We start from the raw sequence: 60,948 nt of genomic DNA, 5'->3' as shown, positions 1-60,948 counted from the left end.
CTGTGTCCCTGAAGCAGTTTATGCAAGTGATCCATGCCAGCACTGGCTGCAGGCAAGCAGGGCAGGATGTGCCGGTGGCTGATTGGACGATTCCTCTGCTCAGGAAATGTCACCTCAATTGGACAGATTGGATCCTCCTCTCAGTCTCATCAGGTTTCAGACTGACAAGATGGATGCCTAACCAACACTAGTTCTCTTAACCTGGTGCCCACTCCCTTGCACTACAATCTGTTGCCAGAACTGTGTGTGTGCATTGCTATGAGTTGTTATGCAGACGCTACCGAACATAGATTAATGGCGGGTTTCTCTCTGTGCAGTAAGAGTGGAACAGATCATGATTTGAACCTTTGTGATCTGCCAGCATGTAATTCATTACATGAAAAAATAGTTCAGGAAGATAAAGATCATGGGCATGTCGTCTGTCCCGTGTGTGCAATAATGAAACTCACAATGTTCTTCAAGCGAACATAAGTTGATTGTAATAATAAATTCATACAGAATTTTAAGAAACTGAAGATGTTTTCTTTGCTGCACTGTGTTACTTCCTAATTAGTTGCGCCACTTAAAACTTAATTAATAATCTGTCCATTTTTGTTGTTCTGAGTCTTTTTTGTTAGTAGCGATTATTACATGCTCTCACCTACTAGTACAAGCATGCAAGAACTCTACACCATAAGCCAATAATCAATGAAAGCTCCTAACTACATGTAAACTTAACAATAACATAATAACACCATCTCAAATTCACTCTTTTACAAGAAATTTTACAAGCAATTAAGCCGAAATATACATAATAATATGCAAAAACTGAACGGTCTAAGCTTGGTACATGTATAGCTCCATTATTATCAAGTACAAAATGGCCTATGCAATCTATCATATATAGATGTACTTCTCTAAAAATAAAATAAAGGTTTTATTGAAGGAAAAGCACTGGCACAGTGTGTCCCAAACAGTTCAATACACTGATCATCTACTAGATGGAAATTAAAAACAATCCAAGGCCTACGATCATCCATCCTACTCTCCGTTCACGCACGCCTATGGAGGCACGATCGATCGAAACCCTGCTTCCTCCTTTGTCGTTTGCCTGCCCTAGTCTCTCATGCATCTCTCTCTCGCAACAAAACAAATGGCACGCGTGTACTATGTACTATAGTGTCTTGACTGGTTGCAGGGCGTGGCGAGCAGGATATGGGTGAAGAATGGGCGAACTGGCCGGCCGGCCGGCGGATCCTCCGGACCAGCAAGGCGAGCTTGCGTCGGGGCGTGAACAGAGCCTGCTGCGCCCGGAAATGGAGTGGCGGCAGCCTTGGGTGAGCCTGATGAAGCCCGGCCGCCGGCCGGCCATTCACTTCCGCGGTTAATAGCCAGGGGCAGGAGGCACTGTGCAACGACACTGTTGCGGCGCCGCGTGGTCCTCTTGTACATGTCCTGCGGTGTAGCGTCACTGTTAGAATCCGGAGCTCGATCGTATAGTCAGCAGTGGTGATGGTAAAATCTCAAGGTGTTTCTCTTGTTGTTAGCAGCAGAAAAAAAAACTTAGCTTATCCTTAGATGCACGGCTCTCCTACACGTACGTGTTCTCGAGAAAAAAATCTGCTTGACAAAAGTAAAACCCTAAAAGGCATGCACCATCTCCGTGGAACTAACCAAGTTAAGGCAATCCTTTGGAAGGGCAGACCAGTCGGCGGGGTCGTCGTCAATCACCGGGCCAATGAATAATGCCAGCCCGGGCCCCGGGCACAAAAAGAACCGTGCAAAGACTACTGCAACGCAATTTCACCTGTACAGTAGAGCATCCTGCATCGACCCGCCATGGATGGTCGCCGTCGTCACCTCCCATCAATGTCGCGGGGAGCACTGTAGATGCCATTCCCCCGATGGAGAGCGTGCTCCTGCTCGATCGGAGGTGGGGGACGGCAGGCCAGGCCCCGGCGCCCTCGCGGCAGGGCATCGATCCGATCCAATCATCCACCTGAAGACCTGACTGACCCATCAACCAGCCATTCATGTGGTCACCAGCCTTACACATCCATCCCATCGGCTGCCTTTAACCCTTTCTGCAGGCACATCCAGGCTCAGCTCCTGCCAGGATCCAAAATGCATGGCTGATGCAGCAGCACGCCTAGCGAAAGGGGGCGTGTCCTATTCCATTCCTGCCTTCCATGCCACCACCCTTTCCTTTTTTCACTTCTGCCACGGGTAAAAACAACAGGATGGCATATTATTAACATCATGGGAAAGTTTTTGAAAAAAACAACACTTAATGTGTCCGAATACGAAAACCTTGTTTTTTTTGTTTTTTGGAAGAAGAGGTGGTGGGGTCATGGGGATGCTTGCATCTCCCCCTCCGGTTAGGGTTTGAGATTCGGTGCTTCTGAGTTTTGAGGAGACTCCTTCAAATCCATGGGGGTAAACGGAAGAAAACCATTAGCAAGATGGTCCAGGGAGATGGTAGATACGGGAACGGGAATATAAGGTGGCGTGGGCCCCACAGGTGAGTGGCGAAGGAAGGCCTATGTGGGCAAGGTTAGAGTGGGGGGCATCAGAGCCAGTGGGTTAGTCAACTGAATGGCGGCAGGACTCCATCAGAGACAAGAAGGGTAATAAGATTAGGATAAGGTACGTATATCATGTCGCCACCAGATAAGATCTCAGGTTTTGGGATCAGTATTAAATCAGCAGGTACTTGATAGATACCCGTCAAGAAATGATGAATCAAACACTAAGACCTCCTTCAAAAAAGCTGAGTTAGCTAGCTCATAACTATGCCATGTCAGTTTTTTTATCCATGTGGAAGAGAGGGGAAAAAGAGCAATCCAACTTTTTATCCATACGGAAGAGAGAGGAAGAAGAGCAATCTCTTGTTTAAGAGATAGTCTCGTGCATACATCCCTAAATCAATGAGGTTGATATGTGGGCCTACCTAAATGTATAAGGTAGTGTCTGACTCTAACCATTAGAAAATATATCTCTTACACTGTCTCTTAGATGTATGAGCTAGCAAAGATGTATGAGCTAGCAACCGGCTCTAACCTTTGGAGGAGGTCTAAGGATCAGACTCAGCTGCAGGAAAGAAAAAAGTTGGATTGAAGGAGGGTGTTGGCTTGCCCATGAAGAGTTGAGAACTTTAGACCTGCTGCCGCTCATTGCAGCTGGCCATGGACTTGTCCTCCGGACCAGTAGCGCCCCCACAGGCGCGGGCGCCGAAAAAGCTCCGATGCTCATCCCACCTGGTCCGGCCCTACGACGACGCGTCGTCGCAAGGAATGGTTCCCAGATAGGGCAGAATATTTGTCAAACCACACTTGCAGCTACCAGCAGTGATCACAGCAGCCATCTCGTGTAACCTGCCACTGAGGAGAGGAGCTCCGGGGACGGGTCAGTGTCCATGGCGATCCTGGAGATATGGCTGGTCCGGAAAAGTCTCCCAGCTGGGCGGGGGCTTTCCGCGCCTTCAATGATCACCGCGTCGCCGTCAGGGCTGACTAGAGAGACGGTGAATTGCCGGCTCATGGATGGAGCAACAGCACAGGGAGAAGCTGCGGCGTCGCAGTCGCACGCAGCAATCTGGACAAGAACAGATCATGGGGAAATCTGGACAAGAACAGATCACACTTCACACGGGAGTTAATTACAGAGCTGTTACATCGCCACCTCGAATCCCCGGCGAGAATTCGGCGGGCAGCGACAAAAGAATTGTGTTCATTGACCCTTCCTTCACTGATGGCGATTACAATGCTGGGGGTGGGAGGTGGACCGGGCCATGTATGATGTACCCAAAAGAATATAAGAATATTGTGAGCTGAAAAAGAATATTGCATCAGCTCAGGTTCTTTCGGTCTCTCCTGTTGGCAGCTGAATCTGTACATGCTGTTGTATAGGTAAGTTAGCGTGACTTGAGAGATCCAAGTGCCGACATGTTGAAATCAGACATGGTGAAGCGGTAGGTATGTAGGGAAATCTGGAGTTGCCAACCGAAAAACACCTGCACAAAAGATGCTCTTGTATCCTCACTGTCGTCTGTAGAACAGCACGTAAGCCGCTGGCGTCTTTATGCTGTTTTCACTTATAGGAGTTACGCAGTCATCATCAAACTTATACCATCCTTTACCTTCCTCGTGCTGCAGAAAGATCAAATGTGTCAGTAACCAACCGTGATCCTCAATCAAGAGATTAAAATGATACAGAAAGGATGGGACATGGACAACACAGCATGAAAAGAGTTGAGAAACTCACATAGATGCTGGCGGTGTAATGGCCCCCTCCCATGTTTCCGTAGTGGTTGCTAATGGCATACAAGCAATAATGGCTGCTTGGCTGCTCGCTCTTGTCAGCAATGTATGATGACAGATCCAAATCAGTGGTGGGGAAGTCAACGAATGTCTCGAGCTTGTTTCTTGTGAACTGAGTGTACGAGAACCTTTTGAGGTGGATCACCAGGACTTCAGGCAGCCTCCAGAGATCCAATTTCTTCATCGCTTGTTGATGCTTCCTGCAGCAAGGGCAGTACCTGATTAACAAGCAGAGAAAAAAAAAGGGTCACAATTATGAAGCCAACAGTACACTTTCTTTTTTAGGAGATATTTTCCTTTTTTTGAATTTATAGGTCAAGAATGATTTCTTTCTAAGAAAAGAATATTGTGAAAGGCATTCCGCAAACAGTGAAGCCAAAAGCAACACAGTTGTCACTCAAGGGACACTTACCACATGTCCTCTGGGCCCAATGGTTCCTCTTTCAGAAAGGCTTCCAGACAGCCATGTAGTGCAACAGAATCTTCAGTTCCTTTCGGGGTAAGCTCAAGCTTGTTAATCTCAGGTAGACTGTTCAGCATTGAGGCAGCATACTGTATTGACGCATTTTGTTGCCAGTGGACATTCACATGCAACCGGCTTGGTATTGTCTCCAGTAAATCAAGCTCATTGATTTCTATTTTCTGCTGCTGGACATCACCCCTTTCATTTCTTAAATAAAATTCAAAATCTTCCACTCTCCTTTCCTTGTTAGGATCAGCTGCACCCCCATCATATAACTCATCGGGTGCATTTGTTATTTCACATTCATTAGTACTGCATTTACTGCTTCCAGGGTCATCTTCCAATTGAATGTCCTGAAAATTACTGCCTGAATCAGAAGGCGTTCCATCCATCAGGTCAGCAGAGTCAACATTAGACCCTGCAGAACCATTAAGTGAACTAGCCCTCTTGGAAAGTTGGAACGGATTCAGCAATTTCAGGTAGATATTATGAAGGGATAATCCATTGACTCTCTCTGGAAGCACTGCCAAAAGTGGGGCCTCAAATTCCTTCTTTTGTGGAGTTAAATTATCACCAGTAGAATGCCTGAATGCAATGGCAAGTAAAAACTATGTTACGAAAGCGCATAACGGTCACAAAATGCACATTATTAACTTCATAACTAAAATATTTAAACAAAACCCACTAATATAAATGTAAATGGCTGTGCTTACTCATCAAAATGCTGGTGTGTAAAAATCACAAGTGGGGATTTCTCATATTTTTTAGGTAGCCGGTATGCTGCCAGTTTATCCCCATCCCTCAGCAGTGAAACTGAATCAGAAGGTTCCTCCAGGTATCGAAGGATACAGTTATTATAGACCTGCACAGTCAGTTCCAGTAAGTGAAAGAGTTAAGGAACTTGTATTGCTTAAACTAGCTTAGAAAATTTGCAACAGTTCAAATGAGGCAATGGGGAAGGGAAATCGTACCTCCGCAACAAGCAGGATCTCGTCATCTCCAAGTAAGCAAGCGATGCTTAAAGCCTGAACAAGATCACTAAGAGTCCCAAACTTTGGCACATTGACATCATATGAGCAAGGTTCTCTGCTACCATCAGTGCTGAAAACTGTTACCGTCATTGCCCTCTTTGCCGTGGAAGGTACGGGCAAAGACAAGTACATAAATGGGTCAAAAGTGACAGATCTTTTACTGCAAGTAGGACAAGTTAATGTAGATTTGTATTGCCCCTGCAAAAGGTAATCAGAAGAGTTTAATAACATAAAAATACAGGATGCATATTGAATTAATACTGCATAAAATATATAAATTACCACATGATAACAAATATAGCATAGTGCATCCTTGTAATGGCAATTAATTATACAGAAGAAAATGAACAGTCAATGATGCTTCTATGCTTTTGAAATAAAAAATTTAAAAGCAACTGCAGGGATGCACCTACTCTTAATTGGCAAAAACTAGAAATCGAAGAAATGTTTTAATCTCAACTCTTAATTGGTGTTTAGATCTGAAAAGGAATGTATTTGCAATGTCATAGGATCACTTCCATCAGTATTTAATGAATGGACTTCTTTTTATTTTGTGAAATCAATTGACAGATACAATGTTAAAAGCACAAAAGAGCTACAAATATGCCGTTGTTTCAGGAAGGGTGGAGTTTCTTTTCAAGAATAGGGGTTCAAACTTACATGGCAGGTGTCAACTATCACAGAATCATTTCGAGCTAAATGGTTGCTCCAGTACTCATCTGCTACTTCTTCGTCAGGACGGCCACTTGCATCCTTTGCTTCTTCATACGGTTTACACTTAACCTGATTAAGATCTTCATGGAGACCATCCAATAAAAAAGCAAGAAGCTCCTGTGAATCATGCTGATTAAAGCCACTGAACTGAGGAGCAAAACAGGCAATCTTTTCCTTGAAATTATGTGGTGCAACTGGCTTTCTGTCAGTGGTCCATAAGCTCCTCAACAATTCTCCAAACGCCAAAGCAAGTTCACCCTAGTTAATGGAAGAGTCAGTAAAACAATTATCGGCACGATTTGAGGAAAAAAGGTTATGTGTTAAGGAAAAAGAATCTACATACATTCAATCCCAATGGATTAGTACGATTTATATTTCTGGTATAATCACCAAGGAAATAATCAACAAGCATTGGCGTGTGAGCCAAACATTGGATCGAGCTGTTCATAAAGCAAGTATTTCCAAGATTCTCCAATCCTATTAACCCCATAGAACCAGCTCTTCCAAAGCTTCTGTTGTACGAATGAGCATCCAAATCTAATGAATTTTCTTTGTTGGTACCTCCGATTTTGGATGTTAAGGAATCAGACATTGCATAGACTTGTACTTCTAGAAGATTCTGCAAGTGCAAATGAAGAAGGATAAGAAAGTACGTTTGGGGAGAAAAAGTTAGGCCATACTATAAGATGATAGAAATCAGAAAGTAATATCATCTCTAAACAAAGTAAATATTGAATTAAATTCTAGTGCAGTGGAAACACGTTGGTACAGGAACCACAGGTTGCAAATGGTCCTACCTCTTGATCTGCAGGGCAACAGTCATGATGTAGCTTATTCCATTCATTCATTAATATTAGATTTGTCTGCCCTGAAAAATCCCAAACATGAACCTGGATAAAGAAACATTAAGTAAACAGCAGTAGTGGGATGCGTATTTCCAAAATTGGAACTGCAGCAAGCAGCAACTTACTGGTTGAGAATCAACATTGAAAATTTTGTTTGCTCGTTTGTAGTTCTCAACTGGATTGTCCTGAAGGAAAATTAAATATGTATGTATTATCCAAAGAAGGAATTAATTGAGCCACAAATTGCCTGACAAAGATAGTACCTTTTTGCTAATCTTCAGTGTCAAAATACTTGTTTCTCGGACAGATATCCTAAGCACCAAAGGATAAGCACCAGCACTGTCTCCAGCAAATGAATGCTTATTTTGCAAACCAAAACCTGAGTTCTGCCTAGAGAAAAGAGACATGAAGCTATGGTCAATGGATGAACAAAGATGAACTAGAAGCAGAGTCAATTGGGTAACACAACCGTGAGCCTATGATGTAAAGGGTAATAGGTACAAGCATTGGTCATTTACATCTTATCCTCATTAGATGGCCCATAAATCTTACGTCCGTCAAATATCTTGAGAGCATTATGATATAAGCTATGGAGTAAAAAAGCTGAATTCTAAGAAGTAGAGTATGTCGCTGGAAAGGAAACAGTATTCAAGTCTCAAACATGGTGAAGAGGAAAATATTTAACACCTACCTATTTTGTTCTCAATTGGTTCAAAGTAAAGTGTCTTTGATAATGCAGAATGTTATAAGAAATAATAGCAACTCAATCTGGTTACATATGTTAAGAATCTTTTCCTACCTTCAACATTAAGGGTATCACTAATTTGATGTGGGACAAATAATTTCTATCATAGCATTAAATCCGTTGACTGTTTGATGCAAACTCCTCACTTCTCAAGGAAGCGAGAAGAGAGATATGTCAAGGGCGAAAAGCCATTAAAAGATAATGACTAGGTTGCTGTGCAAAACACAGGATACTTGAGGGTGCTTCCAACCTCATATAATGAAATAATATAAATAGTAACACAGAAAATCTGTGTGTATGCCTTTCATATAAACCATGTCATGTCACGTGTCAAACATAAAGGTTTTTGAAAACTTAAAAAAAATCCTAGCTGCAAGGATGAACTCTTGGTTTTTTTTTTTTTGATAAAGACTCTTGGGTTGTGCTGGGCTTGAGCAGTAGAAGAGAAGGAATGATCCTCTTTTAGCTTGGCATCAATGCAGCCCGTTCGTCGTGCATGGAACTCGGACAAAACTAGCAACAGCAGGGCATGTGTCCAAATACGCACAACATGCCAAGTAAGCAACTAATAAAGGAGTTTCTCCGACACATGCACGCTCTCTCCTTGGCAAGTTGGCATCATTTTGCCTCCTCTGGAGGGTAACGCTTTCCCGTGAGCAATGCTGCATGCATGACTTATATTTGCTCGGGGTTGTAAACCTAGGTTGGACTTGTGGAAGTGTGTCCGAGCTTCAGACATTGCTAGAGACACCTGTCCACACTTAAAGCTTAAGGTCTGGTCAGCGGTCACGATCAAATGGTGTGGGCATGAGATTCACCTGCCACTATGATCACTACAACAACACTAGGAGCTGAATTGTACTAGATCAATCACCGCCTCGCTGATCCAAATGCATCGGCAGCCTACACGCTGCACCAGCACGCAGGTAGTACGAAATGCGCACCCATCCGATCGACATCGGAAAAAAAAATGTAGACCCGTAAACACCGTAGGCAGCCAAGCGAGGCAGCAAGCATAGAGGGGGACGGGTGGGCGGCGACTCACCTGGCGAGCGCCCTGGAGAGCTCGTCGGCCGGGACGAGCGCGTAGCTGCGTCCCCCCGCGGCCCCGCCTGCGCCGCCGCCCGCGCGGCCGTCCCCGCGCTCGAGGCGCAGGACGAGATCCGGGTGCAGGAAGCTGTGGAGCAACCGGAGGCCGTAGTAGGAGGGCGAGGCCGCGGCGGTGGCCGCGTACCGCACCCCGCCCGCCGCCTCCTCCTCCCGCACTCGCGCCCACCACCTGCACGCGCATTGCCGAATCAGCCACGGAGCCCAGCCCACCGGAGCCCGGGGGCGAGCGAGGGTCGGGGAGGGGAGCGGAGCGGAGCGGACCGCACCTGAAGGGGACGAGGCAGACGGCGACGGGGGAGGAGGAGGCCGCGGCGAGCGCGTCGCGGCCGGAGGTGGAGGCGGAGGCCGGATGCGAGGCGGTGGCGGCGGTGGCCATGGGCCCCGCCGGGGGGGAGGGCGAGCGCGAGATGGGATCTGAGGCGGCGAGGGGGGGGGGGGGGGGGGGGGGGGGGGGAGGCGTGCGCGAGTGAGCTGTCGCCGGGTCCTGAGGTCCTCCCGCGATGCGAGCCGGCTTGTCGCTTTTGTTTTCTGGTGCGGTGCGGGCGGGGGATTTGTAAACAGAGACGCCGCCGCGGTGGCGCGCCTCCCTCTATCTGCAAGGGAGGGAGGGAGGGAGGGAGACGCTCGCCCAACGGCTGCTTCCTCGCAGCTTCCTTCCCTTCCGTCCCGTTCCGTTGCCTGCTTGGCTTGCCCTCTCCTTGCCTGGCCGGCTGATTGGCACGTTGACTGCCTGCTGACCGGGCTGGTGTTCCGGACGCAGAAATTCCAGAGCATTTCCGACGAGCGAGGAACTAACCGTGGGGAGTTTGGATTTCAAAAGGAATTACTCCGGGCTTCTAAAACCAGGTCAACTGGAAATTAACCACTTTGGCATTTAAATAACTCTAGCCAGAATACTTGCCATACATACTTAGAAGGGAGGTCGCTAAACCGATAAATCGGGCTAGAGAAGGCAGATGTGCAAGCTGTGGGCAAGGTGGTAAACCACCGGTGGGCGAGACTAGTGCAAGGGAGGACCGTCGAAGAAACGGGTAAAGTCACTTTAGTGTGATGAATTCTTTACTCCTCCTTCACTTTCTCTTCTTCCTCCTCCTCCTCCTTTTCTTTCTCCTCCTTTTCAACCATGGCTGGAAATTGTAGGAGAGCTTGGGGCTCCATCAACTTCATGGAGGTAGTGAGGCTGGAGCCCCCTCAGCCCCCCTGGTGGATCTGCCACCGGCCGCATAGCATGTTGTGCCCCTCTCTAATTATGGATGTATCATGAGCTTTGATACTAGTTATACTTTCTTCCAAATCCGACTTTTAGACGCTAGGTGACATTCTCGTGTCCACTTACCACCCCAAGTAGATTCTAGGGAACTTTGATCATCTCTAGCCCGATAGAAAGGTTTGTGTCGCTCTAGTTGATGTGATTAAATGGTCTTTTAAATTGAATCTCCGGACAGCAAGAAGGGAGATAATTAAGTGATCATAATTCTACGTTTCATCTTATTTGACAATAGAAGTTTGACGATTCAATTGAAATTCATGGCTTGGCATTTAGAAGATGAAGTTTTTCGTTGTGCCGTTTCCCTTTGATTGAAGTTGCGATAATGAATTGCTTTTCTGCATTCTTAATTGTTGCAGTAGCTAATGCATTCTTATTACCTTCGTCCGCCTCACGAAGCGCAAGCCGGCCGCCGCACGGGGTCGGGAGATTCGCCGACAAGATCGTGGATTTGACGGCGAGGGCCGTGCTCCGCCACAGGGTCGCCAGGCAGATCGACGAGTTCAGTTCGCGGCGCGAGGAAGTGGCGGCTTCAGCCCCGGCGGCGGCCTGCGCGCATCTCCGGTCTACCGAAGCCGGCCGGCCGGCCACCTCCTTGCTCGGGCCCATGGATTGCTTTGCCCAGAGCTATTCGGGCGAGTTTCTCTAGTTCGCTTGATAGTAACGAAGCAGCGAGGCTTCCGGCGCCGTCGATCGGCGGACATTCGCCGCCGAGGCTGAGCACCGCGGCCGTGCCGTCCGGCATCCGGTGTGGCGCCACCGCAGCTCCCGCGCGCTGCCAGGCGACTGGCGAGGACGACGTAGTCCCTGCCTGGGCAAACCTCGCATAATCTGGACCGCGCGTGCTCGATCCAACGGGTGGCAGGGCCCCAGGGGGCGGACGGTATTTGAAATATCGTCCACCCCGGGTCGGCATTTGGTTTACCGTCCGCCCCTGGCCGTCGCCGCGACGCCGCCTCCGCTACGTGCCGTGCCTCGCCGGAGCGCCGCCCGCGCGCTGGGGACCGGCGAGCCGCGCGCCGTCTTCCACGTGGAGGAGGAGGCCGCCGGCGCCAGGTACGCCGTGGCGCCGAACGGGGTCGCGCGCAACGGCGGCGGCGGCGGCAAGCAGACGGGAGGTGCGGCCGCCGTGGTGCCGTCCCACCCGATGGCGTACCCGCACATGGTCCACTACTGCCACCGGCCGGCCGGCGTGGAGGCGCTCCGCGTCGAGCTGACGGCGACCGGCGCGGGCGCGACCGCGATCGCGATGTGCCACGCCGACACGACGGGCTGGGACGATGGCTTCTTCCGGATGCTGAACGCGACGCGCGGGTAGGAGATCTGCCACTCCATGCCGCTCAACTACGTGCTCTGGCTGCCAGCTGCAGCCAATCTCTAGAGCACGTAGCAGGACGAAGTAATGCTTAATAAAAGAGAGGATTAACTGAGCTGAGTAGCAGCTTGCTCATGAAGTTTATACCTGTCTGGCTGTCTTTCATCAGATGATCATCAAAAGGGCAATCTCAAGTAAAACGTTCGTAAAAAAACATTATCCAACAATCATCTGCGCATATATTTGCATGCATGACACACAGATGCTTCAGTTGTGCATATTCGCCGGCTATTCATCATTTTCTTCTATGGAGGTCATGACATCCCTGAATTTTCATCAAAAAATGACATCCCTGAATCAAGGACCGTATCCATATCTGCTCATTGTACATCTTTTTGCAGTGCTGGGAAGGAACTTATCTTAAGCATTTTGACCTTTTTGCAGGCATTGGGCTTTCAAGTTTCAAGGATACAACTTGCAAGGACCTGAAGAACCAAAAGGTACTTGAGCATCCGAGAGGACACGCCCATCACTGAAATCCCGGATAGAAACTTGCAGACTTGGAGCAGGAGGCAGCCAGGTGCCGGCGAAGGTGGCGTTGTGGTTCGAGCCGGCCGGCGACCGCGCGCATCTCCGGTTTGCCGAAGCCGGCCTGCCGGCTGGCCATCTCCTTGCCCGGGCCGGCGGGGCCACGGACGCTTTGCCCAGAGCTAGCTAATCGGGCGAGCTTCTCTTGAAGAGTGAAGTGGCAAGGCCTCCGGCGTCGCCGATCGGCGGACATTCGGCACCGAGGCCTCCAGCGTCGCGCCGCGCGCTACCAGACGACTGACGAGGAGACCGAGTCCCTGCCTGGGAAAATCTCGCATGATCTGGACCGCACGTGCTAGATCCAACGGTTGGGAGAGACCCAGGGGGCGGACGGTATATGAAATCCACCCCCGGTCGGCATTTGGTTCACCGTCCGCCCCGGGTCGTCGCCGCGACGCCGCCTCCGGTGCGCGCCGTGGCTCGTCGGAGCGCCGTCGCGCCGGCCTGCCAGCCTGGGAAGACTTCCCGTTTCCTGTCTCGCTTCCGGGGGCGTGGTCACTGGTCACCAGCTTCGTGCTCGCCGGGCGCGACACGACACACGACGTCGTCGACGACGCCGACCTGGTTCTTCTGGGAGGGTCTCCGCTCTCCAACGGCTCCTACGTGGAGGTTTAGCTCGTGCGCGAGAGCCGGGGTGTGCGCCGCCACCAGCCACGTGAACACAGACGCGTCGGCGTCGTCCCCGTTCTGCTTCGACGTGCTGCGTGCACTGGACACGCCGATGCGCGGTATGCGCCACCTCCAAGACGCCACCACAGAGTCCATCCGGCTGTTCCCAGCGTTGGCCGTCGACATGCGCAGCTCACCTGCGTCCGCCGTGACGCCACGTGGCCCAGGTGCGCTCACCCCTGGAACAGTACGTTCGCCTTCGCCTTCGCCTACTTTGCAAGGTACACACCCTGGCACCGATGCCATCGTCTCCGCTCGTTCGCTAGGCATGGCATGTCGCCGGCGGCTGCGCACCACAGGTGTTCGCTGCTCTGCCTACGAGGGACCAATGCTCAGGAATCTGCAGGGGCATACCTGCCGGCCCCTACTCTGATCAGTTCCATAATACAGATAGAACATGGTTGTGACTTGTGAGCCGTTATGGTGTGCTGACCTTCACTGCACTCAAATTTGTCGCTTCGCAGTCGCGGATCAAAGATCGGATAGAAACCAGGAATCTGTGGACACAAAGGTACTGTTGAGCTGAATTTGTGGTAACTGGTCAACATTTGTGTTAATTTGTGGGTGGTGGTTAGGTGTTGGCGAGTTAATTTTGTGCAGAAATTGTTGACGAAAAGGTACTTTTGTGCTGAATTTACGGTAAAAGGCTAAATTTGGTTTCTGTGTTGAAGAAAAACTGAAAATAGTTCTCGCTGAATTGGTTTGTGTTATTTGGTTGCTAAAATGCTATATGTATGTTTTCTGTAGGCATTGGATTCCTGTCATCTTGGGGATGAAGTTAGAAAGACTGAGCTTAAGCTTGATTCGAAAGGTTCGATATCTCATATCTACCAGAAGGTCCCAGGACTATGATGTCAAAACTGTAACTTGTATTTTAGTTTTGAGATGCAGTGACAGAAAGCGGTAAAAACTGGAGCGCAGGTCAGCGCCAACTCGTGTGCTTCGGAAGGGTGATTCTGAAAAGGAGAAAGATATTGGTTCTGGATGAGGCAACTTCTGTGGATCCAATAACAGACAGTTTGATTCAGAAGATCTTGAAACATAAATTTGCTGAATGCACGATGAATACAATAGCACATCGTATCACATCGGTTCTTGTTAGCGACAATGTCTTGCTCCTGGACAACGGTTAGTAAGCCCCTCACTTATGAGCCAAAAAAGAAAATTTCTACATTTGTTTCTCCTCCCACTTTAACACTGTTCATGATGTAAAACAGGTGAAATCGCAGAGCATGACGCACCAGCAAAACTACTAGAGGGCAGTTCATCCCCATTTTCCAAGCTCGTAGCTGAGTATACCATGATGAGGAGCCCAAACGAAAAAGTGCAAGTCGCAACATTCTATTGTTTAGCTGAAAAATATGGTGCGCAATGCACACGTGGAGGGTTCTGTGTTCCTGGCCTGATGTAACCGCAGCAAGTCTTGACATCCTCAGAAAGATCCATCATCGGCCTCAATGTAAGGCTGAACATCACATTTTATTTAGTTTCTAGCGAAAATAGGAGCGTCTGACGCTGCAACGCATAGCCAATCTGAACTCTGAATCTGTCAAGTTCTCGATGCATCGCCAGCGTCGCCCACCGGGACCCTGCGTTGCAGGCTTGGAGCAGGAGACAGCCGGGTGCCGGCGAAGGCGGCGACGTGGTTCGCCGGCGACCGCGCACATCTCCGGTCTGCCGAAGCCAGCCGGCTGGCCGTCTCCTTGCCCGGGCCCGTGAACACTTTGCCCAGAGCCCATCGGACGAGCTTGTCTTGAACAATGAAGCGGCGAGGCCTCCGGCGTCGTCGATCGGCGGACGCTCGCCACCGAGGCTGAGCAATCGCCGCCGCGCCGTCCGGGTCCGGCCTCCGGTGTGGCGCCACCAAGCTCCCGCGCGCTGCCGGACGACAGGCGAGGACGATCGAGTCCCTGCCTGTGCAAACCTCGCATGATCTGGACCGCACGTGCTCGATCCAACGGACGGTAGGGACCCAGGGGGTGGACGGTATTTCACCCCCGGTCGGCATTTGGTTTACCGTCCGCCCGTGGTCGGCGCAGCGGCGCTGCCTCCGCTAGTCCGCTGCGTGCCGTGGCTCGCCGGAGGGTCTCCGCTCTCCACCGGCCCCGACGTGGAGGATTAGCTCGTGCGCGAGAGCCGCGGGGTGTGCGTCGCCACCACCCACGGGAATACAGGCGCGTCGTCCCCGTTCAGCTTCGACGAGCTGCGTGCACTGGATACGCCGATGCGCGGCATGCATGAGCTACCTCCACGACGCCACCACAGAGTCCATCCGCCTGTTCCCGGCGTTGGCCGTCGACACGCGCGCGCAGCTCACCTGCGTGCGCCGTGACGCCACGTGCCCCAGATGCGCCCACGCCGGTGACACGTAGGTTCGCCTTGGTCTTCGCCACGCTCTCGCCTCCATGGCGACAGCGCGTCCGCAAGGCACAACCCCGATGCCACCGTCTCCGCTCGTTAGGCATGGCATGTCGCCAGCGGCTGCGCACCAGGTGTTCGCTGCTTTGCCTAGAGGGACCAATGCTCAGGAATCTGCACGGGCATACCTGCCGGCCCCTACTTGGATCATTATAGTAGAGCATGGTAGTGACTTGTGAGCCGTTACGGTGTACTGACCTTCACTGCGCTCAAATTCAGGAAACCACCAATCCACCATAACACTGAGAGAGATGAAGTTTAGCCTTCTCTTTACAGATTGAGCAAGCTGCTGTCCCAGAATGACAGTGATAGTAGTGAACCTTTTTTGGATTACTTGAGTTTAGCCACCCTCTACGGCAGCTCTGAGCAGCTGCTATCTAGCCCGGATCCCGGAGTGGTTCTGATCGCTTGGAAGTCTGGCATGTGTCTGCATTGGCGTAGAGGTGCTAAGGGCAGCTCCAGCGTGCGGAAAAAACGAACCGTGACTGCTCCAGTCGAATCGTCAATACTGTAGCGGTCGAATGGTTGTTACCGGAGCTAACAGCGAAGCTTGCAGACGTGCCGGCTCGTGAGCTGCTGGCGTGAATTAAATATTCAGCTGGCCGTTACTCCCATCACCCGCTTCAAATAAAATAATGACAGTGCATATGGCCGTTGGCCACGGAGCCGTTGCCACTGTCAGCTTACTTGCCTCCATCTATATACATACATGAAGTTCACACATGCAAATATTCAAACTTACACATAGCTACAATGGAGCACTCTTCCTCATCTAGTTTCACAAACCTGGTAAATTCCTCAATCCCAAGCTCAAATCCTCAAAACACAAACACACAACAATATAGTTTCCAACCCCATCTACCTATATTTTTTCCACCACATCAATATGATCCCAGATCCTTTCCACCTCACTACTACCCACAGGATTTCAATCCTTTTGGAACCCAACCAGGTTACCAGAAGTTCCCTCCTTCAAACTATCACCATAGCATTCCTTTCCATGGCAATTTCCATGGGTGATATGGCTGGCAATCCATCATCACCAGCAGGTTCAGCAGCTACTTTTGCAGTTGGTGGTTCAAGAGGTGAGGCTTCAGCTTCTTCAGTGACTTCTCCATTAGCTCCCGCAGAAAAATACAAACAAAGATCCAATTAGAGTTGAAGAATGGGGTGATGCTGGTTCAGATGAGGAAAAGATAGGTGGGCGTATGTTTTGGACCGAAGAAGACAATCTGCAGCTGATAAGTGCTTGGTTAAACAACTCAAATAATCCAATTGATGGCAATTCAAAGAATGGGTCACATTACTGGAAGCAAGTTGCAGATGAATACAACATGTATGCTCCTAAAGGAAAGAAGAGGACAGCTACACAGTGCAAAAATCATTGGAATGTAACCAGTGCAGTTGTTTCAAAATTTTAGGGATGTTGGACAGAAATATCAAACACATATCAAAGTGGGCGGTCAGATCAACAACTTATGGAGATGGTTCATGAAGAATAAAAAAGGTGAAGCAAACAGAAAAGCCTTTCCCATTTGAGTATTGGTGGAGAGAGGTGAAGGATGAGCCTAAATGGCTTAATCGAGATGTGGCTGCTGTCATTAGGAATAAGAGAAATAAGATGTCAGCATCAGAAGCTTACACTTCTTCAAACCAAGAAACTGAGAGGCATGTGACACTGACCGTCGTCGACCACAAGGGCAGAAGGAAGAAATAAGATGTCAGCATCAGAAGCTTACACTTCTTCAACAACTTATGGGAAGGATCGCTTATCAGATGACAATGTGGGATAATTTAATAACCTGCAGGCAAGAAAATCAGAGGTAATAGAAAACATGGCTGCTGCTGCTGCAAGGGGACATGATCAAGCCCTAGCAACTATGGCTGCTGCAGATAAAGAGAAGGTGAAGATGGAAAAAATGAAGCAGTTCAAAGAACTTATGATGATTGACACCTCATCATACAGAAAGGCAAAGAAAGCACACCATGTCAAGATGTTGAACTTCTTATCTGATGAAATTAATGGTAGAGATGTTTAGGTTGAATGGTAGAGCTATCATGCATGTGGTTGTTGTAATGCTATTATCTAATTATTGTAATGTACACTAAGATAGTGGGTGTATGCTATCATGTGGTTGTTGTAATGCTATTATCTAATTGATCTTACCTTCAATGGATGTTGGCTCTGTACTGCTTTGTCCCTTTTGCATTTGGGTGTTGGCTCCAAGATATTGATCTGAAACAAATATAATATCACATCAGAACACACATTTATTAAAATTAATAATGTCGTTGTAAAAACTAGCTGTTGCAAAAACTAGCCGTTGCAAAAACTAGCTGTTGGAAAAACTAGCCGTTGTAAGGCTGATCTATAAAAGAGAAGGTGGAGGTCCCTTCATCTCAGTCTACTCACTCTACTCCAGCCACAGCCACCTCCACTAGATCAGAAATGTCCACACAACCTAGCTCTCAACATGACAGCATCTAAGATGTCAGGACTGTCATCCCATTTAACTTGGTTTGGGACTACATCAATGATCCGTTTGCGGCTCAGATTGAAGAGCAGATTCGATCCCAAATTGAGGAACAACAAAGAGGTCCATCAAGGCAACTTAGAAGGTACGTACGAAGAGAGCGTCAAAATGCTGAGAATCGATTGAAGGCTGCTATTTTTCAGAAAATCCAATGTATGATGATACCTAGTTTCGTCGCAGGTATAGAATGAGAAAGCATCTATTTCTACACATTGTGCAAACTCTTAGTGATTGGTCTCCAGTTTTCCAGCAAAGAAGGGATGCTTCCGGTAAGCTTGGATTTTCACTTTTACTCAAATGCACTGCTGCTTTGCGAATGTTAGCATATGGAACATGTGCTGATATGTTTGATGAGAATTTACAAATAGCTGAAACAACAGTCATTGAGAGCTTAGAAAATTTCTGCAAAGGTACCATTGAGTGTTTTGGGCCAAAGTACCTAAGAAGACCTACTGCAGAAGACATTCAAAGGTTGCTTCATGTTGGGGAGGCTCGTGGATTTCCTGGTATGTTGGGAAGTATTGACTGCATGCATTGGGAGTGGAAAAATTGTCCAGTGGCATGGAAGGGACAATATACTCACGGGGATCATGGAGTACCCACTATCATGCTTGAAGCTGTTGCCTCACATGACTTATGGATATGACATGCATTTTTTGATGTGGCTGGGTCTAACAATGATATTAATGTTTTAAATCAGTCACCATTGTTCATGGCACAACGACAAGGAATAGCTCCAGAGGTTCACTTTACCATCAATGGTAATGAGTATGACATGGGTTACTACCTAGCTGATGGCTTATATCCTGAAATGGGCAGCATTTGCGAAAACATTCAAACTGCCTCAAGGTGAAAAGCACAAGTTATATGCTCAAAGGCAAGAATCGACAAGAAAAGATATTGAGTGCGCATTTGGAGTGTTGCAGTCTCGTTTTGCCATTATACGCACACCAGCACGTGTGTGGCAAACACGAACTCTTAATGAGATCATGTATGCTTGCATTATTATGCATAATATGGTTGTCGAGGATGAGAGGGACTCTTACGAGGGCCGCCATGACTACAACTATGAGCAAGGGAACTCTTTTGCCCCACTCAATGCATATGGCCAAGGGCTAATTCATGGATTTGACAGGGTATTGGAGATAGGTGTGGCTATTCGGAATAAAGATATGCATCATCGACTCAAGAATGATTTGGTTGAGCATATATGGCAAAAATTTGGAGGCAACCAACCTGAGCACTAATTAGTAGTTTTTTCCATGTACTGCATATTGTATTCCTTTGAAAGTATTTTCTTCTTTCCGTAATGCCAGTATACTGCTAGTTCAATAATAAGTATATGTACCAGATGCTATTTTTTTGTATGAAACCGTTTGTGAACTAGATTAAAATCACAATTATCACAGCAAAAACACATCAAGTCAGTAGATGCTTGAAAGAAGGAGCCACCTTGATGTACATGTCATGCCTGATGTGCCATCATCTTCCCTCGGCGCCGACGACATCTTCATCCGTGTGTGCCTGGTGCTTGAGCATGAGGACCATCACCTTCTCGAGCAGCCCGTCGGGCCGCACCTCCTCGGCCGCCGTCTCGTACACATACTCGATGCCATTCCGCAGCCCTGCAGTCCCATGTGTACGGCCTCCTCGAGCAGGACCTCCACGCACATCTCCTAGGCCACGGGGTAGCCGAACTTGCGAATCCGGCCATCCACGCCATCTGCGAACTCGCGGATCTGGCCATCCGCACCGTGTGCGCAGCCTGCACGAGCACTGAGCGCGAGCGGCACAAGCAACACGAGTGCCGGGAAGGACCCGATCTGCTCAGATCCGCGGCGTCCCGACCTGATCTGCTCTTCTCATTGGCCTAATTTGAGGATCTATCAGCTGATTTTGGGGAGGGGAGAGAGGAGAAAGGAAGGGGAACGAGAGAGACGGGCGGAGCGGAACTGCCGAGGCCCGAGGGAAGCGGATGATTCCGTCCCTTCGCGCGAGAGGGAGGCCGTCCGGTGATTTCGCGAATTTTTTTTCGCAAGTGGGCCCCACGTAAATGACGTCAACGTAGCAGGGACCGAACGCTGGTTGTATTCGTCTTGCGCTGTCAGAACCAGTCGAACCAGCACTGGAGCTGCCCTACAGATCTCAGAATGATGTTATTTCAGTTCCTCATGTCTCATATGATCCGAAATCGCTCGCATTCAGAAATGAACTGAAGCTAGCTCTAAAAGAAGCTTGACCCTGACGGCCCCAGTTAAGGAAGCAACCGGCTTCCCGATCGAGAAGCTTCCGAATCTTGGTCATGCCAGTGAGATTTTTTTCAAACTTAGCTTAAAATTCGCTCCCACAAAAAGTTGAATTTAAGATCTGACAAACGTTACTGGAGCCATCAGCTAGAGGCTAGCTCTATGTGCGTGTATTTTGAGGAGATGAGTTGAAATAACTAAACAAGTTGCACCAACTTAACTGAGCTATATTCACATAGAAACCATCATCATATACATATTATAAACAAACGTCCCACAACATTATCGAGCAGGGGCGAATCGTGATGGAGGCGAAACTAGGCATCGGCTCCTGCTTCCTCCACGCGCTGCAAATCTATATATGTACTTGTTCGACTCACGTTCATAAGCAGAAATCCACGGGAGCGATCTCGATTGGTCTCTGATCTGGCTCCATGTTCCGCCACTGTTATTGAGAAAGGTAAATATGACTTTTTTTTCTCTTCTTGGTTCTTCCAAGCTAGCAAGGTCCATTTGACTCATGTCCAGATGGGCTCACTCAAGATTCAAAGACTGGCTGCTGCTGGTCCTCTTCTTCGCCCACATGTGTTGCCGCGTATCACCATCAGTGGCATGAAGCGAACTGATTGCCCTGCGCCCCGTCCGCTTCCCTTCGGCCTGCTCAGCTGAGGTGGAACACCAAGACCTGTGCATGCTTGTCCGGTTGCTCCATTGTCCCCGGCCAAAAAAAAATGAAAAGCGACGGCGACAGTTTCGATGCAGAAGCAGCACCCCACATGGACGATGGCACGAGCTTGCTGTTCACTCAGCAATCAGCACGCGTGCTGTTGTCGCGATGTCTGAATCGAAAAGGATTGATGCGGTTCTGTGCACTTCTCGGAGTCCAGAGATTGATGTGGTTTTCTGTTCTTTCTGTGTGTATGTATGCAAGTCGAAGAACCTATACAGTTTTCCTTTTTCGAACCCCATATCCATTACGAACAACGGAAACACAGGAACCTATACAGTTGATTTGGAATGCGAGAAAGAAGGAATTTCTCCTGAATTTTGCAGGAATTCGAACTGTTTCATGTGAATCCCAGTTGATCTTTTTGCGTTCTCAGGCTGTCTCCAACGGGAGATTCTAAACCGTTCTCTACCCTATATAATATAGAGAAGATTCCGTTCTCTATATGCTCCAGCAGCGTTTTCTAAATGGTCCTCTAAAATAGAGAACACTACAGGTTTCCTCTATATATAGAGATTTTCTCTCCTCTTCTCTATTTTTTCTTTACGTTTTAAACACTGGATTAAATAAAAATAAAATATGTCCATAGCATTTGAGGTATGATAAATACGTACGTACAAAAATTTGAAACAAAATACGTTTCTAATATAGGGTTTAATGTATAGAGAACGAAATTTAAAAAACGTTGTTGGAGAGAAATGTGATACAGATGAGAGAATTTTTGTAGAGAAGTCTATAAATAATGGATATAGACAACGACGGTTGGAGATAGCGTCTGTGGCCCCAAATGGTTCCTGAATCCTGATAGCATGTTCCATCTGTCCATCATGTACATGTCCATCCCCACTCCTTGTCTGAATGTTGTGCGCCACGCACGGGGAGGGACCAAAGCGATTAGGAACCGGTTCAGTGTATCAGTTCATCGGAAAATCCTCTGACCTGACTCGCAATGATGCAAAGCTGCATGAACAGTAGCCCACCAGCCGCCTCCTTTTGATCCGAGAGACTATGCAAAGTGTAAAGTTGCCCGCTTGCTTGCCTTGCTGCTCCTCTAGGACCACACTCACCAGGAGAATCCAAAGTTTGTGTTTTTTCAGAAATACAAGTAGGGAACACAGGCATTCTCAGATGCCCCAACAATGATTAGCAAGAAGGAAAAAGAACAGGATCCCACAACCATTTGGAGTTCAAATTCAAATCCTCCATGTTTGTGCCTGCCTTGAAATTGGACACCCCCACCAATCCATAGTTCCATACCATTTCATTTCATTTCAAAAAACCTTGCTTTGATGTCAGTGCCGTGTCAACAGCACCAGCCCACCAAACTTCATGAGGAAACCGATTGATTGATGGATGCATGGATGTATTTTGCGAGGTTTTGATGTGGACATCTAAACTAGCATATATACATCACACGTTTGATCAAGGTTCAACAGGGTATGTACAAGACACGCCAACCACTCGATTACTCGAACACATCGACTCGTAGGAGCAGAGAACTAATGGAAGAAGAAAGTGGATTGAAATTACTGAGCAGCAAGGCCAGGAGGAAGAGGGTTGGATTAATTACTGAGTAGAAGTGGTGGAGATGAAGGTGATTAACTGGGCGCTAATGGACATCGATTGCTTGCTGCCTACAAGCAGAGAGGGCACATGACGAGGCCGTTCTCGTTGCATCCGCGGCACCGCGCGCCGCCGCGCCCGCCGTCGAACACCTTGCGGCTGCCGTCGCACTCGCCGCACACCACGAAACTCAGCCCCCCGCACGCCTCGCACTTGGCCCCGCCCCCGGAGGCGGGGATCTTCTCGTCGGGCGCCGGCACCGACGGTAGCAGCAGGGGGACGAGGCGGCCCTCCTCGTGGAGCGCGAGCACCTGGGCGGCGCCGCCGACGTCGCGGCCACGCACGAAGAGGCGCGGGGGCACGGCCTTCTCCCCCGTGACCGCCCACAGCTGGTCCCGGAGGCCCCGGTCCATGGACACGTCGCGCTCCTGGAACGCCACGGCCAGGTTCTCCAGCAGCGCGCGCACGCCGTTGCAGTCCTCGAACGTCCGCCGCACGCCGCGGAGCGTCGTGGTGTAGAGCACCACGCCGCGCTCCCCGCCCGGCGGGCACCGGGCGGGGAAGCCCAGCAGCGGGTCGGGGTCCGCGGGCGGCGCGGGGACGGCGCGGCCGTCCTCGTCCACGAGCTCCCACGCGTCGAGCGGCTCCGGGGAGGAGGACGGGCGGTGGCGGCCCTTGGTGGGCGTCTCCGCCTCGCACGCGTCGAAGAAGGACGCGTCGTCGGAGAAGGCGTCGGCGTGGACGGGCGCGGCGGCCGGCTTGGTCGGCGACGGCGGCGGGGAGTCCGCGCCCGCGGCCGGTAGGGACGACTTGAGCGCGCGCAGGATGCGCGCCTTCAGCGTCTTGATGATCATGGCGGCCGGCGGCGGCGAGGGGGCGAGGGGGAGAGCGCCCGGCGGAATGGGAGGCTGCTGGCACGAGATCGATTTGGTGCCGGGGGTTGAGACTCCGACTCGATTCGATTCGGGGCGGTTTCTTGCTCCGCTTCGCCTCTGGTTCTTGGATGCGTGTGGTTTTGGTGATGGTGGAAGGGAAAGTGGGGGGAGGAAGAAGAGGTGGGAGGGAGAGGGAGGCAGCGCGGCCTTTTTAACCGCTTTCCGCCATGCCGTTGAAAGGTCGTTTGCTCAGGGGGATACTCCGTACTCGCCATGGCAGAAAACGGAACGGAATGGGCACCAAATTTGGTTACAAAACGGTTTGCGAACAACAACTGCGTGGAAATTAACGATTTTTTTAACGAAAATGAACGAAAAAAAACTGTTTCAAAGAGAAACAGTGACATGGGCACATGGCAGATTCTAAGACGCGTCATCTTCGGGTTGAAGAAAGAGTACTCTTGAAGAAATCTAACAGATAATCCTAGCAAAAAAATCAAACAGATAAGAACATTCCTTTATAATGTTTTCTTTTCAAAGTTTAGTGCGTGTGCCACTGCTTGCGGAAAGGCTATTTGGGAATAAATACACAACGGTTCCGATGAAAATTTAAGACCCGTTTTCTCCTCCTAAATTCCACCTGATCCATGTAAGAACATTTGAGTTAAACCATCATTACTGGGATGACAAATTTCAATCGAATTAACATACCCATCCTTACACCTTACCATACATATTGACAGGTACAACTGCAATTCTGAGCTGTCCATGTCAAGATTTAGATTTTCCATATGGCCTGTGGTTATTGTATAGTACTGCAACTACAGAAGCCGGTGTAGTCAATAGCATGGGTACGTCCAAACCGTATTCAGTATGCAAACATATTTCACCAAGTAACAACGCATCTCGTTTCATGACAACCAGATTTTTGCTTTATTGCGGTGTTCAACTCTGGATAAAAAACGTCTTAGTTGAACAGTAAGTTTCGCGACACCCACAAAGCCTACATGGACCTCAACACTACCGGGAGTCGTAGGATACAGTGTGGTTCATAATTACATCCATGGCAAACTTCTGGTGCTCATAAAAGGTGCGTCCATTCAGCTGGAGGCGACGAACCCGATGCTGAACCCGAATGAGATGCAGCTCAGTTCCTCGTTGTTGTCCCCAACCATCTTCATGGTGATGGTGTAAGAACCCTGCAACGAAACAAAATGCCAATGAATTAACAAATGATTTGGGAGGTATGCTATCTGTCAGGCCCTAAGAAAATGCAACGTAGCAAGAAGATTCTATTTGGGATTTCAGAAAACGACTCTAAATGTGCAGTCCTGGCGATGTAGAAAATCTCACCGGTGGAGTGAAGCTTGGTAGTGTCTGCTCATGAGAGAGCACAAAGTTACCAGTTGCTGGACAGGTAGTCTCTCCACAGATGTCGCGAGTTTCCGAGTGCACATAGAAGAAGAAATACTTAACATCAATTACCAGCTTCCCCTTCTGGATAGTTTTATCTAAAAATTCACAGAAAGCGTTATGGTTTGTTTTTGCAAGGATGAAGAAGGCAAACAATGCAAGTTAAATCTCATCCTGAATTGCAAGTTGAATACAAGAAAAAAGCTCAAAAGTTTCCACACAAGCCACACCAGAGCTACACCACATGCAATACAGGTGGCTGCCTTGCCACAGAGCTCACGTATGCTCAACCTCTCACAATACTAACCTCTGAAAAAATAAATAAATCAGGTACAGCTGGCACGAGTCAGACTGAATACTATTTCCAAATTCCAAACTTTGGATTGTTCACTGGGTACATGACTAAATATTCTGCATATGCCAATATGCTGAAACTTAAGATGTCATGGACGGAATATTACTATGGTGCCACTAGAGGACAAATTACTCTATTATGTTTATTACTATGCACTGCGAGATCATTCAGTCGCCCCATAACTTGCCATGTGAAAGGCAGGACAAGTAACATGAGGATGACTCAATTAGGTGGAACTCTCAGGTTTTAGTTTACCTTTTCAAGAATCAGTAAAAGATGCTATTTCTTGGGTGCAATCAGTGGTTAAGTCACTTCATCTGTTGCCCCTTCATAGAAGGTGCACAATTCCAGTACAAGAGTAACAAGACCAAACGAGTGTGTTGTATAGAAGCTAAAACATCATAACAATTCAACAGGAACTGACAGGGCACAAAAGACTACATCTATGTTAACTAATAACTATTAAACAAAGAACATTAAAATACCAGACACCGTGATAACATAATGTTACATGTGGCTGCATTATCCCCAACAAATATTTTGTGTTCCACTAGCAATCTATATTTTTTCTCAAAGACAAGTGGCAGTACAGAGCATCCTCCCCTGTTTGATGTTCAATATGATGCCTGGACACATGCAAGCAACCTAGTACCTTCACAAAGAGTTATATCATCCTGACTTGTAGTAGCTCAGTACGAATCTGAAAGATATCATAACAAGCAACCTTACATCCTCCAGAAAGATTTTTGTCATTGTGCCATATTGTCATGGCAGAGGACTATTTCTCAAGACAGTTGTGCCAGCACTAAAACCAAACCCGCTACATGCACAAAGTTTGGACTATCAGATGTAATCTTTAGACAAATTGCATCCACCTCATGATTTATGACACCAACACCCCTACAAAAGCTCGAGAGGTTTATAAAGTTACAAAAGAGAACTGAAATTACCCAAAGCAATCAGGAACACCATAATTATACGCAAGTTAACCTCCTCAAATCAAAAGGTTCTCCTAAGCACCCAATGACCCAGCCATTCGCTAACAGTACAAAAGGACCTTCCAAATTCAAGGCAGCACTACTGCTACCAAAGTTAAATACGAATGAATCCCCATTCAAAATTTAGTACTACTACAAACTTAACTGACAATTGCTAATTTCTTTCAGAGTACTAAATACTACACTAAATTGCCGAACAAAGTACCCAACTACTCCTACAGCCTCTAAAACCTCGAAGAAATTTCCAAAGGACCTGATAATTCACCAGCAGTACACTTGGGAGTCGGGACAAATGTGACAGCAAGTCCCAACCCTGAATAGCACCGGACACGCACAAGACATTACGTCCAGCAACAGCACCCAAAGGTACTAGTACTAACTACTACCACAAACTTACTCCAGGAAAATTAAAACTAAATCTCAGTCCTGCAACAAACTTAATAGAGGCTAGCAACCAGCAATTTCCTTCCTAGTCCTAAGTACGTACGCGTGCCGAATTCACTGCGGGACAAAGTACTCAGCTACGGCCGCACCAGTAACACCAGCAACCGTGAAGCATATAGAGATCAGCAGAAGGGAGGGCAAAATCAGCTGAATCTGCTGCGGCCATACCAGTGGAAGCGGAGATCTTGAAGGTGGCCAGCTTGCCGGCCTGGACCGGATCGGGCACGATCTCCACCCCGCTCACCTTCACTGGGTACTTCTTGCCCCTACCTGCGCGCCACAGCAAGGGGAGGTCACGAGCCGAGCTTCCCATACCCCGCGCGAGAATCTGCGGCTCTCGAGAGCCCAGACGGAGCGGGGGTTCCGGGGGCGGGGTACTCACTGCAGTAGTCGACGTCGGTGGCGAGCGAGGCGTCCGGGAGGAGGAGGAGGCAGGCGGCGACGGCGGCGAGGACGAGGAGGCTCTGCTTGCTCGCCATGGCGACTCGTGGACTCTCTCTGCCGAGGTTGCGTGCTGTGGGAGGACTCGTTTGTGAGGGAGAAGGACTTTTCCGGGTGGGATTTATAAAAAGGAAGAGTTGGGGGAGGTGGGGGGGAAGAGAGTTCGTGCGAGTTCGATTTCCTCGACGAGTTTCTCTTGCGAGTCTCGCGGTGCTCTTTTGACTTTGGGGATTTGGATGAGGATTGGTCGGTGGCTGGGACACTGACTTGTGGGGACGGGACAAGCTAATGCCAAGAAAAAGTTTTGCGGCTAATGCCGTCCAAATTTGATTTTTTTGACAAATAAAGCCTGGACACTTCGTAGTTAGTTTTCGCTATGGAAGTTTGGCTAAATCCATTGTTTGGAAAAAGAATTTGGTTGAATTTACTTCTGCAGCAGCGTGGAGGTTTCTATATCTTTTATCTTCAAAGAAATAAAAAAAAGGCAAAGGAGTCGAACTCGAAGTGGTTGGCTTTTCAATTTTGCTTGGAATCATTTATGGTCAACTAAGTAGTTGGCATTGTTGAGCTATTTTGATTTAACATTGTTCATAACTTATAAGAGGAGTGAGGGGGGCATATGCGTGCCACCAGATTAATAATATTCCCGGTTAATATAGAAAAGGTTTTTTTTCAGCTACGTAACTATGTTACATCATGAAAGTTTGCCTAAACTCTTTCCTTCAAAAACAAATGGCTAAATTTACTTCAGACCTGTGGGTGCTTCTATATATTCAAAGAAATAATAGAAGGGGAATATAAGTTTATGTGGGCAAAGGTATCGAACCTAAAGTGGTTGGCCTTTCAATTCCGCTTGGAATCATTCATGGTCAAGTCGGTGTGGCTTTGTTGGGCTATTTTGATGTAACACTATTGCAAGCGAGGACAACACATTTTAAGTTTTTTTTTGCCTATTTGGATTGAGTGACTAAAAGCAGTAGGAACAAATAGAACAAAATATTTTTAGTCATTTTGTTTGAAATTTTAATCCTTATTAGTCAGTTTGCTTCAGTAAGTGGGAACCAAACAAGACCTTTGTCTAAACGAAAATAGGAAGAAATCTGCGATATCTATCTATCTATCTATCTATATATCCTAACGGAAGATACTTGTCGATTGCCGGCCGTATTAAAATAAATAAATTGATCTGAAAGGCTAGCGTTTGAAGTCGAACCCATTGAACAAGATAATTTTTTGCAAAGAGTTGAAATGACCAGACCAATTAGTACCCTCCTACGTGGTGGGAACGAAGAGGTTGGAAAAAAAATCACGACAGCAAACCCCTAATCTATCCCCACCTCCGTGGACCAATGCGGACACCACACGTGAGATTGCTTTTGTACACGTAGTTTGAACTCATCAGGATCAGGATACTTGCCCGTTAATTAGCAGAAAAAGAAAAGGGCAGGAATGGGTGAACGATACGGTATGGCGGCACGTATTTCTGCGATTCGTACGAGGTGCCTGCCTGGCTCTGCGAGCATCCAACCTGAAGATAGCAACGGGTAAAAATCCACACGATATACCTTTTTTATACCTAAATCCGTGAGTAAAAAATCAAATCCGCATGCGCGCTCGCTACCCACCACGGGTAGAAAATTATACCCGTATCTGCTATCCGCGGGTACCCATACCTACGGGCACGCCCGCATGCCAGGGGTCTGGGCGCGGCGCACAGGGCGCCGGGTGGGCGAGGGGCTGGCAAGCTGGGGGCGGTGACCCGGCGGCAAAAGCGCAGAGAGTAAGGAGAGAGAGGATCCGGCGGCGTTTCGAGGTGGCGCACTGGTCACCTAGTAGCCACACTCGGCTGAGAGGGAGGAGGAAGGGGACCGGACGAGTAGGAGAGGGGCGATAGGCGGTGGCGTGTAGGAAGGAAGGACCGGGAAGTGTAGGCGCGCAGGAAGGAAGGACCGGGTGGGCGGCGGCGTGCAGGGAGGAGGGAGGTGACGGATGGCGGCGCGCAAGAAGAAAAGGTCAGGGAGTGTCAGCGCGCAGCAAGGAAGAACCAGCGGGTGGCAGCATGCAGGGAGGAGGGAGGAGAGAGGCGGCGTGCAGGGAGGTAGAAGGGGGGCCGCCGGACGACACTGGTTTGGATTCGAGAGGGAGGACCGAGGAGTGTGGTGCGGGCGTGAGGTACACAGGAGGGAGGAAGTGAGCGGAGGGTGTGGGTGGCGGCCAAGGAAGGGAACGAGGATGAGGTGGAGTTGAAACGCTAAATTGTGTTTATATATTTACCATTTAGGCTCACGTATCGGTGGATCTGGCGGATTTGCTGATGCAGATAGTATTTTTCATGCCCGCAAGCAGATAACATTTGGGTTTAGACTCGTACCCGCATCCGCGGGTCTAAATGTAAATTCGTATCTACGTCCGTCGGGTTTGCTACCGCGGGCACGTGAATAATTTGTACCTCTTGCTATCTTTAATCGAGCCCCAACCGGATCCGTATAGCAAATAGTATACCACCGCACGGGGCACGTACGGTACAAATTCGATGCGCCTCTGCAGGGTGGGGCCGCACGCCGCACTTAACCTGCTGCCGCGTCTGCGTCTCTCGCGCGCGTACGTGCGCATGCACGCCTGCGCGTACGCACGGAAGCCGGGAGATGCGGCGTCACGGTCCCGGGGCACGTCGGCGTCCCGTACGCACGCGAGCGAGCGACGCCCTATCTACCGCACGTGTGAGCAAGCAGGAGACGAGCAAGGACAGACAAAATTTGAAAGATATATATGTGTGTGGTGATCACTTGTTCTTTTAAGACTGTCTCAAGGAAAACTGACCAGGTACATCGATGATCGATCTAATAGCGGCTCTTACCTGGCTAGCAAATATGCTACCGCCTGGTGACCTAAGCTGCATGAGAAGTTACAACAAATATATAGATACATAGACGGCACAATCATGCAGTGGCGGATCCAGGATAATTGCTAGAGAGCCTTTCTTCCACCTCTAGACAACTTCAACCTCTCCTCACAGTATATCCATGGTAAAAAGTTGTAGGGGATCCTAGGGAGGCAACGGCAGGGGGGCTGGAGCCCCTCCAGACCCATCGCTGGATCCGCCTCTGCAATTATGTGTGTGCATTTAAGCATATATGTGCATTCGAACATAACTTGTGCAAGGAGAAAAATTGATAGAAATCAGCGCATAAATAGTCGCGCCCGTGGACGACAGGTAACAATCTATGTGCCTGATTTCTTTTCTTTTTATTTCTCTCTAGACAAGTCTTTATTTATCCGTACTCAAATTCGACATGGCGTGCGTATTGATGGTCGCGTATTCTACCTATTTATATAAATGTTTTAATTCTGTATGCACCGTTAGTAACGTGCTAGTGTTTGGTAGCACCTGACGCGTGGCTGGTACATAAACCTTAGACAAAAGCATATATATTCCTGATTTAGTTAGGTACCACTGTCTCTTGGATCCTGTTTGGCTATGGAGGGCTAAAGTTTAATCTAGACTCCGTTTAATTGTGGAGGGCTAAAGTTTAATCCTATCATATCAAATAGAATCTCGTTATTTAGGAATATTAAATAAAATTTATTTATAAAACTTTTTGCACATATGAGTGCTAATTCACGAGACGAATTTAATGAGCCTAATTAATCTATGATTTGATACAATAATGCTATAGTAACTATCCGCTAATTATAGATTAATATACCTAATTAGATTCGTTTTGCAAATTAGCCTAGAGTTCTGCAATTAATTTTGTAATTAGACTTTATAATAAATACTTCTAAATGATATAATTATTTTTAACGTGACAGAATTAAAGTTTAACCTTCCGAAACTACATATCTGCCTAGCCTTTCCTCCAAAGAAAAAAAGCAAAGAGGGAAGCATCCGAGGAATGGAGCCATCCTTCCGGTCCTTCCTCATCATAACGCTGTGCTAACACCTGACCTGCCTTTGCCGCCTGCAAATCCGAGCGGAAATTCTCCGAGCTCGTCTTCGTCCACGGGGGCTCAGCTACAGAACTCGTGGTCGAGGGGGGGCAGGCAAAACGGACGGCAGCGAGCGCGAAGAACTGTACGCTGTACCGAGATTCTCCGGCGCCCGCGCCTCACTCCGCTACTGACAGATAAGAAATCCAGGAGCAGGATCGAGAGGCTTCTTGCCTCCTGCTGTACCGTCACCATTCAGAATCAAAGGCAGTTTCTTTTCTTTTTTTTTCTTCTTTTTCTTTGAAAAGCAGAATCAAGGCAGTTTCAATCACTGCAACGCGATTCCGCGAACCAGCTGCTGCATTCTGTTCTTTTGTTTTTTCACGCGAGCAGCCGCCGTGTTGTGGTGTTAGTAGAAACAGCTGCTTCTGATGGATGGGTATTGCATCCATCACCTTTGCCTTTGGAAGGTTGGAGCATGCCGTGCGGCTTTGGAAGGGGCCCAAGCAAAAGCCGGGCAGAACTTTCCCGGATGCTAAGCTTGAGTGAGTGAGAGCCACTCGGCAGCGGCCGGTGGGAGCCAAGAACACTCAACCCTGCATCATGGGGACCGACAAAAAGGGGTTTCAATTCACTAGCAAGCTCGCTGTCAGTGCCTCTCTTTTCCGGGATTCGTGCGCGCTAATCAACTCGTTAAGAAGGCCAGTAGACAAGTCGTCAGTGGACGAGAGGAATCGATCGACTCCATCCATCGAGGATCGCTCATCTTCCCTGCTCCGTACCTGCGGGCCGGAGCTCCGCCATAAACAAGAGCAAGAAAACAACTCGACAGTCCCTTCCCGTCCGTCTATCCATCATCATCACTTCATCAGCCGGCCGGTATCCAATCCGCGTCCATCTGCAGCTGCCTGCGCTGCTCTGCTCTGGGCTCTGACACCGCCGCCGCCGATCCCGGTGCGCGCGCCGCTGTCGGCTTCCGCATCCTTCGGGGAGCGTAGCCGTAGCCAATAGCAATGGGGGGCTGCCTCCGCCGCCGCCTCTGCATCGGCGGCACGCGTACGTCACTCTCTCCCGCCGACCCCTCGCCCCCCTACGAGCTCCCCGCTGCCTTCCTTCCAGTTCCAACTCCCCAGCTCGAAAGATTTTTCAGGCACCCTGCCGTTCGTGAGGAGGTTCACGCCCAGGGAGATCGAGGCGGCCACCAAGGGCTTCACCGCGGTGCTCGAGGCCGGCGGGCCCCGCGGCGGCGGCGGCACGGCGTACAGGGCGCGCTTCGCCGGGGGCCTTGTCGCCACCGTCAGGCGCGTCGGCTCCCGGGGCGACCACCGGCAGCAGGGGAGCGGCGGGAACGGGAAGGCCGCCTTCTACCTGGAGCTGCAGCTGCTGGCGCGCCTCAACCACCGCCACGTCGTCCGGCTCCGCGGCTTCGCCGAGGGCCACCACGCCAGGTCCGGCTCCTCCTCTCCTTCCTTGCCCCACGCTCTCGTCGCCAGCAACTGAACTGGCTGCGGTTCTGACGGTGCTGGATGCCTCAGGTTCCTGGTCTTCGACCACATGGAGAACAGGAGCCTCAAGGAGTGCCTTCACGGTAATGCGGCGGTCACATTTCAGGCAGATTCTTCTTCCTCGGAGATTCATCGTCTCCATGGCGAGCACCGATGTTTTTTTTTTGGCAGATCCTCTCAGGACGCCATTGGACTGGCGGACCAGGCTGCAGGTCGCCATTGACATCGCAGCAGCACTGGTAAAAAAACTACTACTCCTTCACAACATCACACTTGAGAATTCAGACAATCAGATTGCAGCCATTCTCCTGGTAGCCGATTCAGTTTCTGAACCTTACCTTGTTTCAGGAATACCTCTACTACTTCTGCGACCCCCCGGTGTTCCATGTCTCCGTCGACTCCGGCAACGTGCTCATGGACGCCAACTTCGTCGCCAAGGTGAGAGTGAGACCTGCAGCTGCTCACCTGCACAATGCTATACTGACATCTCGGCCACAGTGCACAATGCCACAATCTGAATCCCTTCCATTCTCAGCTATCAGACGTCGGCGTGGTCAGCGACGACTTGAAGCGCGCAACAACCGAATCCTTCCAAGGTTTCCGCTTCGCAAACTTCAGCCACAATCCACGGAAACCGCACCAATTCTAATGATTTTCCCCAAATTTCAAATTCGCATTGCTCTCGCCTTCTTGAAAATTGTATACATGGTGGTGTGTGCGGCTGTTCAGACCAGGTTGAGCGGAGGCGCGCGGGCCTGGTGTTCCACTACGGCGTGCTGGTGCTGGAGCTGGTGACGGGGCAGTCCCCCGGCGGCGACGGCGAGCTCGTGCGGTGGGTGCAGGAGCCCGGGTTCGCCGGCTCCATGCACAGGATGGTGGACGCCGACCTCGGCGGCGTCTACGACGCCAGGGAGCTCCGGGACCTCGTCATCGTCGCGAGGCTGTGCACCAGGCACGAGCACGGCAGCTGCGGCGGCGGCGGCGCCGCCGTCTCCATACCGCAGATCGTGAGGTACTTGCAGGGGAAGGTCGAGCGGCTTGGGGGCGAGGCAAGGTGTGGATGATTCGTCGTGCAGGGGGCTCATATCTGATTACTGCTAGTTCACCTCTCTGCGCATCATCTTTGTTGTTTTTTTTACCACTGCCTGTAGAAAAATGCGTGCCTTTTTTCCGGTAATATTCGGGATCTGTTCATGTCAATAGAGGGACCAAGGTGATAGGCTTTTGTGAATGTTGAAATGGAAAAGAACATGTAATTTGTGCTCTCATTTCAAATTCTTCAGAGACCAAAACCTCTTAACTGTCCTACACTATTCTACTAAAATTTACACCCCCAAAGGAAACAAATTTTTGTGCTACCTCCTAATTAAGCTGAACACACCCCTAATTACACCGTGCTATGCATGTGTACGCATGAAATGGATTGCTGAGACCAAGTAGCAGAATCGAAGCAGAGAGCAGAAAAGCCACGAGCGCAAGAACCCTCACGACGGCCGTGCGGACGCGAGCGGCGTGACCTCGGCGAGCGGCGTGGGCATGGGGCTGGGCAGCGGCGAGGTCCGGCAGACGGGGCACGTGGGGCGCTGCCGGAGCCAGGGGTCGACGCACGCGCGGTGGAACAGGTGGCCGCAGTCGGGGAGCACCCGGACCACGTCGCTGTCGCTGTAGTTGTCGAGGCAGACGGGGCAGCACGCCTGCTGCTGCTGCCGCCGCGCCGCCGGCGCCTTCCTGGCCTCCGCGTACGCCACCACGGGGAACGCCTCGAGCGTGGCCTCGTCGATGCCCCGCTCGACGTCGCCGGGGCGCGGCGGCGCGCCTCCGGCGGCGACGGGCATGGACGTGCGCGTGCAGAAGTAGACGGCGAGCGCGATGCTGGAGACGATAAGGAGGATGCCGACGGAGACGCCCACGCCGTAGCCGAACCCGCTGATGCCGCTCGACCCGAAGATGCCGCGCGCGGCGCCGCCGCCGTCGTCGCCCGGCGGCGCGTTCATCGCCGCTGCTCGTGGCTGGCCCGATCGAGCTCGCTGCTTCCGCGTCCTGCTGCCACCTGCCGGTCGATCAATGGCGTCGTCAACGCGAGCGAGCTCTGCGTGCGCCCGGCCGCAGGTCAGCGGGGAAGAACGGGATTACAATTACATGGCGTGCTTAGGGATGGAGAGGGCGGCAAGAAGAAGAGAAATCATGGCGTGCTTAGCTGGTCAATGGCGTTGGTCAGTTGTTTTATGCGTGGTTGATTGGCGTGGATTTGTTTGTATCTAGGAAGGCATCCAGGTGTGCTTGCGATGCTGCTTCTTAGCGCTAAGACTGTGATCGAGAAAGTTTTTATGGTACCATGAAATAAACTGAACTAACTACTCCCTGCGGTCGTAGTCACGTAACAGCATCGTTTCGGACATCGACACATCACCATTGCTGTGGTGTAAGGTACAACTAGAAGTATAACAAAGTTTATAATAGGAGCTATCTACCTCATACTCGAGTATTCTAAGAGGGGGCACCACTCGAGTGCCAAAAACAGATGTAACACTCGATCATACCAGATCCTGACAATCGATTGTTTCTGAATAAACAAACACTCGATTTTTACAACCATTAGATTAACATCTAAGGGCTGAAAAAAATCAGAAATAATAGAAGCCTAAACCAGATCATTAAAACCCAAATTAATAATTAAAAGAGAGATCTTAAGTTCAATACATTAACCAGAAATAAAGCATAAATAACAAATCAAAGAAAAGAAAATTTGAACCAGAGTTGAGCACCTGCAAATTTTGGAAAAAAGAAATAAGGCCAGACGTCTAACAAAAATTACGTATATTGAACACAGAAATTACATGATCGAAACAACAGTATAAAGCATGAAGTAGCCATGTAAGAAAGCAGAAATACAAACGAACAGATTTCACAGATTTTACAGTGTGCTTTTCGAAACCATAATCAAATATAACTTACATATGAACCACTGAAAATTTACAGTACAGTAGATAAAGTAAAACTAGCATAAGCAAGGGGTAAATTGATTTCAATACAATTAGCAGTTATGCAGTTCAGCAGGCTGGAGCTCTATGAATCCAACAGAAAAGCAAAATTAACAGAATAGCAAGATTAACAAAAAAAATTATAGGATGGGGTAATTTAAAAGATTTTAGACTGTACTGTTTTAAACCCTTTAACTTAATTATTACATATAATTTCCAAACAAGTTACATAACCACAACCAATGTAATATCAATAATGTGTTCATATAAAAACCAAAACACTAACAGAACAACCTTATAATATGCACCATAAGACCAGTAAAAAATAGTGGATGATATGGTTACTAACCAAAAGACAGTTGAGCAGGATACCGAACAAACCTCTTTGAGACTGATCAGATGGATCTGGATAAAAGATCAGTCAACTAAACAAGTTATATCTAAATATATGAAACAGAAATGGATGACTAGTTAGAAAAAAAATGAGACAAAATAGAAAATACCTTTTAAGAGTTTCTTCATATTTGCGCTTCCTTACAAAGTAATCCTGTCTGATTTCACATTTAAATTCGCCTTCTGTTGCATCCCTTATCCCACTGATTTCTTCATATTCATTGTCCAGAACCTTAAGCTCTTCCAGTTTGTAGAAGCTAACAACGTTGTCCCTTAAACGCTTCACCTTCCCATTCAAAATATTAGCATCGGAAGCAGAACAGACCACCAAGAAATCTCCAGTTGAATGCCTCTGGGCAACCTTGAAATTTCTAAACTCAAGTATTGAATGAACAATACGAATAACCTTGTTCAGCTTGTATGAACAATTTGGATGAACCACAACATATACTACCAAGAATAGAATAATAGACTTGGTTCGTAACAAACTACATTACTGACCAACCAACTAGATTTGGGTATAAAAATAAAAAATAGTATCAAATTATATGACAGAAAAGTACATCAAAAATAATTGCAAAACAACGATCTAAATATGAGATAAACATCACAGCACACCCCTAATAGAACAGAATAATGATGCAACACAACTAAAAATAAAATAGGGAGCAACGAAATGGTGGGGGCCACGAGTTCCCCAAAAATCTGAACAACCACACGGCTAGAGTTAATGACAGGTGGGGGCCACGAGTCATTGAAACAAAACCTACCAAACCAAAAATAGGAACGGAGCAACACAAAACAGGTGGCTTAGATGCCGCCGAGGCGCGGATCCAACGAGCCACAAATCGAGCGCTGGAACTGCGAGAAACACTCGAGTGAAGTATAGATCTTGTTCGTTCTAATATTATGAAACTACTCTTTGGTTGAAATGTTCAAAAGAATGATGTTTGTGACAGAAGTTTGAATGTGCTGGCTGCACAAGTAAACCAAAAGGTACTATTGTACGACTGTAGGGAGTTAAAAAAATAACACCTGGTTTCGAATTGAAAAGGATGTTTATCATAAAAGGTTTTTTCGAGTGATTATGACAAAAGTTTGAATGCTCAACTTTTGCTCAAAAGAAAAAAATTAACTAACATCTTGGGCCATGCTTAATTACGGTTAACTACGTGAAAGCACACGTCTAACTACTCCTTAAGTGTTGAATCATCAAGTTCTAGATTTAACTGGCTATTCTGGTCGCTTGGGACACTTCTAGGCTCTGCTCCGTTGCTTGTGTGAAACCACCGAGCTTGCACCTCGCGTGGAGCAACGGTAGCCTTAGAGCATCCGCAACAGTTCCTAATAAATATCTTCCAATTTTATATATTATTGGAAAAGATATTTTTATAGTACGAACCGGACTCTAGCTGACTTGATTAGATGGCTCCAGTAGCACTCGTTAGATCCTAGGTTCGACTTTTCGTTGGAGCGAATTTTAGGCTGAGATTAAAAAAAATCCCCTTACTAGCGCGGTCAGGGTTCGGTGGATTTTCTCTACCGGGAAGTCGGTTGCTTTCTTTTAATAAAAAATAGTTGGGACCACCATACCCTACCCTTGAGTTTTTTAAGATGCTTTTACAGTTTCCGATAATCTCATTCTAATACAACTAACATATATAGAGCCAAAATTCTCCCTTCATGTAAGGGTAGTTGGGGGTGAAATATTGGAAAAATAGAGATATTTAGAAAATTACTGAAGTATATTTTTTTCCAATATTATCAGTTTATTAGGGAAAGGGAAGTTGCTTTTACGCTTACGCCGGGAGATAGACCTTCTGACAGTGGACTCAGTTCGTAGCCGTACAAGGCGCTGGAAATCCGGTCTTCTGCTCTTGTGAATGGAGAAGAAGAGGGCACTCAAAAATCAAAACCCCTGAAATGTCACGCTCAAAAGAAGATTCTTTTGTTTTTGGAAAAAAAACTCTCAAGATGTCGTGACATTTCTGTGCTCGGTGCTCCATCGAGTAGTTGGTAGACTGACCATCCGCGAGTGAACGTCTGGCTCGTTCGTGCCTCCGACTCACATTCCAGCGCATGTTTGTCACGTAGGCTGGCAGGCTCTGTCTGTTCACACCTCTGTCGGGTGCTGCTCGGCGGCGGCGGCGGAGGAAGGACAACGTTTGGCTCTGAGACCTGTCGGCTGTCGCTGACGTTTTGAGGTGCTTTGTATCGTTTGATGGTTAGAGCAGGTACAATAAGATCCAGTAGCTGGCTATAAACTTTATTTTATTATATTTATGCTGAGGTGGAGGAGAGAAGAGAGAAGAGAGAAGAGAGAGAAGGAGCTGGCTGTAGGATAGTAGCCAGCTCATAACTGCCTATAGCACAAATTCCCAGACTGAGGTGAGAGAATGAGAGTATGCAGGTGGGTCTAATATTAATTACACAACACTCTTTTAGCCAATATAATAGCCAATCTATTATATTTATTGACTATAAAATTAACTTTAGATGACATAGCAAACTCTTGTAGTCGGCAGCGGGCTAAACTATTCTTCTTGCTCTTAGTTTGGAGAGAGCGACGCTAAGCCACGCCTGGTCGCAAGATGTGGATGATCTGGAAACAAGATACTTATAAATATGGTATGTATGTATGTACCCCCCCCCCCCCCCCCACACACACAATCAAAAGGCTTTAAACTCCATCGCGATTAGCTAGCAGCCGGGTCCGAATGCGATGCGACGGGTGGGCCAAGGTGGGCTGTGGCTGCCTTCCTTCCTCCGGGCTCCGGGGTGCCCCGCAAGGCCACAAGCAGCAGACTGGGCCGGCCTTTGTGTCGGCAGGAACCCAGGAAGAAGAAGGCCCCCGCCATGGCCGCATCAACAACAAGTGGGGCCCCGGCCCGTAGTGGTACAAACGGAGTATTCAGCAATGGCGCCGCTCGAGAAAATAAAAATAGAAAAAAGTTATTGCGAAGGCGTGCAACAAAGAGGCTCCCCTCTTTGGCTCTTGAAAGAAAAAAAAATACTATTTGGTTTTGACCATGTCGGGTCTCGACCGACACCCACCCTAACCGTTGACCGTACCGGTTTACGTGGCACAGGATCCTTGTGTGCGTTCATGTGAGTACGCTACGTGCCGGTCCTCGGTTCCGGCCCCTCGTCACCGTGCTTGGCGAGACGCCGCGATGCCTGCCAGCACGGTGGCGGCAGAGGGGGACCATGATCTCATCAGCACGTGCGGCGAGCGCGCCACGGGTGCGTCGCGTGGAGCCATCAGCCGTGGAGGTCGCGAGAGCTCATGTGATGGCCCGCGCGGCACGGCGACGGCGTGGGCGTGGGCGTGGGCGTGGGAGTGGCGTCGCCTCGCCTCGGATCTGCGGCCTGCAAGCCTGGGCCGTGACAGCGCGGCAAGGCGGGTAGGCGGCGTCAGCCTCTGGCCCTCCGCGCGCACCCACCTGGCGAGGACGCCGCCGGCAGCGGCATGCCGCACGCGTGTGGGCGCAGGCGCACAGCGCGCGGTCGCCACGCGGCCACCCCTGCGCTCGGCGGCGCATGGCGCGTCCGCATGCGCGCCACCTGCTCGTGGACCCGGCCGGGCCGATCAAGGAGGCCTCCGGGCTGCCCGGCGGCGAGCCACCTGCTCGCTGCAGTCCGCCCGCAGCCGCGGTCGACAACCTCTTCCTCCTCGATCGGCACATGCCCAGGCATCGCTTTCCTCCGGCGGCTTAATTCGGACGAGGCGGAGGCGAAGCCCGGCCTCCTCGATCCGCAAGTGCCGGGGTCAACCCGTCGGCACGGCGAGCTCGGCGCTTCGTTTCGCGGGAGAATCTCTTCCTCGGAACGCCGGATTAGTGCCGCGGCCCTGTTGCCCCATCTGCGTCGTCAACGAACTAGGATCTCATCTGGCAACTGGGCGCCAAAATGCACGCGGAAAAAAAGCATCTTGCTTATCTGCTTCAGGACTGAATGAACCATACAAAATTACTAAAAGAATGAACCATACAAAAAAGGCTATAGTGATGCAACAGAGACTGCATCTCTGCGAGTAAGCTCTTTCTCCAGGCGCTGCAGATCGCAGTTGACCACGATCTGATTGAGTGGCTGCTATTTGCGTAGAGTAAACTTTAATCACCGGCACGCCACCGTCACTAACCAAACTAGAACTAGAAGTATTAAATATGAGTTATTATAAAACTAAACAAACGGAGGCTACTCACGAGACGCATCTATTAAATCTAATTAATCTATCATTAGCACATATTTTTTATAGCATCATATTTTCAGATTATAGACTACTTATACTGTTACGTAAAAAAAATTTGGTTACAAGTAATTAAATATAGACTAATTACAAAACTAAACACATGGAGGCTAATTCGCGAGACGGATCTTTTAAATCTAATTAATCTATCATTAGCGTATATTTTTCTGTAGCACCATATTATCAGATTATGGACTAATTAGATGTCTCATAAATTACCCTCTATCTATGCAATTAGTTGTATCTATACAATTAGTTTTATAATTAGTCTATATTTAAAAATACTTCTAATTAGTACAAATATTTAATATAATAGGGATTAAAATTTAGTTTCCGAAACCAAAACACCCCTGAAATTCGCAAGTAACCTTCTTTTATGCACCGCAGTTGTTCTGTTGTTCAGGCTCCGTTGCCACTTGCATCGCTGCCGGCGACGAGTTCCAGTCCCATCAGGTGACTGATGCACATAAAAAGCATTCTATCTTTATCTTCTTTCGGACTGAACAATACAAAAACGGAGAAGGAAGGAGATTGGTGATGCAATCATGCAACAAGTGAAACAAACTCTGCATTTCTGCAGGCAATCTTTTCTCCGGCCACTGCGAATTGCAGTTGACCACCGATCTTTGCAACACAAGAGCAGAATACACGTCCACAAGTAACAAACTGTACAGGATGGTTTCATATTATATATAGAGGCAAATCCGTCACCTTCTTATGCATTCAGGCAGCCTTCTTTGGCTGCTCCAGGTAAAATACACGCATCGGATGGATGGATGGGATCGTCTGATGATCCTGCAAATGCAACGCCTGCCGCTTCGCTTCAGGCCGTCGCTTTCTTCTCTACTAGTCTACATACAGGAAGTACAGAAGCACTACAGTACTACTAGTACAGGGAGGAGGAGGAGGAGGAGGAGGAGAGGAACTGAACACTTTTCTTTCTTCTCAACAGACGTGGGGAACAATCTCAAGAATCCGGACTCTGAGAACTCTGAAGATGCAAACTGCAAAGGCCAACGAGGAAGGCCCCCAGCTTTCGCTGTCGACGGGCCCGGCATGATCCCTGCAGAGGATGGTCCAAACGGAGTTGTTAGACCGGCAGCTAGCAGCCTGACTTGATCGATCAAAAATGCAAGCATGAAACGGAACCAACCAGCCTAATCCGCACGGAAAGATCAGACGGGCCGGGCTAGTCAAATGAGGCGACAATGCGTGGCCGCAGGCAGCGCCCGTCAGAGACTTCGATTGGGATATCGCTGTCAAATCTGGGACGCGTCCGTGCATGAGCTCATTAGCCAACCAAGAGTGCGTGGTTTTCTTGCGATTTGCAGGACAGGGCTTTCCATTTGCACTAATCAAGTCGTCGCTTTCGTTACAATCTCGTGAAGCAAAGCAACGCAGGAGTGGGTTCTTGTGACTTTGAATTGGGGTCGTTCTAATTTGCAGTGTCAAGTTAAGAGCAGCAAAACAAAATCGCTATGCTGACAGAACCAAGCCTTTCTTGTTTTCAACCATAACGATTTACCGCACCTTAATTCAGTTTGCAGAGTCGAACTACACTACAAATTCACTTCAATTTACTTTTGGCATTCTACTAGAAACGGCAAATTCACTACTCCATGTTCGCAGCTACGCAAAGGTTCACGAGGAAGATCAACAAGTACTGAAATGGAAGCAGCTCTGAAGGTTGCAGTTCAGATACGGTGGGTAGCTCAGGCTCAGATCATACCTCGGTTGTGCAGAGCAGCGCCTCCATCAGTCCTTGAAGATGACGGTGTCGGCGATGGCGAGGAGCGGGCCGAGGCAGTCGGGCGCGAACTTGCGCGCGAACATGTGCGGGAGGGTGTTGTTGGATGCGCGGAGCTCGGCGATGAGCCGCGGCGTGACCTCCGAGGCGGTGTACGTGCGCGGGTGGCCCGCGACGCTGCCGGTCCAGTTGACGCGGGTGAGCGTGTACCGCGCGACGCCGGCGGGGTCCGCCATGTCGAGCAGCGTCGGGAAGTAGTTCTCCTCCGGGTAGCACGAGTCCTGGGCCATCTCCGGGAGGCAGGGCACCCGGAACTTGCGCCAGAGGCGGCGCTCCCGGACGACGAGCACGGCGTGGCGGCGGGCCAGCGTGAAGAACTGGGAGCCGATGCGGAACCGGTCGTAGGGCACCTCGGGGAGCATGGCGCCCTCGCCGCGCGCCGCGTAGCGCACGGGCATCTGCGGCTCGCCCGTGAGCACCTCGATGTAGCTGGGGAGCCGCCGCGGCTGAAGGCCGCGGCGCGCGCCGGGGACGGGGGGCGGGAAGAGCGCGGCGTAGAGGCGCTGGAAGGAGTGGAGCGGGACGCAGTGCTGCGACAGCAGCGCGAAGTAGGCGTTGGCGGGGTCGTCGAGCAGCGCGGCCGCGAGCAGGCGGCGCGCGGCGGCGATGAGGCTGGCGTCGGCGCGGCGCGTGGGCTTGGCGGCGACGAAGCGGCCCCGGAACGAGCGCGTGGCGGGGAGTCGCAGGCGCGCGGCCGGGTCGGCGTGGACGTAGACGGTGAGGCGCGCCTCGTTCCCGGCGAAGAAGCGCTCCCAGAGCGGCGCGAAGGTGAGGTCGGAGTTGGTGAGGAACAGGAACGCCACCTTGGGCGGGCCCGCCGCGTCCGCCTCCCCCGCCGCGGCGGCCTCCAGCGCCGCGCGCCGGAACAGCCGCAGGTCGTCGGCCTCCTCCCCCGCGCCCACGCCCCAGACGCCCGCCGCCCCGTCCGCGCCGCCTCTCGCACCGCCAGCCCCCACCCCCGCGCTGGTCGGCGGCGACTCCGCCGCAACCGCCTGCTGCGGCGGCGGGGACAGGCGCGGGGCCACGACCAGCAGCGCCGTGAGCGACGCGAGGAGCAGCAGCGACAGCACCACCGGCGAGGACACAACCATGGCGCGCGCGCGGGAGTGTCACGCGAACACAACCGCCTCCCGTGGGGCGCGCGGGGATTCAGTGGAGTGAAACCCGGGGCTCGGTCGGGAATCGTTGGGACCCGGCGACCCGCGTCAGAGCCGCATCCCGGCGATCGATCGGAGGGCGCGGTTCCGATCGGGGAGGAAGGGGGGAAGGGAGGCGACGGCAAGGACAAGGAGGAGGCGGGGGGCGTTGGCGATGAGGGTGAGGAGGGGGGAGTGAGTGCTCCGGGCAGGCGGCGTCTGGTTCGCTCGCGTCCGCGTCCGCCTCCTGCCCCCCTCGCTTTCTCGGCTCCCTCCCATTCACGGGCGGCTCGGCTCTGCCAGACGGCGCGCATGGGGCGTTGCTCTCGGTGACACATGGGGACGGAATCAGTGGGGACGGCTCGCAGTGGGTGGGCCGAGTGGGGGAGCGGGTGAGCCAGGAGGCGAGGCGGGGGCGGACGGTGCACGATGCACGGTTGCGGCTATGGATGAAGACGGACCGTCGGATGGGAGGGTTACGTGGCGACGGAAGGGGACGGGTGTGGCCACGTGGCGAGGGGCTTGTCGCGTAGCGCGCGTTGTCAGCGAGTTGGGCTGGCTGCCAGGCGGGGCCCAGGGAGAACCGGCAGGACCCACACGCCCGCGTCTCTGGGGAATCGGAGCCGGGGCCGACTAGCCGAGCCCGAGATGGTTGGGGCCGTCCATCTTTCTACTGTTGGTAAATGTAAAGTTTTTCTTTTTTTTTAGACCATAATATAAAGTTTTTCTGATTCGTGCAAAATTCTAGCGAAATTACCGAGCACCACACAAAACTAACCGGCTGCCTCGAGACCACGGCGCACACTTTTTCTCTTTGTTGCTGGTCATTAGCTTTTCCATTATATATGTAACGGCGCTACTTTATTCTAATCTTTTTTTATCAACCATGGCTTACGTCATATCATCGAAATGGTACTGCATGTTGGCAGTGGTGCCGGAATGGAATCATATTCCGGTTTGAATTGCGGCAGTGGTTTCTTTTCTCTCTCTTTTCTGATCCGACCAAATCCGAGCAAATGTCTGGAGAAACGGCCCAAGATGCCTCCCTTTAGTTGAACCTAGACCAGCACAATGACTAAAAGGCTTTATACTAGCTTGTTCTTGCTCTTTGCAACGTCACCATCGTTCCAGCGGTTGCATTGCCTGCAAAATAAATGGATTTATGGTGGATCAATGGTTGATGCTTATTTTGTTTAGCAAACTCGCCAATCTTTATTAGGCTAATTTTACTGGGTTTCACAGGAAATTTTATAGGCATTAAATATCATGTCACATCAGCAAATTTGCTGATATGGCAAGATCATTATCACGAGAGAGAAGAGAGAGTTTCATAGGATATGAGAGAAGTTTCATCTCCATAAAACTTATCTGACACAGTTATCTAGTTCTCGATCTTGTATCATAAAACATTGGCCTTAAGCAAGGGTAAAGTATGAGTTACAGACGCCCATTAGCGGACTAATGAACCACACATAGCGGCCTAAACCTTTATACAAACAGCTTCTAGCAAGATTACGAGCATCAATGTTTGATTCTCGCCTCTCGTGGGTGAACTCGATAGACTGAAAACTTGTGATCTCCTGGACAATCTGTCCGTAGTGCCCCATAGCCGCTCTCTTGACGTTCTTGACAACATTAGCGCAGTCGCTCGCAAAAACTAGGCGCTGCAGCAGCAGGTCGCTCGCTAGAGCCAGTCCTTGCCTGCACGCCAGCACCTCCAGCGTCTCTGGGTCTGTAACATCACCAGAGACCAACACCGAAGCTCCCAGAAACAACCCGGCCGAGTCACGGGCCACTGCTGCCATCGACACAATGGTTGATGCTTATTACCAAGCCTGCCCTGCAACATAGCAATCAGAGGGAGCAAAGCCAGGCCCGCTTTGGAGCTTTGGGCCTGTTACCTTGTGCTGCCCAGCAATCTATTGGGCTTGGGCCAGGACGGCCAACTAGCCCACGTGACGGCCACCACCACTACTCCAGCTAGGCTCTTCATCTTCTTCCTTCGGCGGCTCGACGCCAGACACAGCCAGACGCCGCCGCACGCCGCACGCCGCAGCCACCAGAGCTTGGGAGGGGAGGAGAAGGGGGAGGAGGGGTAGCTGGGGCAGTTGATCCACCGTGCTGCAGGAGGGATCCGTCCAGCGGCGTCGCGGGACGCCATGGCCGCCGGCGCCGGATATTTTTGCACAACAGCCCCTAATAATTGCAAATACCCCCTATTTTGGATCGAGATCCTTTTTTTACATGTAGCCCCAGGATATTTACATATAACCCCCTGTTTTGGATCGTGATTGTGGATCGCGATCCGATGATTTGCAGATTGCCCCTTATATTTTTACAAATACCCCCTCCCCTGCCTTGGTATATCTTCCCGGCTTCCTTCCTGGACGCCGCCGTGTTCCCGGCTGGAATCGCGGAGCTCCTTTAACCTCGCCCTAGCACAAGCGCTCCGCTCCGTTCCCCTTCGGCTACCCAAGCTAAGACCGGAGGCGCTCGCTTGGTCGGCTGCCGAGGACCCGGGATGGGCGAGCAGCCGTCGCTTGGAGCTCCCGCGGAGGCCGGGTATGGCGGACCCCGCCGACGTGGCGCGGCGCACGCTGACCAGCCTCGACTGGACTGTCCGCGTGGGGGCGACCCGCTGGTTCCCCTTCCATGGATGCTTCGTTTCTTCGATCTGCCATGTCTTGGTTCAGAACTTGGGAAGTGGATTTTCTCCTGGTCTGAGCAATCAGATTTTGAATCTGAATCCCATCCATTGGTAGAAAGAAACAGTTCACCGTGAAAGAGACTGAACGGAGATCGAAGTAGTAGTCTAGGGCGTGCAGTATTGGTGCGGACTGGCCGCAAATCCTTCCCGTGCGAACTTGTCCTGGATGTCTGACGCGTGGCAATCTTGGCCGGATTAGTAGACGGAATTAGGCCCATAAGCTTGGAAAGCTTTGGGCTCGGCTGGTCGGCGCAAGCAGCCGCACCACAGCACGGCTTGGCTCCGTTTACGGCTCCGCGTTACTCTCGTACATAAACAGAAAAGAAACCGTCGCCTTTGTCTACCAGTCCGGAAATCCTGAATCCTGCGCCGCCGCAGCTCGTGCGATTCCAGTTCAGACGACTCCTTCCATGCTTTCGTCATCTGGGTGAGGCCTGCAGTCTACATCCTTGGTAAAACGTACGTACGATCCTACTTGAGGTATAATTTAAAGATCAATTTGTGTTAACTGGTCAATTATTGAAAACTGAGGGGTCAATCTTGATATATATGGCTACGCATATACAATCTGACCAAGGGGCAACAGTTATGTTCAACATTGAAAATAACCATCTCATGTTCATGCCGAAAGTTTGAATGTATAGGTATATATAAAAATTCTGAATTGTAATATATTTTTTATAAAATAGTTTGATCAACAACACCTTCCATATATTTATTAGGTATATTATGCAAGCATGCTCTCAAAATCTTCAACATAAAGGATGTTTTTGTCTTGCCATCAAAATATATACTGAATAGATGGACGAAATATGAGAAGCGGGAATTTTTTGTTGAGAAACATGGATCAATAAGGAGAATTTGACAACTCAAGCTGCACGTATCTTACGAAAGGCGACATCTGTTGCATTGAAATATTCTTTGTCGAAAGAGCTTCTTGATGATTTGGAGAAAGCCATAGATAAACTGAACTTAGATGCATAATGCTATAATGAAGGTGCAAGAAAAAAACAATAAGGTTCCTCCGGTTTCAGCTTATTGTTCTACTGATACATTAACAGGTAAAATATCGTTTAAAGTTCCTCGTGTAGTAAAAGGTCCAAAGAAAAACGATCGACCACATCCCTTGAAAAGCGAAATGGGAAGAAAAATAGAAGTGCCAGTAAAGACAAAGGCGATGATCCAAAACAGACCCTGGTAAGACACCTACCGTGTATTAATTATATTATATGTTTTTTGTATTGTGTATTTACATACATGTAAGTTTGATGCATGATTTTATATATTGTGACATAGAGGACCTTGATGCCAATATAACTGAAGCTAACAGCAGCATGCCAAACAATATTTATGGCCAACCTTCAACTGTAGCAATTCCATCAATGCAGGGCGTTTATGCTAATGCCACAATGTCGGACTTTAATATGCACATGAATTCTTCTCTGGTGGATGCTCATGGTATGCAAGAAGGATACACAAGTCTCTTATTTGGAGTTGATAAAGATGCAGCGTCAGCTATTAGAAAATTGCACTTTGATGGAGTGCTACATAATGAAAATATATGATTGTACTCTTTAGCTTTTATTTTGTATAAGGACTCACACTCCATATTTCAAATGATGATGCAAGTTCATGTTTACCTTTGCCTCTTATTTTGGTATTTGTAATATGACAGAACCATTTTTATTATCAGCTGATGGAATTGGAGATTCCTATATCCTGTTTATTTACTTGTATGCCGATGGTTCACTGAGATTATATGGTTCAGTTTGCTATGAGCTGATACATTTGGGCTGCTACTTCTCGGCAACTTGTGTTTGAAGCGAATTAGGCCTGGCCGCCTGGGTCTGTGAACTAATGGATGCAGGCGGCGGTAGTGCCGCGACAATCTTCCTTGCCGACGGCAGCCTCCCCCGCGGCGAGTATGTGCGAAGTTCACATCCTTTTTCGTGAGGGAGCAAAGCGTCGAGCCGTGATTCTCTTCGAGCTCGAGCCGAGCCGTGGTCTTTTTAATTACTGAGCCGAGAAAAGTTTCCGCATTCTATGCCGAGCTCAGCGTGTAAACGCGTCAAACGGCCAGACCATTGGATGCCACGCGTCAGACATCCAAGACAAGTTCGCACGGGAAGGTTTTGCGGCCAGTCCGCACCAAACTTTTTTCCAATCACTGAGGCTCAACATGTCTTGAACGGCAGAAGCCTTCTCCCCCCATTGCTGCTGGGATCCAGATTCTGACTGTGCAGGCTTGTCCACAAGCTGCAGCGCGACAAGAATTATTAGAAAAGCAACAGCCATAACAAATCTACGTGATTTCATTTGCACAAGAAGCGTCAGATTGATGATTAATGCGATTTCATTTTGCAGTTTAGTGCGTGATTTCATCTTTGTAGTTGTTAAATTATTTTGTTCAGCGTTGTATTCAGTTTTCTATCATTCTGAGTCTGTACTGAGCACCTGAACATTAGAGTTGACCTGATTTTATTTTGAAAGAGTTGCAGGAGCACTGCATTGTCCTGTTTTTTTTTATGTAATAACACTATGTAAGAACTATTGGCTTTCTCCCCTACTTAAATGAATATGTGGGATCTTGATTTGATCCTGAAGAATAGAATAGAACTATTGCTAAATAGTTGAGCTACGAGATGAGAAATTTTTAGTCTATATGGGATAGAAATTCAGGGATGTTAATTTTACTTGATGTAAACACTGAACTGCACTTCATTACTCAATTTATTTTCAGCAGTTTATTATTGGGAACCAGTGACTGCTGCAGCCTAGTGTCCGAAATGTCAATTTTGCTGGGCGAGTTAGATTAATTTTCTGATAGATTCTTTTGTTGCTTTTTTTTCTTAATACTGCTAAGCTTTGCTTTTGAAAATTGGCAGGAACTTTGTTTTCTCCAAGCAAATAGAGGGGTGACAGATTCAGAGCTTACCTCAATTCAGGACTTGATCCATTGCTACTGTTTTTCTTCTGTAATGAAATTTCTTGTAGAGTTAGGAACAGACAAGAAATCTGTTTCAGGATTAGGAGGAAAGTTTCATATGCATGTGTATATGAATTTATCTGTTTTCCAGATATTTATGCTACATATTAATGACTACACTAGAAAATGCAAATGGTGATAGTCTGAATCTATGTTTTCGTTATCTGCCATATAATCAAACAAATCTGCTTGCCTTGATTTTCACTTTATGTCTTTTTTCAGATGCCTACTAATGCTTCCTTTTAGCCGTTTGATTGAACCTAGCGGAACACAATGATTCAAAAGGCTGCATAGCTTGTTGCTCTCGCAACGTCATCATCGTCCCATTTGGTCATTTCAGAAAAAAAAAGTTCATAGTTCCATTGCCTGCAAAATAAATGGATTTCTTGTGGATCAACGCTTGATCCTTATTACCAGCCCTGCCCTGCAACACAACAATCAGAAGGAGGAGAACGATGCGATTCCTTTCGATTCCGATCAGAACATAAGCAATTAGCAACTACTGTAAGATCCATTCAGGCTACTCTGATGCAGGGGTACTCCTCCAGGAAGTCAAGATACATATCGCCTCCAACTTCAACGGCTGTGTCATTACTCATTAAGCACATCGAACGTGATTGTATCAGAGTAGCCCATGAGCTAGCAAAATTTGGTTCCCGTTTAGAGGATTCCTCATATCTTTCTTGGGACATTACTGTTACCAGTGTTCATTGCTGGTCTTGTAACGCCCGAGTCGTCCAAAAATAATAAAAAAAACATATGCAGCCTGAATGAATGCATAGAAAGTTCAAAACTCATGGATGTGGAACATGGAGACCTCCTTTTCACTCTGAATGAATGCAAGATCTGAAGAACTTTTGCTTCCAAGTTCTTTGCATCATCAGTCTCTGAAGTTTTCTGTGTCTAGAGATATCAGATCGTGCTACATGTGAAATGTGGTCTTGCCTATATGTTGAGAGAAATTTGCGATTTCGCCATCTTTAAAAGTGGGCTTCACCGAAAAACCATCCCGCAAATGGGTTTTCACATATAGTCAACACACTATAATGCATTTTCACTCTTTTCCGATGCATTTTTATAATTTCTCACTTCTTTAAAGTGACCATTATACCCTGCCTCCTCCGTAATCTCGATCTGTTCTCTCTGTCTCTTCTTGCCTCGGCTGGTGATCTTGGTGTGCAGATTCTCCATCTCTAGTGGATTGAGTTGCCTGTGACCTGAATCAACGCCTGATTGCTTGCACTTAGCCGTCCTCGTATCTATTCGTGCTAGCAAGGAAAATCGCGTCTGCTCGGCAATCAGCGGCCGCTAGCAACAGCATGGCGCCTCCAATTAATCCCACCCCTCCCAAAATCCAAGCAACCAGCATCGTCAAACCTTCTACATTTTTTTTCACTTGGCTGAGCCAAATCGCATCACAGAAGCATCGAATCAAGCAGCAGCCGTCCGCACACCAACTCTAGAAACAAATTCAGTGACTAGCAAGATGAGGTGGATGGGGTGAGGACGGGAGCCGGGACTTGCAGCTAGAGAGGTTGAGGGCTTCGGCTTGCTGCACCAGGGGCAGGGGCTTGCAACGCTCGGTGGCTGCCGGTGTCGCGGCTAGAGCGTCGTGGGAATGGTGGCGGGGCGACGGCGCTCCTCGGCAGGAGAGGAGAGGGCGCCGAGAAAAAAACAAGGCTCGCCCCTGCTTTAATCGATGGCCCAGGGGCAGTTAAGGAACTCCCGGTAGAAAAATAAGTGAGAAATTATAAAATGAATTGGAAAAGAATGAAAAGGCATTATAACATGTTACCCAACGACATTCTGACGAAATCCATTTGTGGGATGGGTATTATATTCCGAACGAAACCCACTTGCGAAGTTGGCTGCGCGCGGATGAGAATGCTGCTTGCAAATTCAATCCCTGAGGTAGGGAGTTTTCTCCGTGACGAGTCAAAAATGAAACTCTTTTGCACTGGGTGTTCAGACTTCAGAAGTTCAAATTGCAGTACTGGTGTGCACACGCTCGACTGCCGACAGCAGGCACAAGGTAAGAACATCCAGAGAGCAATTGCCTAGACTAAGACCCTATTTGTTTCCATCTAAGATTGTATAATTTAAGATTATAATCTATAAGCTTGAGAAGAGTAGGTTATTGGATTATGATAATCTAGCTTACAAATTGAAATAATCTAGCTACAATCTACAATCTAGAGGTGGAAAACAAACACCTCTAATTCATCCGATATACAGAGAAACTGTTGGGATGCATGGAGCTCAGTTTCCATGGGGATGTGTTGACCCGTCACTTCCGGATCGAGGAGCACGAGCCGCGGCGGCCGCCGGGAGAGCGAAGGCGGCGACAGGTTCACCGCCTCCTCCTTCCTGTGTGCTCGGGCAGGGCAGCAGTTCCTCTCCGATGCAGCGATGGCAAAGGCCCAGGGCGCAGCATTTAAGCACGAGACGAGCCGCGGAGGATCCAGACGCCGCCGCACGTCGCGGCTACCAGAGCTGGGGAGGGGAGGAGGAAGGGTCTCTGTACCACGAGTAGCTCGGGCAGCTGCCCCACCGTGCTGTAGCGAGAGCTCCGCCCAGCAGCGCCGCCGGACGCCATGGCCGCCGGCACCGGATAGTTTTGCACAACAGCCCCCTAGAAATTGCAAATACCCCCCTAATTTGGATCGCGATAATAGTCGCGATCCCGATTATTTTCAAATAGCCCCCGGGTATTTACATACCACCCCCTAATTCGGATCGCGATTATAGATAACGATCCGATTATTTGCATATTAACCCCTATATTTTTACAGAAAGGACTCTGGTTTGCAAATACCCCCCTATCTTGGTATATCTTCCTGGACGCCGCCGTCGCCGCCGTACTCCCGGCCGGAATCGGGAAGCCCCTTCGTCCTTCGACCTCACAAGCGCTCCGCTCCGTTCCCCTGTGGCTCCCCCAGAAAAGACCGAAGGCGCTCTGTTGGTCGGCAGCCGAGGACCCGAGATGAGCGAGCAGCCTCGGGTTGTGCTCCGCGGAAGCCGGCGAATGTCCTTCGGGGGCCCGCTGCGCGCCACGCGTGCTCGTGGTCCGGCCGGCGCGGCGCGGCGCGGCACACGCTCGCCGGCATCGACTGGACCGGCAGCGTCGGGGGGCACCCCGCGCACGTACGCCGCGGCGGAGGTAGCGCCCCGGCTCGTCGCCGAGCTCCTCGCCTCCAACCACGGCCCCCCGCACATGACCGCGCGCAAGCTCGCGCCTGACTGCCTCGGCCCCTGCTCCTGGCCATCGCCGCCACCGTCATCTTCCGGGACTGATGGAGACGACGCGCGGATCGAACAAGAAAGCAACAAGCTAATGCGATGCGGCAGGTGTTGCATGGATCGGAGCAGGAGATGACCGGAGCATCAAATGCAGCCTGAATGCATCGAAAGTGATGGATTTGGCAGCATGGAGACCTCCTGTTCAGTTCGCTTTGTGAATGTCGATGTGGTGTTGAGAGCGGACCTGAAGAACCTTTGCTTCCAAGTTGCACCATCGGTCTCTGAAGTTTTCTATCTTAGATATCAGATCGTGCTACCTGTGAACTGTGATGACATGTGGGAATGCTGCTTGCAACTTCAATCGCCATACGTGTGCAAGACTCTGACGCAGAGAGCATCAATTAGACTAATTCATCCGATATATAGGGAAACTGTTGGGAAGCACGGATCTTGCAACATCGCAGATCTTGTAAATCCAAAGTTCCAAGCACATGGTCGAAGCTTGGTTGGTCACCGTCCGAAGAAGGCAGTAGTTTAGCCCCGAGGCAACATTTTCCTTTGCAATGTGACACGGTCTTGACATTTTTTTGAACCAGTGCACTCGATCGGGGAAAGGGTCAATCTTCAGAGTTCAGACGGACGGGAATGGAGTGCTACCCGGCCAACACAGTGACCAAGGCTGCTTCTTGCTCCTGCGCACGCATCATCATCGTTGTTCCAGGGGCTGCAAACAAATGGGCTGCTTATGGATGAGCGGTTACTAATGCTTATTACCAAGCCTTTCCGGTTCTGATCAGAACATAAACGATCAGCAACCGGTTCCTCCTCTTGCTTCTTTTCATCTAAGAAAAGAAAAGTTGCCGCTCGTTCAGGCAAATCATCGAACACATTAAGCGCATGGACAGCCGAAGAAAATCAGTAGCTCTGTTCATCTTCTTCGTTGGTCCCTTCGCTCGCTCGACGCCCAGACGCCGCCGCACGCTGCAACCACGGGAACTGGGGAGGGGAGGAGGGGTCTCTACACCACGGGTTGCTGGGCATCCGCCTACCGTACTGCAGCGGGAGCTCCGTCTCTGCCGGCAGCGTCGCCGGACGCCATGGCCGCCGGCGCCAATGTTTTACAGAACATCCCCTTTGAAATTGCAAATACCCTGGATCCCGATTATTAATCGCGATCCGAATACATGCAAATTGCCCCCTGGTATTTACATTTAACCCCCTATTTTGGATCGCATCGCGATCCGATTATTTGCATATTGCAGCTTATATTTTTCAAATACCCCCCTGCCTTGGTATATCTTCCTCGACGCCGCCGCCGCCGCCTCCGCCACGCCGTGCTCGTGGTCCGGGAGCGCCGCCTCCGGCGCAGGTTACGCTCGCCCCGCCTGCCGTTGATGGCGCGAAACTCGTGCTACCCAGACGAGCACGACTTCCCGACGCCGTTGGGCATGGCGGACCCCGCCGTCGCGGCGCGGCGCACGATCGCCGGCGTCGATCGGACCGGCAGCGTCGGGGAACACCCCGCGCAGGTACCGCCCCAGCTCGTCGCCTCCAACCACGGCCGCCCGCACAAGTTCTCGCGCATGCAAGTTAGCGCCGGACTACGGACTACCTCGGCTCGCCCCTGGCCATCGCCGACACCGTCATCTTCTGGGACTGGAGCGCTGCTCTGCACGACCGAGGTGTGATCTGAGCCTCCTGTCTGAACTGCAACCTTCAGACCTGCTTAACTTTCAGTACTTGTTGATCTTGCTCGTAAACTTTCAGTACTGAACTCGCAGTGTCTAGTAGAATGCTAAAAAAGTAAACGAAGTGAATTCTGTAGTGTAGTTCCACTCTCCAAACTGAATGAAGGTTCTCGTGGTTGGTTGGTTTCATGCTGGTATTTTCGCTACATCAATCAAGCTACCAGTCTGCTGAATCTTTGGATCGTCCTTTGCAGGGATCAAGCCGGGCCCAGACAACGAAAGCTGCGGCCTTCCTCGCTGGCCTTTGCAGCTTGCATCTTCAGAGTTCCTCAGAGTTCAGACTAGTGTTGTTCCCCACGTATGTTGAGAAGGGGAAAAAAATGCTCAGTTCCTCTCCTCCTCCCCTGTACAAGTAGTACTAGTGCTTCTGTACTTCCTGTATGTAGACGATCCATCCATCCGATGTATATGTATTTACCTGGAGCAGCCAAAGAAGGCTTTTTTTTTCAGGAAAAAAAAGCCAAAGAAGGCTGCCTGAATACAAAATTGGAGAACGGCAACCACGGAGTCGCGGCCACTGCTTCGCACCCGGTGCTGATGTCGCGGAGGTGCAAACTGGAGAGCGGACGCGCGCCGAAAAGGGCAGCGTAGAGGCCCTATGTGGACTCCAAGAGAGCCATGGACGCCCTGGCAGCAAACGGACGCGGCGCATCTCTCCCGCCCACGACACGCTCGATGGATTGCCATACCCGCATAGCAGCAGGTGAACCAGCTCTCTTGAATCCTGAGCGTGACTGTGTTTTTTTTTTGAAATAAAGTGACTGGGATTTAGCAAAGCTAATATCTGCAAGGCAAGGTCTTTAGCTTGGAAGAATAATTAGTGAGGTAATATTGTGGGCTTTCCGTTTGATTCAATTTAGGAGCATTTGTTTTGACCAACAGAAATTGATTTTAGTAAAATATGAAAAACAGAGTCCGCATGTCACATGTTTAGTTATTGACAACATAGGTTATTAGTAACTTTAGAGTTTGCAAGAAAATTGTTTATGGGGCAAACCTAAAATTTTGTAGCGGTCGTCCTGTTTCTTCAGCATCGGAGAGGAGGGAAGCAGAGCCGCTGCTTCCTGCTTTATGCTTAGCCAAGTGAAGAGAAGAGGAACAGAGAGACATCAGGCAGCGGAGATAACATGTTAAGGCCTCCCTGATGCAGCCTTTGTCACTTAAGCCAGGGCACGTATTGCAATACTTAGAATATGCACAGGTCTGAACCTCACCTAACGTTGAATAATACTAATGTTACCCGTTCTATATTTTTTTTCAGCGACTAATGTTACCCCTTCTTTCTCTTCAGCTTATCGCTTGTCAGACATATCTACCTTTGATTATCCATTATCTTTCTCACAAAATGAATGTCCAGTAGCGTTCTGGGCGTCGTGGTTTGTTCATGGCGCTGGCTGTTGGGGCTTTTCCAATATTTTGGAATCCCTTGCTGAGGTGGGAGGTGGAGCTGTCCGGGCTCCGGCAATGAAGATGAAGATTGGATGATAAATATTTTCCAACAAATCCATGTTCATTTGGATTATGCACTCAAGAATTTGATAAGTCAATGTTCATTTGGAAAGTACTTTTAAGCTCTAGAAAGCGAGGCCTGTTTGTTGTCAGTTTTTTCACTTTCAGAAATTGATAAGCCAATGTCCAGATCTAAGATACTTGGAGCCTAGACATGTTATTCTATTATTTTAAATTTTTTGAAGCTGTGTCAACACAGATAATGCTTTCTGAAAGTGTTCTAGTCATAAATTTGGAGACCTTATTATCTGAGATTTTGATTTGTAAAGGAATGCATATTTCTGGAAGTTCTTTCTCTTATGTATTCAATATTGGTATTTTCTCAATTTATTTTATTTTATTTTATTATTGTCGATGGTCATGGTTTTGTCGATGCTGACGGTGATAGAGATATGATCACTGACACGGTCATAAAAACCTTCAGTGCTGGGGATACTTCTGTGATAGTCTTTGGGTTGGAGGAGGAAGGGTGAGCTCGAGGTGAGGCTGGGGCATTTCTTGGCCGTCATAGATCGATGTCATGGATGTTGTCTTTGTTACCCAACTCGGAGGATGGAGAGAGGGCTGGTACTGAGGTTGATCATGCTGATGCTCTTGCATCCTTGAAGCCGGACAAGTGGAGGACAAAAATAGCGAGGAGGGCGGCAAGAGGGATGACTCTTTCTCGTTCGTGGCAAGTAATCAATTGGTCTGTTGACTTCTTTTCCGCGCTTTGTAGTTGTCCTAGGTGTGGCAATGACAAGCTCACAAATGTACGTTCTGCTGCCATGCTCGTGTGTTAGACAATTAAGGTTTGGAAATGACACGTAATGCACGATCAAGCATTTTAAGCTCTTCTCTTCTCCTTTAATTAGGCAAAATGACTAAACAAGGGTCTTGGCACCGCAAGCTATTATCTAGACAGAATGTTGCGGCTGCAGACCTACACATGTGTCTTGGCACCAGAAGCTATTCTCTGGACGTCACATATCCTGAGCACATGTGCATGCACATGCAAAAGAAAAATATAATGCTAATTTAAGGTTGTGTTCGGATCAAACAAATTCGAGGTATGAAGAGCATTGAGGAGGATGGGAAGGGGTAGTCCCACTTGGACACGTGTTTGGTGTTGAGACAGGGACCTGAGACAAGAATATCCTTGTAGATTTTGGATGACTCCGGTGCTGTTCGGATCTAAGGGCAAATGGCAAAAGGGCAAATGGTAAAATTTTTACTCCTGTCACATCAGATGTTTGGACGCTAATTAGAAGTATTAAATATAGTTTAATTAAAAAACTAATTATATAGATGAGGACTAAATGACGAGACGAATCTATTAAGCCTAATTAATCCATAATTAGCAAAATTACCGTAGCATTTGCCCTTTTGCACTTTGGGGTGTTTGGATGCAAAAGTAAAAAAAAAGTGCAAAAGAGCAAAAGTTTTGCACTTTCTCTTTCTCTTTCCATTGGATCCGAACAGACCCTCCATCCCTGAAAAAAGAGCGGAAAGGGTCAGGCACCCTCGTGCGGTCACAACTCGTTCTTTCTTCCTCACGCTTCATCCATTTGTTTCTCACCCCAACACCAAATGATGCCGTCGGCACATGGATACACCACATCACCCGTTTGTGCTACCCCCACTCTGCCCCCTCACGCCCGTCGCGCCACTCTGTTGCCCCCAATGCCTGCGACGCCGTCAGCACGCGGCCACACCATGGCACCCGCTCGCCCGCCAACTCCACGTTCTCGCGCCTGTCGTGCCGGCCTCTGGTGCCCGTTCGACCCGTTGCACCGCCCTCACGCCACTAAATCGTCCAATCGCAATGCCTCCTCACGCCTGCCGAACCCGTCACGGCGCCCCCAGTCCGCCCCCATGTGCCAGCCTCCATGCCGCAGGAGGTCGCTGCCCCGAGTGCCGCCCATCACGCCGAGAGGATCGCCACCCACCACTGATCATGGAACAATTTTTATATCGAAAGTTTCCAAGATTCGAAAAATGTTTTGGATTCAAATTTCAAAACTGAGATTTGGTCAATATTTGGCACAAACCCTGATTTATCCCTTAACCCAGGAGTTACTTCCATGATTAGGGCTTATTAATTAATCTTGTGACAAAGGAGTGTCACAAAGACGTAGTGGTGTGTCTTAAGTAGGAGAGAAACTGTGGCAAACGCTTTGGTAAGTTAGAATGAGTCATATTAGTCCCCTTCCAAAAAATTAAATTTTTTGGATATGTTTAGTTTCATTATCAAGAAAATGACATTAAGTAGTTAAAATGCATTTGATTTTCTAGAAAATTGAAAAATTACCAAAAATGTTCATAAATCTTATGAAAACCAAATTACATGGTAAATATTATATAGTGTTTCATAACAAATGGTTAAAGTTTGGTCTAAGTGCCTTCAAATGTTTTGGAGGAGTGTAGTTATGAGCGTTGTGGTTAGAGAATACAAGTAAAATAGTAGAAACATTCCAACTGCAAACCAGCAAGCTAAGGTCTGAGTAGTAAGTGGATTCTAGGTTTTTTGTTAGGTCAAATGACAACTTGGTCGTAAACTTGCCGCTGAGTTTTTTCGTTGACTTATTTTTTGTTTTTTAGTTAGACTACACCCATTTTGCTTGCATCTTCAATCAAATTATTATATGCTCTCCCCACTATGAGCTATTTGTTGGTTTCGTTCTTTTATTTTTCTAGTTAGAGTCCACTTGTGTTGCTTGCTGCTTCGTCGCCTCGATAATTAGTGAAATGGATCACATTATAAGGTTGTTATAAATTTATTTAGGGCCTGTCTGGAACCTCTAAAGATAACAGTTATCAGCTAAAATTATCCCTAGGAGCGAGTTCCAAATACCCCTAGCTAAAAGGTGGGATAACTATTAGCTGGACCCTAGGTAACTGTTATCCCATTAGCCAGCCCAACCCAGCTAACAACAGCTAATAGTTATCCCATACTATTAGCTGGAGGTTCCAAACATCCCCAGCTAACAGTTAGCCAGCTAATAGTTAGCTGGCCTATTTTAGCTAACAAAACTTTAGCTGGCTAACTGTTATCCCTAGAGGTTCCAAACATGCCCTTACGTTATCGCATATAATACTTACATTTTCGATTGAACATAACGTGACAAATTATAATTTTTCACAAAATTTTGGCAACTCAAAAGTGTCAATGTAGGACTTCACAAGGTGTACCACATCAAGGAATCCACACAATGGGGTAGCATGGCATCTTATTTTGGCCGTATTAACGCATCGGCGCGAGAGACTACATAGACTGAACAGGCCGTCACCACTATTGGCTAACCTAACTATATATTCGAGTACGCAAACCTTCAAAGTCAACATTACTCCCGAATGCCTCATCTGCGAATAATGCTGAGATCTTCCCCTCAGCTTAAGAGAAAGACCCCCGACTTAACTTCCACTAACCCCGGCTAACTAAAGAGGAAAGCCGAAGAGAATTATGGCGAATCACCCATAGAGAAATAAGCATGCTCAAGGGGGCTAAGTGTTAGTAACTATGCACGCATCTAAACTCAAGATAAGACTAGATCCAACACTAACATATATAGAAATATATGACTAAACAAGTACTTAATTCTTGCAAAGGAAATGAATAAAAGATACAAGAGCTCACCAATCTCCGGAAGAATTTTTCTGGAGTCCGAGCGATGCTCGATTCCACACTAACTCCCGACAGTGCTACACCTACACTAAACAAATCCAAGGAAGAGTACTACAGTAGTATTTCGAGTGCAGAGTGTGTTCCAGCCAGGGGGGGGGGGGGGGGGGGAGGTTACTCCGATCAAGCTTTTTAAGCTCTTCTCTTTTCCTTTAATTAGGCAAAACGACTAAACAAGGGTCTAGGCACCGCAAGCTATTCTCTGGACAAAATGCTGCGGCTGCATACCCACACACGTGTCTCAGCACCGCAAGCTATTCTCTGGACATCACATAATCTGAGCACATGTGCATGCACATGCAAAAGAAAAATAGAATGCTAATTTAAGGGTGTGTTCAGTTCAATCCAATTCGAGGGACAAAGAGCGATGAGGGAGAATGGGAAGGGACATGGACATGTGTTTGGCGTTGAGATGGGGATCTGTGACAAGAATATTCCTTGAGATCCTTGATGAAGCCATCCCCCAAAAAAGAGCGGACGGGGTCATCCATCCTTGTGCGGTCACAACTCATTCTTTCTTCCTCACCCTTCTCCCGTTCGTTTCTCACCCCAACACCAAATGACGCCGCCGGCACATGGCAACACCATGTCGCCCGTTTATGCCACCCCCACTCCGCCCCCTCACGCCCGTTTATGGCACAAAGACATAGTGGTGTGTCTTAAGTAGGGGAGAAACTGTGACAAACGCTTCATAAATTTGACTGTTTCGATGAAACCTTTTTGGTAATTTATAATGAAACTTTTTTGGTAATTTATAATGAGTCATATCATCATCAAGAAAATGACATTAAGTAGTTAAAATGCATTTAAATTCCTAGAAAACTAAATAATTAGCAAAAACATTCATATATTATTATGAAAAGCAAATTATATGGTAAATATTATATTGTGTTTCATGAAAATGGTTAAAGTTTGGTTCTAACTAGCTTCAAACGTTTTGGGGGAGTGTACTTATGAGCGTTGTGGTTAGAAAATAGGAATAAAATAGTGCAAACATCCAAACTGCAAGCCAGCAAGCGAAGGTCTGAGTGGTAAGTGGATTGCAGGTTTTCTATTAGGTCAAATGACAACGTGGTCGTAAACTCACCACTGAGGCTTTTGTTGGTTTAAATTTTTTTAGTTAGACTCCACCCGTTTTGCTTTCTGCTTCAATCAACTTAGCATATGCTCTCCCCACTATGAGCTATTTGTCGGTTTAGTTCTTTTTTCTTTGCTAGTTAGACTCCACTCGTGTTGCTTGCTGCTTCGTTGCCTCAATAATTTAGTCAAATGGATCACATTATACGGTTGGTATAAATTTATTTACATTATCACATTATAATACTTATATTGTTGATTCAACATAATGTGGCGAATTATAATTTGTCACAAAATTTGGGCCCAGGACAAATCCATGACGTTCTCATGCTATCAATCTGTGACAATTTTAAGTGTCACAAAATAAACTGGAGGTTGTATGGTCCATATGCAAATCTATTACGAAAATTTATAAATCGTCACAAATGTTGTCTAAGTTATGATGTTTTCAATAAATGTCACCAGAAATCCATCATGGATTAAATGATTTGGTTAATATAATATCACCCCTTGTCGCAGAAAACAAGAGGCCACAAATAAATACACGACACCCAGGCTGATGCTAGGAAAAAGTATTGTGTGGAAATCCCTTCTTTAGTGAAAAACTACAAACCTAAATATAGTTCTTCGGTTTTATAGCCTGTGAATTGGCCAGCTCAGCGGTGCGACAGTTGATTTGATGCAGCCTGCACGAACATATCACTAGAATGGGTCAAGATGGCCAAATGGGTCACCAAAGCGCCCACGAGGGAGCGATTTTTTTTTTTTGAAAAATACAACGGTGGGGCTAGAACGAAACGAAGGAGAGCACCCCGATTCCCCCAGCAAGCAATGTAAGAATATTAAGCACCGTAACCATACATGTCATCATTTTTGTCAAGGTTGAGCTTATATTTCGTCGAGCGTCTTGCTCTGTGAAGCAAAATGATTGGCAACATGCATCTTTCAGTATGTAACGTT

General features: G+C 48.7%; 6 protein-coding genes and 2 long non-coding RNA genes across 10 annotated transcripts; 2 read left to right on the top strand and 6 right to left on the bottom strand.

Annotated features, from left to right (window-relative positions):
- Positions 1 to 3,591: 3,591 nt before the first annotated feature.
- Positions 3,592 to 9,650, bottom strand: LOC112882837 (ubiquitin carboxyl-terminal hydrolase 8). 2 transcript variants are annotated; one of them, XM_025947995.1, is made up of 12 exons: positions 9,473 to 9,650; positions 9,142 to 9,375; positions 7,615 to 7,741; positions 7,477 to 7,536; positions 7,304 to 7,396; positions 6,850 to 7,125; positions 6,453 to 6,764; positions 5,733 to 5,990; positions 5,475 to 5,623; positions 4,711 to 5,346; positions 4,243 to 4,498; positions 3,592 to 4,127 (listed from the first exon to the last, which is right to left on the bottom strand). In XM_025947995.1, exons 1-12 carry the CDS (start codon positions 9,580 to 9,582, stop codon positions 4,017 to 4,019), a joined length of 2,622 nt encoding a protein of 873 aa, XP_025803780.1. In that variant the 5' UTR covers positions 9,583 to 9,650; the 3' UTR covers positions 3,592 to 4,016. The 2 variants fall into 2 exon arrangements, with proteins under 2 accessions (XP_025803780.1, XP_025803779.1); XM_025947994.1 differs by having other exon boundaries at positions 4,243 to 4,516; positions 9,473 to 9,648.
- A 6,441-nt stretch (positions 9,651 to 16,091) lies between these two features.
- Positions 16,092 to 19,982, bottom strand: LOC112880726. Its single transcript, XR_003226422.1, has 2 exons — positions 19,450 to 19,982; positions 16,092 to 17,699 (listed from the first exon to the last, which is right to left on the bottom strand). It is a non-coding gene; the product is annotated as an uncharacterized LOC112880726 (long non-coding RNA).
- Positions 19,983 to 22,296: 2,314 nt separating this feature from the next.
- LOC112879699 (uncharacterized protein At5g39865-like) lies at positions 22,297 to 23,621 on the bottom strand. Its single transcript, XM_025944067.1, has one exon. It carries the CDS (start codon positions 23,385 to 23,387, stop codon positions 22,605 to 22,607), a length of 783 nt encoding a protein of 260 aa, XP_025799852.1. The 5' UTR covers positions 23,388 to 23,621; the 3' UTR covers positions 22,297 to 22,604.
- Positions 23,622 to 24,317: 696 nt separating this feature from the next.
- On the bottom strand, positions 24,318 to 27,223 carry LOC112882560 (putative phosphatidylglycerol/phosphatidylinositol transfer protein DDB_G0282179). The gene is made up of 4 exons (XM_025947642.1): positions 27,001 to 27,223; positions 26,787 to 26,888; positions 24,762 to 24,919; positions 24,318 to 24,607 (listed from the first exon to the last, which is right to left on the bottom strand). Exons 1-4 carry the CDS (start codon positions 27,095 to 27,097, stop codon positions 24,509 to 24,511), a joined length of 456 nt encoding a protein of 151 aa, XP_025803427.1. The 5' UTR covers positions 27,098 to 27,223; the 3' UTR covers positions 24,318 to 24,508.
- Positions 27,224 to 31,325: 4,102 nt separating this feature from the next.
- On the top strand, positions 31,326 to 33,762 carry LOC112883558 (probable receptor-like protein kinase At1g49730). Of its 2 annotated transcripts, none has more exons than XM_025948868.1 (7): positions 31,326 to 32,045; positions 32,131 to 32,437; positions 32,525 to 32,577; positions 32,666 to 32,733; positions 32,843 to 32,932; positions 33,030 to 33,090; positions 33,224 to 33,762. In XM_025948868.1, exons 1-7 carry the CDS (start codon positions 32,003 to 32,005, stop codon positions 33,556 to 33,558), a joined length of 957 nt encoding a protein of 318 aa, XP_025804653.1. In that variant the 5' UTR covers positions 31,326 to 32,002; the 3' UTR covers positions 33,559 to 33,762. The 2 variants fall into 2 exon arrangements, with proteins under 2 accessions (XP_025804653.1, XP_025804654.1); XM_025948869.1 differs by having other exon boundaries at positions 31,328 to 32,045; positions 32,140 to 32,437.
- On the bottom strand, positions 33,743 to 34,820 carry LOC112883560 (RING-H2 finger protein ATL70-like). Its single transcript, XM_025948870.1, has one exon. It carries the CDS (start codon positions 34,486 to 34,488, stop codon positions 33,979 to 33,981), a length of 510 nt encoding a protein of 169 aa, XP_025804655.1. The 5' UTR covers positions 34,489 to 34,820; the 3' UTR covers positions 33,743 to 33,978.
- Positions 34,821 to 40,672: 5,852 nt separating this feature from the next.
- LOC112883069 lies at positions 40,673 to 43,307 on the bottom strand. The gene is made up of 2 exons (XM_025948288.1): positions 41,847 to 43,307; positions 40,673 to 41,180 (listed from the first exon to the last, which is right to left on the bottom strand). Exon 1 carries the CDS (start codon positions 43,013 to 43,015, stop codon positions 41,873 to 41,875), a length of 1,143 nt encoding a protein of 380 aa, XP_025804073.1. The 5' UTR covers positions 43,016 to 43,307; the 3' UTR covers positions 40,673 to 41,180; positions 41,847 to 41,872.
- Positions 43,308 to 54,205: 10,898 nt separating this feature from the next.
- Positions 54,206 to 55,492, top strand: LOC112882254. Its single transcript, XR_003226630.1, has 3 exons — positions 54,206 to 54,444; positions 54,773 to 54,942; positions 55,033 to 55,492. It is a non-coding gene; the product is annotated as an uncharacterized LOC112882254 (long non-coding RNA).
- Positions 55,493 to 60,948: the final 5,456 nt, after the last annotated feature.

The sequence above is a fragment of the Panicum hallii genome, chromosome 2 (genome assembly GCF_002211085.1).
Source record: "Panicum hallii strain FIL2 chromosome 2, PHallii_v3.1, whole genome shotgun sequence".
Lineage (NCBI taxonomy): Eukaryota > Viridiplantae > Streptophyta > Magnoliopsida > Poales > Poaceae > Panicum > Panicum hallii.
This window is presented reverse-complemented; position numbering and strand designations above follow the sequence as displayed.

What these genes read in the sequence shown, in the direction of transcription:
- LOC112882837 (XM_025947994.1), bottom strand. Translation starts at nt 9,582, where the DNA reads ATGGCCACCGCCGCCACCGCCTCGCATCCGGCCTCCGCCTCCACCTCC. An exon ending in TGATAGTTGACACCTGCCAT is followed by an intron (nt 5,991 to 6,452) that starts GTAAGTTTGAAC and finishes TACCTTTTGCAG; the next exon opens with GGGCAATACAAATCTACATT. An exon ending in TTGGGCCCAGAGGACATGTG is followed by an intron (nt 4,517 to 4,710) that starts GTAAGTGTCCCT and finishes CTTGTTAATCAG; the next exon opens with GTACTGCCCTTGCTGCAGGA.
- LOC112879699 (XM_025944067.1), bottom strand. Translation starts at nt 23,387, where the DNA reads ATGATCATCAAGACGCTGAAGGCGCGCATCCTGCGCGCGCTCAAGTCG.
- LOC112882560 (XM_025947642.1), bottom strand. Translation starts at nt 27,097, where the DNA reads ATGGCGAGCAAGCAGAGCCTCCTCGTCCTCGCCGCCGTCGCCGCCTGC. An exon ending in CACCGACGTCGACTACTGCA is followed by an intron (nt 26,889 to 27,000) that starts GTGAGTACCCCG and finishes TGTGGCGCGCAG; the next exon opens with GTAGGGGCAAGAAGTACCCA. An exon ending in TACCAAGCTTCACTCCACCG is followed by an intron (nt 24,608 to 24,761) that starts GTGAGATTTTCT and finishes GTTTCGTTGCAG; the next exon opens with GGTTCTTACACCATCACCAT.
- LOC112883558 (XM_025948868.1), top strand. Translation starts at nt 32,003, where the DNA reads ATGGGGGGCTGCCTCCGCCGCCGCCTCTGCATCGGCGGCACGC. An exon ending in ACGCCAACTTCGTCGCCAAG is followed by an intron (nt 32,933 to 33,029) that starts GTGAGAGTGAGA and finishes TTCCATTCTCAG; the next exon opens with CTATCAGACGTCGGCGTGGT. An exon ending in AACAACCGAATCCTTCCAAG is followed by an intron (nt 33,091 to 33,223) that starts GTTTCCGCTTCG and finishes GCGGCTGTTCAG; the next exon opens with ACCAGGTTGAGCGGAGGCGC.
- LOC112883560 (XM_025948870.1), bottom strand. Translation starts at nt 34,488, where the DNA reads ATGAACGCGCCGCCGGGCGACGACGGCGGCGGCGCCGCGCGCGGCATC.
- LOC112883069 (XM_025948288.1), bottom strand. Translation starts at nt 43,015, where the DNA reads ATGGTTGTGTCCTCGCCGGTGGTGCTGTCGCTGCTGCTCCTCGCGTCG.